The sequence below is a fragment of the Cajanus cajan genome, chromosome 7 (assembly GCF_000230855.2).
Source record: "Cajanus cajan strain Asha chromosome 7, NIPB_CcT2T_4, whole genome shotgun sequence".
NCBI classification, from domain to species: domain Eukaryota; kingdom Viridiplantae; phylum Streptophyta; class Magnoliopsida; order Fabales; family Fabaceae; genus Cajanus; species Cajanus cajan.
In genome coordinates, this window is record NC_138523.1 from 3,618,624 (window position 1) to 3,690,712 (window position 72,089).

The 72,089-nt window shown below is 35.7% G+C and overlaps 2 protein-coding genes and 1 long non-coding RNA gene across 6 annotated transcripts; all 3 read left to right on the forward strand.

Moving 5' to 3' along the window:
* Window positions 1-16,539: 16,539 nt before the first annotated feature.
* Window positions 16,540-16,974, forward strand: LOC109812366 (uncharacterized). The gene has a single exon (XM_020376315.1). It carries the CDS (start codon window positions 16,540-16,542, stop codon window positions 16,972-16,974), a length of 435 nt encoding a protein of 144 aa, XP_020231904.1.
* An 8,392-nt stretch (window positions 16,975-25,366) lies between these two features.
* On the forward strand, window positions 25,367-25,972 carry LOC109812365 (uncharacterized). The gene has a single exon (XM_020376314.1). The coding sequence runs from the start codon at window positions 25,367-25,369 to the stop codon at window positions 25,970-25,972; it is 606 nt and encodes a 201-aa protein (XP_020231903.1).
* A 12,980-nt stretch (window positions 25,973-38,952) lies between these two features.
* On the forward strand, window positions 38,953-44,372 carry LOC114916765 (uncharacterized). Of its 4 annotated transcripts, XR_014427987.1 has the most exons (4): window positions 38,953-39,518; window positions 41,334-41,421; window positions 42,055-42,125; window positions 43,918-44,372. It is a non-coding gene; the product is annotated as an uncharacterized LOC114916765 (long non-coding RNA). The 4 variants fall into 4 exon arrangements; XR_014427986.1 differs by lacking the exon at window positions 42,055-42,125 and having other exon boundaries at window positions 38,957-39,518; XR_014427988.1 differs by having other exon boundaries at window positions 38,958-41,421; window positions 41,967-42,125.
* Window positions 44,373-72,089: the final 27,717 nt, after the last annotated feature.

Consider the following 72,089-nt stretch of genomic DNA (forward strand, 5'->3'; position numbering starts at 1 on the left):
GCCTGGTATCTAAGCAAATCATAACAGATCTCAAAGGATCTCACCCCGGGCAAGATATATTATCTGATCTTATTATATCTCATCTCAGGCCCAGAGCCCAAAACAACCTTAATTCACACTAAGGTACGTGCATTATTAATATGAGACTCATACTCACACAAACCCTAACTTTAGCATCGGAGTCTCTTTTGCAGGTACCTTCCCCATCTTGGAGCACCAGCACATCACCAAAGGAGGCTCACCGATCTTACTGGACAGGTCATCGCCATAACCAAATTCCGGTAAGAACATTTGGCGCCCACCGTGGGGCCGATCGCGACAGCTCTCATCGGTCACCTGTATGGTTTCTACTAGGAGCCACATCAGACGAGCAACGGACGACGTAAGCCACTCAGTCACCATGGACAGCGATGCAACAACATTGAGAATGCTGATTGATCAGGTCGAACAGATGCGATAACAGCACGACGCCGACCTCCAGAACATGCGCACTCAGCATGCAAACGATCTCGCGGCTATGCAAGTAGCCAATGAAGCAGAACTCGCAGCCTTACGTGCTGAAAACGAGCATATCCGCTCTCAGCTCCCTTGACACCATTCCAACCAGCCTCCCCGCGAGAGCAGCACACGCGAGGAAGCGGCACATTCAGCCACCCAATCTCGGGCAACGACCAAGGCACCAACCTCGCGACCTGCTACGCACCGATCTCACGCACCGACGTATAAGTCAGGGCAGGACACCAGCAAGGCCGCCACCCATGCTTTCGAAGGCCAAGAGCCTTTCCGCTGTCACCCTTTCGTGGACGGCATCATGGAGACTCCGCTACCCCGCGGATGGAAACCCCTCCACCTCGACCGCTACGACGGCACAACTGACCCCAACGAACATATCGGTTCGTACACAACCCAGGTAAACCTCTACACTAACAGTGATGCTATACTGTGTAGGGTTTTTCCGATCTCACTTAAGGGAGCGGCACTTCATTGGTACACCCAACTACCTGCCGGGTCCATCGACAGCTTCAACACATTGGTAAGGCGATTCTTGGCACAGTACGCCACCTGCCGACCCCATCATACTACCTCGGCCGCTTTGGCCAACCTCCGACAGAATGACGACGAGCCCCTGCGAACCTTCATGGAACGCTTCTCCAACATCTCGGTTAGGATACGGAACTTGAATCCCGAGGTCGCCCTACACGCCATGCTCATGGCACTCAAACCCGGGCCATTCATTGATAGCCTATGCCGCGACGCCCCCCGCGACATGGATGAACTCTGCGCCCGCGCAGCTGGATACATCTAGATGGAGGAACATTCTGCATTCTGTGACCAGATTCGCAGAGAAATCCCAGCAAAGTCAGAGCAAGGGCATAAAGACAAGGTCAAGGTCAACAACGACAGCCAGTTCAAAAAATCGACTAGAGCAAGTAGAGGAGGGAGGTACGATTTCTACACCCCCCTAAACGCACCTAGGGTGCACATCCTAGAGGAAGCTAGCAACAACAACTTGCTCGCCCTCCCACCACCAGGCAATACCCCCAACAACGCCGACACGTCCAAGCACTACCGATACCATAGAAATCATGGTCACACCGCGGAGGAATGTCGCACGCTCCGAGACCGCATCGAGGAACTCATTCAAGCTGGTCACCTCGGCCAGTACGTACAGTGATAGCAGAGCGGTAGAAATGGCCATGGAGGCCGGGGACGCGGAAGGAGACGAGGCTCAGGAACCCGTACCGATGCACCCTCGGGTCCCCAACAAAACACTAGTGGCGCAGTGCAAGCCGAGATAAGCCAGGAGACGGAATCCACTCCGTTGCAGGGAGTAATCAACACAATAGCGGGCGGCTTCGCTAGAGGAGGTGCCAGCAGCTCGGCCCAAAAAAGACACTTGCGGAACGTCAACTGCGTTCACTCAACCACCTCAGCCCCGCATCAAAGGTCACCACCGATTTCTTTCTCCGACGAAGATTACGCCGGCCTCAGCCCTAACCAGGATGACCCCATGGTCATCGTCGTGGAAATAGCCAACTGGAAAGTGCAAAAAACACTCATTGATCAGGGAAGCTCGGCTGACGTCCTGTATTGGCCAACTTTCCTCAAACTAGACGTCCCCCACTCTCTCATTCAACCTCACACGGAGCCCCTAGTCGGCTTCGGAGGAGAGCGAGTCCACACTCGGGGGTACGTAGACTTGCTGATGACCTTCGGAACACCACCAGATACAAGACGGGTCATGGTTAGGTACCTCCTCGTGGAAGCCAACACTTCCTACAACATCATCATCGGGCGACCGACCCTGAACCAACTCGGAGCGGTCGTCTCAACTCCACACCTCACCATGAAGTTTCCAGGGAAGGACGGCAAAGTCATCTCAGTCAAGGCTAACCAAAAGACAGCTCGGCAATGCTACGCTGCAAGCCTGAGAATCTCCACTCCAAGCAAGCAAAACAAGGGGAACTCCCCTACTATAGACATTTAAATTTTAGCACTCCTTTTATTTCTAGTATGAATATACTGTGCGCTCTTTTCCCGCCTTGGTCCTCGACTAAGAGGGTTTTTAACGAGACACACAAAACCATCAATAAAATTATGTGTTTCGCACAAATTACCTTTTCCATCGCTCTTGCATAAATGAAATCACGCACTCTAAAGGCCCACATTTACAATGTAAGGTCGAATATGCACCTTACACGCCTTTCCGAGGTCAAGTATGAACCTCACAGAATTCATAAGGTCGAATACGAACCTTACACGCCTTTCCGAGGTCAAGTCTGAACCTCGCAGAATTCATAAGGTCGAATACGAATCTTACACGCCTTTCCGAGGTCAAGTCTGAACCTCGCAGAATTCGTAGGGTCGAATACGAACCTTACAAGCTTTTCCGAGGTCAAGTCTGAACCTCGCAGAATTCGTAGGGTCGAATACGAACCTTACAAGCTTTTCCGAGGTCAAGTCTGAACCTCGCAGAATTCGTAGGGTCGAATACGAACCTTACACGCTTTTCCGAGGTCAAGTCTGAACCTCGCAGAATTCATAAGGTCGAATACGAACCTTACATGCCTTTCCAAGGTCAAGTCTGAACCTCGCAGAATTCATAAGGTCGAATACGAACCTTACACGCTTTTCCGAGGTCAAGTCTGAACCTCGCAGAATTCATAAGGGCGAATACGAACCTTACACGTTTTTCCGAGGTCAAATCTGAACCTCGCCACTTTTGAAAGATCGAATACAAACCTTACAAACCTATCCGAGGTCAAGTCTGAACCCCGTAAAATTCATAAGGTCGAGTATGAACCTTACAAACTTTTTCGAAGCCAAGTCCGGACCTCGTTAGGTCCGCAAGGTCAAAAATAAACCATAACGCACTTACTCAGTCAGAATCGCGAGCAATCCTCACACGAGATCGTTTCACCCAAACCCAAGGACGAAATCGGGAAAACAGTGAGACCTAAAGCATGATCAAACCTGCATGCGAACTCCAGCGCATTTATTTAAAAAAAAGCAACACACAAGCTCCAAGGTCAAAAATGGACCTCAAAACCCATCCCCAAGGTCGAATGCAAACCATTCACTGGGGCCGGGACCCCACTCTCAATATCGGAGTCAAAACACCGACACGATCAACATCAAGTGAGATCCAACCAATGACCCCCATATGGGATTAACCGCGAACCTACATAGTGGCTACTTAATCAAAATCCGAGGCCAAACGCGAATCTCAGACATGGCCTTCCACGGTTGAGATCGATATCCGTCTAAGGTTAAGATCGAACTCCCGCGCGAAATTTGGAAAGCTCAAGTTCGATCCCGAACACCATCCTCGCCAACTCAAGATAGAAGCATAATCACATACAAAAATATACACACAGGCACCAAGCAGCGCGAACACCCCAAAATTAAGCGTAAAAGTGGACGAGATAGGGCAAAATATGTACATATATATATATGTAAAGTTCCAAAATTCATTACATAAGCCCAAAGGAAAAATTAAGTAAGTAATTACAAAGGCAACCTAAACTAAAGCACCCCCACTAGAACTGTCATCGGCGTCATCCTCCCGAATCAACCTCCCAAAGCGGACGGTTTTCTCCACGTGCATGGAAGAAAAATCGAATCCGGGAGCAAGAAGTCAGGCCTGGCGAGCAGCCTTTTGAAAGCCCCTCTTGTGCTCAACCACGACGGAGCGCTCAACCTCGGCAAGCCTCCTCTCCACGGCCGCTTTGCCCGCGGTCAGCTCGGTCAGCTCCGTCTTCAAGGCAGCAATCTCATCCTCGTAGCCACCCTGAATGACCTCGCTGCGGAGACGCTCCTCAGCCGCCGCTGCCAACTCCCCCTTGAGGGAAGTCACAGTATCCTCCAACGCCCGTACTTCGTCATGGAAAGACGTCACCTTGTCTTCCAAGGAACGAGCACGTTTTATGGAGAAGGCCGCAAGCTCCTGCAACTCCCCCACCTGAGCAACATAAGCCTCATTGGATCGCAGCGCAATCTCAAGAGACTTTTGGGCCCGCGCGAGATCACCTCGGGCAGATCGGAGCTCGGCCTCCTGCCGCCTCGCCTCGCCAACAACAGCACTAAGGGCTTTATTTTCCTCCCTCAAGATCTTGTTGGCCTCCTTCCAAGGTTGTAGTCGCCCCCTCAACTTGGCCAGTTCTTCTTGCTGCCCGGCCAAAACCTCCTGCTGCTGACTCCATTTGGGCTTCTAATGGCCCATTATTCCCATGACCCTCTGCAGCATAACTTGGGCATCATCAAAACTGTCCACGGGACCGACCTCGTCAATCAACCCCTGGTCCTTGGAACTCAGCGACCCTTGAGGGAAGAACCTCTCCGCGGTCACCCCCGCACTCCACAGAGAATTCAAGTTCGCGGAGGCACTCACATGGTCCAGCCGCACGGTGTCAAGACCTTTACCGAAGCGGTGGGCCAAATACTTAGTTCGAGGAGGACCCTGCGACGAACCCTCCGGGGGCACCGAAGCCGCAGCAAAAGCCGGCATCCCCTGCTCAACATCCTGAAAGTCCACCACGGGGACCTCCGACCTCGCCTACAAAAATCAGGCACACGTCAAAAATAAGCATAAGGACCAGGGAAGAGCCACCAAGAAAAATACGCAAACACTACTTACCTCGGCAGCAGGAATAACCTGCTCAGCGGCCTGGGTAGCCCGCCCAGCAGCATGTGTCGCCACCTCGGCAGCATTTCCTGCCTGCGAAAAAACCACCCCGACCTACAAAAGGAACTGACCAGCCTCAACAAATCTAGCCTAGTCAAAAAGAGACACTCGGAAAAGCGAGATCACTACCTCGGCAGCCTGTACGGCAGGCTCAGCAGTCCGCGCCACCTCTTCGGTAGCCACCTGGGACAGCAGACTCTCAATGAGACCCGCCGCGTTAACATCGGCAGTTCGGGAGGTCGCCTCGTCGGCGCCCGAAGGAACAGAAGGCCCAGAAACCCTTTCTCCTCCCTCTTCCTCTTCCGACTAGCCTTGGGAAGGGGAGCCTCCTCCTTTGGGAGATCGGGAACCTCGAGCTCAGCAACATTGTAACGATGCTTAAGCTCCTTCCACAACTTTCCCATATGACCTGCAAAACAAAAGAGGGAAACTTGAAGAAAAACGAAAAAACAAACAATCCAGCGACCGATCGAAGGCAAAATACTCACTCTCTAGGTCCCTCTCCCTGTGCGCTGACCTCTCGAGCGACAGGATGAACTTGCAATCCAGCGGCCGAGGAAGCGCCTCAAGGTCTTTGATGGCCACCAACTCCGCAGCCGTCAACTTCGATTGGTCCACCCCATGAAACCTAGACGGTTTAGGGCACCAATAAAATGGGAACTTCGGCAACCCACCAAAGTAGAATGCACCATCCTCCATCGGATTGACATCCACTAAGGCGACCCGAAAAAACTCCTGTTTGAAGTTTTTGTACGATTGAGAGTAGAGGGTGAACAAACCTCCACCCTTACCCCCATTCAGTGACAAAATGCCGTAAGGAGGGACACCCAGCTTCAGCTGGTAAAAATGAAGAAAGACGAGAAGAGACACTTCTATCCCTAAAACTGTACAAAGGACCTCGAAGGCCCGCAAAAAACCCCAACTATTGGGATGCAACTGATAGGGAGCCGCATTGACGTGATTCAAGAAATCACACTCAAACTGAGTAAAAGGGAGACGGATACCTAAGTCCCTGAAGAAACACCAAAACATATAGAAGTGGGGAGAGTCGATCGACTTCCCCATAAACACACCTTCCCCGGCCCGACAAGGGTCAAGCCGGAGCATTGAAGAAACGGAGGGGTCACAAACCCGTCCCATTTCCCAAACTGCGTCAACATCAGAACGCGAGCGGAACACACTCTCAACCCCAGCCACGTCGCGCCTAACCCAGTCATAGCTAGGAACCCCTGGCACCAGATCCTTGGGAGGATCAACCTTCGCGGCAGCGGCCTCTCTAGTGACCACCGCCTTACCCCGCGCCCTGCCTTTCCCCTTGACAGGCGCAGAAGAACCAGCACCACTCTCCCCAGCCATATAAGAGAAGAAGAGGCGAAACAGACCCCACGAAAGCCCGGAGAAGAAGACGAGAAAAAAATGAGAGGAGCAGGAAGTACCTGGTACTATTCCTCAAAAAAACTACCCTAGCAACAGTTGAGTCACCGGGAACGATGGTGGAAACCGGGAAAACGAAGACGGAAAGACAACGAAGGACAGAGAAGAAAGCGTGCACGAAAAGCCAGAAGAAACAAGAAATGAGAAAAATGAAGAGAGAAGAGGCGCGGAAATGGAAAAAGTTTCTACCCTAATTCAAACGGCCACGACACGTGTCAGCCAGGGGACATACTCGAACACGCAATAAACGAGACCCATTATGACAAAAAAGAGCCATCATTGCATAACCGTCACACCCATCAACGCGCAGCCCTCGGTTACTGAAACAAGAAACGACACGCAGCGCAATGAATAGACCAGTGTATCCAAAAAGTCACCTCCCCTGGTGAAGCTCGGACTCATCTACACCACCCGACCTATGAAATCTAGCTCGGAGCTCGGCACCATGACGCGAAGTGACCTCGGGCATGTAATATGTATTGTCAGCTCGGTATTCAAGACCAGGGACCCTCGCCCCAGACCAGACTTACTACATCTCCCAACCAAGGTCGAATTCGAACCTTGAGACTACATCTCCCAACCAAGGTCGAGTCCGAACCTTGAGATCATAACTACCCAGCAAGGTTAAGTCCGGACCTTCAAACAATAAATTTTCTCAAAAACCCATTTCTCTTTCGCATCGCTCGATGCTTAGAAGATTTAACAAGTCTCGATCTTAACTCCTCGACCCACGGTCTTCGGAGCTCGGGGGGCTAATGTACTATCCGATCTGTGAAACTGAGCTCGGAGCTCGGCACCGCGACACAGAATAATCTCGGATACGCATTACATGACGTCAGCCCGGTATCTAAGCAAATCATAACAGATCTCAAAGGATCTCACCCTGGGCAAGATATATTATCTGATCTTATTATATCTCATCTCAGGCCCAGAGCCCAAAACAACCCTAATTCACACTAAGGTACGTGCATTATTAATATGAGACTCATACTCACACAAACCCTAACTTTAGCATCGGAGTCTCTTTTGCAGGTACCTCCCCCATCTTGGAGCACCAGCACATCACCAAAGGAGGCTCACCGATCTTACTGGACAGGTCATCGCCATAACCAAATTCCGGTAAGAACATTTTTCATATCCCTTATGGGTGGTGTGACTTGCAGCATGCACTTGATGAAATCACCTATATGAGTGTCAAGTGAGGCTGCTTGCATGAGATCTTGGCAAGATCTCTAGAGCACTCATGAATACCAGGCACGCGCATGGCCTAGTAGCGCAAAACAGCGATAATGGCAATGAATTGTGGGGGTGTAATATGATTGATAAAATCACTAATATACATCATGTGCATTGGTTCATATAGCTTGCTACACCAATCTCACTGTATGTTAAGTATTATCAATCTAGGACTAGTTCATATAGCTTGCTACACCAGGTCCAATATATTACAACCAATATAAGAACTCAATTTCTTTTTCTATCTCTCCTTTTAATGTAATTAAATTTAAAGTATTTCCTTTTGAAATATGTGGGGGATTGTTGCACATATATGTGATATTTCAAAAGGAAATAGTCTCACATTGCTTGGTCCACCTATATGTAGAGCCTTTATATATTAAAGTGCTCCTTAAGCTTCCAAAGAGGCAAGTAATGTGTGATGGGCTCGTGCACGTAAGAATGGGCCTTGTGAGCCCATTGTAGTTCAAATCTGTCGATTTGACCCCCCTACGCGTGCGATAATCAAATCCGGAAATATTTGTATTTTTGATTACATTAAATTTTTCTTAAAATTAATTAAAGAAACCTTATCCGAATATGACCATTTTTCCATTTCAAAATTCAAATTTGATTCTGTTTTGATAAACCGATCAAATCTTATCACTAAAAATCGAATTAGTTTTCTTTAATTATACAGATTTATTCTCTTAATTAATTCAGGTTAATTTCCTTAATTGCCGGATCCTATTAGGGTTTCTGAGACTCTATACATACTGGCACGTCTTTTTTTATTATCACCCCGAATGCTTTTATCTCTCTCTGAGTTCTCATAATCTTGACCTATTCTGCTCCTCAGATCCTTGAGACAACCCTGTTGTATCCTGGGGGGCTTGCGCGTATCCCGCGAATAAATCCTTAAGATCAGTGCCATCACACGCCTTTGTTCAGTGTTTCAGGTTCCTTCAACTTGCGTCTGCCATTTAAAATACAACACTTTCTATTTCTGAGATGAAAGGATTGGTGTTTGTTCTTCTTATTATGTGTGGTGTTAATGTCGATAGCTTTCTGTTATGAACCATTGCATTGTGAAATCAAGATGCAGATTCATCCTTAACATAACCCTCTCCTAAATTAACACAAGTTTTTTAGAAAATAATATCTCATTGATAATATTTCAATTTGGTGTAACTTTTACAAGAAGGCTTACAAAAATATTCCTAATTAATAGGATAATCAGAATTAAAGATTATCCTAATTTATAAAATCAAAAACGAAGAGATTCCTAATTAATATGATTTAAACTAAAAATCATTCTAATGAAAAATAATAATACTATGGATCTGAACCTTTTCAAGATAATGAAATATAAAGAAACAAAATATATGAAAGAACTCAAGATTTATGGCAATCCTAATTAGTGGTCCACTTCAGTTGTCTTCAATTTATAGTCTGAAGGTTTGCACTGTTCTGTTTTTCTAGTGGCATGAAGACTTCTACATTAGAAGTGAAGGAAGTTAGATTCAGATTGAGAGGCTATGCTTTTTAACACTTGGTCTTAAAAAATAAATGTTTGGTATAATTAGGAGGTAAGTCCCACCGTGCTGGCTCATATTAGGGGTATAGTGATGATACCTTCTGTTACAATTTCATATCAAGGTGGGTATCAAACCCAAATCTTTGGTTAAGGAACACAAATATCAAACCATTTGTACTAGCAAATTCTGATGTTAGGTTGTACTCTAATGTACTAGTACTGGTTTTCTTGTGCCGTTAATGTTTAAACTGCATTACACTCTGCATTCCCTACAAACTGTTGCATCTTTTAAATGAAATTCAATGCAACTGTACTTATTAAGCCTATCATTTTGCTTCATTGGAAGCAAGTTTAGTAACTCTTTTTATCATTTAGGGAACCTAATTTCAAGAATTAGTCCTGGTTTAAACAAATGTTATGTTTCCCATTTGAATTGTTTAAGGGTAAATATTGATTCAATAATTAGAAATTAGTGTTTGCAAACTGTCGTAGTAATTAGTGTCTAGCTTTGAATTTTTTTCTCTTTCTGAGTTCAGGAAAGAGAGAATAGTTGACAGAGTTTGTTTCTTTTTAATTCGAAATTCTTACTTCTAAAATCTCATGGGTTTGCAACTCCTTGTTTTTATTGCAGATATCAGTAGACTTGCATATATGTTGCACTGTCTTTCTTGCTTTGCAGAGGCCAGGGGTCAATTTGTTCCACGGAGCTTGAACTGGTAGTATTATTACTTTTAGTAAGTAATCATAGAGATACAAGGCTCATATAGTAGTATTACTTTTTGTTAAAAAGTTATGTTAATTGTTGTCGTTTTGATCGCTTGTTCATGTCTTACTGATTGTAGTTTACATAATGCATAGTCTAGCAAAAGCAGTAATGAGCTTTTCTCTTGTTTCAGAAAACAAGGTGTGGAGCCAGTAATTTTACGTTTAATTTGGAAGCACAAGGAAATGTAAACAAAATGAATAGAGGGAAAATGATAAACCTTTCTTAAGAGGATAAAAGTGTTGATGCATCATGCATACAACTAGTGTAATGGGGATGATGTATTAGCGTCCAACCACCCAAGCCTTATTCCACTATGTGATGTCGGTTGTATGGATCACAACATTATTTTGGTCAGTTAAAAACCAATTATTTAGAGATACTATTTACCATGAGATTCTTAACAATTTCTTCTAATGTATTTCGTGGTCTCCTTTATTTCTTGGGACTAAAAATCTTGCGATCAACTTTCCTCGTGATCATATGCATATTTTATTGTATATGTATACCTTTTGACATTTTTTTTCATAATATACCGTACATATGGTTGAAAATGTTCTGCACATATGATTGGGTGAATGAAGTAATAGCTTATACATCCCTGTACGTGCACAATTGTAACTTGCCTGCAAGAATGTACTTAGCCATTAAATATATTGATTTCACCAAGATTTTACCTAACCTCAGACGGATCATATCCAACCCTTTCGAGATATTTTTTGCATAATCATAGTGCATCCAAGTTTGGTGAATTAGATCAAAAAAATGTTAAATAGTTAATGTACGGGTGGAGGCATTCGGCCACTGCATAGCCGAATAGAGTTAATCGCACCAATAAACTGATTAGGACGTATTACCTAATACGGTAATCATGTTGCAGGGCCCATGGAGATCAGGACCCATAAATATCAGTATAAATAACTCATGTCACAAGGTAATGTCACTGTTCATTAATTATTATCGATATTTTGTTTGTCTTGACTTGAGCGTCGGAGTGCCTTTTGCAGGTACCCTCCCTTTCACTAGGATATTCGTTTGGAGCTCTCGTTCAGCCTTCAGAGAAGAAAATTACAAGTGTGCCCTTCAGACAGATACAGTTAAAAATAGAATTCTATAGTTTATAGTAGTATTATTCGACTTGAATAGGATTATTTTTATGAATAATATTTCACTACTAGAATTTCTCTTATTACATGTGATTTTTCTTGCGAATTTTTATGAAAAATTCGCAGGAAACGTTGTTCCTATAAATTTTTCTGCAAAATTTTATTTGCAGGTAATACCTTCGTAGATAATATATTTTTGCAAATTTTAAAATTCGCAACAAATTTTCCTACAAAATTTCTTGCGAAAAAAATTCACAGGAAATTTTTGCAAAAAAAAATTCGCAGGAAAGTTTCATACGATTTTTTTCGCAAGAAATTATGCAGGACTATTTTTTACGAAAAAAAATAAATTACTATAAATTCTATCAATAATTCTTCAACTCTCAAATGCTCACGATGAATTCATCCGAAAGATTTGTTTCTATGCCTCCAATATGTGATACATAATCTTTTAAATTCTAAGATTGTAGATTATAAGCATAACATTCAACCATACAAATCAACTTGAAGGTAAGTATTGTCCCAACTTATATACTCTTTAATTATTTTATTTTCAATCGATGTGGGACTTGAAGTATTTTTAAAATATTAAACTTATAAATTTAAATATTTTTTGATTTTTCCTATGAATTAAAATTGACAGAAAAATCTGCAGGAAAAGTTGCTTGCAAAATTTTTCTACCATTTATTAAACATTACTTGTGAATTTATTTTTGAAAGAAAATATGCAAGAAATAAAATAAAATTCTTACAACATTTTCTGCAAATTTTTACCATGGAAAAATTTTTTTATGAACATTAAAATTAGCAAAATTTATAAAAAAAAATTTGTAAATTATTTTTCGTAAAAAAATTTGTAAAAAATATCAGTAAATTATTTTTCGCAAATAAATTCATAAAAAAATTTTGCAAAATTATTATTGAAAGAAAATTCTCAAAAAATTTCTGCGAATATTTTTTTGTAAGAAAATTCACAAGAAAATAACACTTTTCTAATAGTGTTTGTACTTTATCAAAAATAAAATTAAATATTAATAAATTATTTTTGCATGCTAATTAGTTGTTGTAATATTTTATTTTCGTACTCGTATAAGTCATTAGTAATCTCAAAAGTAAGATCTTTTATTTTCGTACTTGTATAAGTCGTTAGTTATCTCAAAAGTAAGATCTTTTAAGGCTTAATAATATATTATTATTATTATTATTATTATTATTATTATTATTATTATTATTATATAACGATTAATTTTATTAGTACGATTAATTTTAAATCTTGAATCGATTGAGATTTTCCTTATCAACTGAATTTTTAGTAATCCTAAAAGTAAGAGCCATCCAGACTTAATGAAAGTTGAATATCAATTAAAAAGTAAACAAATTTAGTTTCAATAGGTGAGACTATATCAATTACTCCATCACTTAATTATTATATGAAGTAAATAACTAATTTATCACAATTAAGAAAATATAATTTTTTATGATTCAAATTAGTAAATGTCATGAATTTTATTTTTTTTAAAATAACTTCTAAGATAAGAGATATTTAATATATGTTTCTAAAGTTTTTGTATTCCAAGAACAAAAATAGGAGGCTATTTGTATTTTAAGAGATGTACATTAAATAAATTTCACTTATTTACTGAACTCATAAATGCATTTGTTTTGGTATGGAAAATACATTAGAAAAGACCTAACCATTGTCCAAGTCTAAAACATTCAGAATGTGTAATCTATCTTTCTTTAAGACTAAAGGTCTCTATTTATATCAAAGTTAACATTTATGAGTTTCATAATTTTCTTAGTTTCCATCCTAAAATCTTGGAATGAATAGTGTTATGTTATGAAATTTAACCCATGCATTAATGATGTTGATCTTCGTATTAAATCTATCAACTCGATAAATATTCAACAATACCTAAATTCAGGTTGTTAACTTTGGCATTGTATAATGTGTAGATCTCTGATAAGTGTCTAATTAGTTTGATGAAATTTAAATTTGAGACACTTATCTAGCACATTTTTTGTATACATTGATATAATTTTGGCAAATACATTAAGAATCAAAGAGGGGCTCTTAATTTACATTATTACATGGAGTGATGAGTTTTTGATCAGATTTTCCTCTTATTTTGTAATTTTTGAAGTCTGGAGGCAAACGGCTCAGCCGTTTAAAATAACTGAGCGCTTTCAAGCTAGAGAGCTCAACAAATGCAGCAAAGGAGAGGCGATCAGCCACTCTAAGGTGCTGAGCGGTTTTGGCCCAAGAAGAATGAGTGCTCTCTGCCTCCTAGGCGCTCAGCGGATATGAAGCGCCCAGCCCCTTGTGCTTGCTTAACAGTGAAGAATCTTTCAGGCGCTCAACGGATTTGAACGGCTCAGTCCTTCAGATTACTTCATGGTGAAGAATTCTTCAAATCGCTCAACCGTTTCAAGGCGCTGAGCATATTCTTCTCTTTCTTGCCTACTCTGTTTTAATCCTAGCACTTATAAAAGGGTAGAGGAGAGAGAAAAAGGTGATGATCTAGCTGTACGAAGAGGAGAACAGAGAGAAGAGAGGAAACAGAGCATTTTGGAGCTCGTGGGGACGCGATTCTTCAGAAGATTTCTTTCCTCTACCTTTCATCTTGTTGTTTTGTGATTTCTTGTACCATGGAGAGCTAAGCTCTAGGGTTGGGATTGATGTAATCATCAAACTCCTTTGTATTCCTCTTTGATTCATATATATATCTCATCTATTACTCAGTGTTAGTGATTTGTTTCTGTTCTTAATGCTTTGATAAACTGATCATTTATCTTTGATCTAGGATTTAGAATTTGGTTAGAAAATGTTTTCTGAATCTAGACTTGAAACAAATCACCTATTAGTTTTGAGAGTCATGGATGGACTTGAAATTAATAGTTGCAACAAGTTCTGACTCTTAATGCGGGATATTTAACTGAATGAAGTTAGGAATCATTCATTGAGTTAAATATCTTAGAATTTCTTATGTCAAGAGATTGGGTTTGGAAAAAAAATAGAGAACTTAATGGCCATGAGTAATGGAATCATTTGGAAGAATCAATAGGAATGCATAGGAGGGAGATTGATGAAGTCTAATCCCAACTCTTTCTCATATCTGTTTTCCTTAAATTTAATCTAACTTTTGGTTACTTAAGTTGATCTATCATTCACATCAAATTTGAACATGTGTAATTACGTAATTTTTAAATTCACAAGTATCAATTAGTATAATAGAAATCATAGCTTACTTCACAAGTTCCTGAGGATCGATAACCTTTTAACTATATTACAGAGACTTGGGTGCGCTTGCTCAGAAAACCAACAAGTTTCTTGGCGCCGTTGCCGGGGACTTGTGTCAAGATAGTTTGTGATTTCTATTATTCTTGTTGTAGCTTGTTGTATATATTTTTTTGTTTCCCTTTTTGTTAAATATATTCTTTACCTGGTTGTTCTAACTTCCCTGTTTAAGTCAGTCTTTGTATGCGAGGTAAAATTCTTGCTGAGCATTTGCTATTTGATCCAGAGATTGAGAAAATAGCTAGGAAAAATAATAGCAAAAGAAGGCGACAAAGGAAGCTTGAACAGGAAAGACAGGAATAGCAGAGTACTTCCACCTTTGTTTCAGCTCAACATTCTACTCCTGAACCAATGGCTGAAGAAGGACCGGGTGGTGATAGACCACATTATCATCCTCCAAGGAGACTCCTAGAAGAATATAATCATTAGTTGGGTCCTAGGCATTTCTCCAGTATAGCCAGGCCAACCAAGGGAGTGGAAATGAAATCAGAACTATTATCTCTCATAACTGCCAATCAATTTGCAGGGATGGACCATGAAGATCCCTACGCACACCTATCTTCTTTCTATGAGCTCATTAGCACTATGGGCGTACCTGGAGAAGATGAAGAAGCGGTATATCTGCGATTATTTCCTTTCTCTTTGACAGGCAAGGCCAAGACATGGCTATAGGCCCACCCAAATCAGAGTTTGACCAGATGGGAGGATGTAGAGTGGAAGTTCTTGGGCTAGATTCTTTTCTCCTTCTAGATATATAAGTGCTAAATCAGCAATTGCAACATTCTCTCAAGGTGCTGATGAACCTTTATGTGAGGCTTGGGAGAGATATAAATTCTTACTGAGAAAATGCCCAAATCATGGGTTTGATGATGTTGCACAACTCAACATGTTTTGTAATGGGTTAAGGCCACAAACAAAGATGTTATTGGATGCTTCTACAGGTGGTTCTATGATGATGAAGGATTTTGAGGAAGCAATCACTATCATTGATGTTTTGGCAGCTAGTGATTACCAAGCTCACCATGATAGAAGCCAGCCCACAAAAAGGGAAATTTTGGAACTGGATACTCAAAATGAAATTCTAGCTCAGAATAAGTTCCTTTCTCAGTAGATGGAAGAGTTAAAGAAACAGATGTCCAAGTTTCAAGTGGGATCATCTTCACGTCCTCAACAAGTAATGAGATGTGATTTTTGTGTAGGTGATCATCCAAATGGACATTGCACCATCTCTAAACCATATCAGAAGGAGGAAGTGAATTACATGAATAATCCAAGAAGGCAAGGGAATTTCTCTGGCAATTATAATCAAAATCAAGGCTGGAGGAATAATCAAAATCAGTATTTTGGGTGGAAGCAAGAAGTAGGGCCATCACAAAGGCAACCTCCACAGAAACCATATCAAAATCAATCTTCTTATCAGCCAGACAGGTTATCAAAAATGAAGGAAGCTCTAACACAGTTTATGCAGGTTTCCACAACCAATCAAAAAAATACTGAAGCCTCTATCAGAAATCTGGAAGTACAAGTAGGGCAATTAGCTAAGGAATTGGCTGATCAGAAAAGCAACAATTTTTCTGCCAATACACATGCCAATCCTAAAGAGCACTGTCAGTCAATTACAACCAGGAGAGGCACTGTGATAGGAAAGGGGATTGATGATAATTTGAGAGAAAATAATGATGGAGTGGATGAAGATAAGAGTGAAGTTGAGTTGGAAAGTGAGAAAGAGGTGGAGTTGAATAAAGAGGTAGAAAAAATGAGAAAAATAAAAAAGAGAGTGAGAAAAACGAGAATAGAGATGGAGTTGTGAGGGAGGAGAGTAAGAAGAAGGGGAAAGAAGTTGTTAAGCCTCCTCTTGTGAAGAATTTACCTTACCCACATGCTCTATCAAAGAAAGACAAGGAACGACAGTTTGCAAGGTTCCTTGATATAATCAAAAGGCTACAGATCAACATGCCCTTTGTAGAGGCCCTAGAATAGGTGCCATCTTATGCAAGATTCATGAAGGAGCTTCTGACAAAGAAGAGAAAATTGAGTGAGGATGGAACAATGGAGTTAGAGGCAGGTTGCAATGCTATAATTCAGAAGTCACTTCCACAAAAATCTAGAGACCCAGGGAGTTTCACTTTGCCAGTCACCATTGGCAATCTCTCTGTGGGCAAGGCATTATTGGATTTAGGGGATAGCATCAATCTTATGCCCTTATATATGTTACAGAGGATAGGTGATGTGGAGGTGAAACCTACTAGGATGACTCTGCAGCTGACTGACAGATCTATTAAGTACCCTCATGGTATTGTTGAAGATCTCTTGGTTAAGGTTGATAAATTTTTCTTTCCAGTTGATTTTGTTGTCATGGACATGGAAGAGGATTTTGAGGTTCCTCTCATTCTGGGTCGGCCATTCATGAAGACAGCTAAGGTCATTATCGCCTAACAAGCAACTCGTCCTTACACGGGATGCTAGCAAACAAATAGATAGGCAGTAGACTAAGGAATGAAGGGAAGACCTCTCTTTGAATTCCTTTTCTGGTACATTCACCCTTACTTATGAGAGTATTGTTTATATGGAAACCATAGAACAGGGGTTTATTCCCTTGACTCGTATTGAAGATAATTTGACTCCACTAGAAATTGTAGATAAAGCTGCTGAATTATCTATATTTTTGGGTGATGGCAAACTCAAGGTCAGGGTGTATGGTGATGAGGTGAATTTTAATATTTTTGAAGCTATGAAACACCCAAATGAAAAGAAAGATTGTTTTAGAGTGGATGTGATGGATGAAGTGTGTTTGGAAGCTGAAAGAAAATTTTCATTAGCCACACCAGTAGAGAAGGCATTAAATTTTGATATGAAAGCTGCAGGTGAAAAGAGGAACTTCAATTACATGAACTTGAAAAAATGCGTTTGCAGGATTATGAATCCTGAAAAATTTACAAGAGCAAGGTGAAATCCTACCATGACAAGAAAACTATGCAGGGAAACTTCCAACCAGGCTAACAAGTATTATTGTTCAATTCCAGGCTGAGATTATTCCCTGGAAAGCTCAAGTCCAAATGGTCAGGTCCCTTTGTGATTAAATCATCTAAATCTTCTGGGACAGTGGAGTTGGAAGAACCAAATTCTAGAAGTTCTTGGATGATTAATGATCACAAAATTATGTCATATCTGGGTGGTGAGGTTGAGAAACTTACCACTGTCATTCATCTCAATGATCCATGACTGAGTGAAGTGTCAAGCTAATGACAATAAAGAAGCACTTACTGGGAGGCAACCCAACCATTTTGGTTTGAATTCTCATTTTCATTTTAGTTTAATCCTTTACATATGTAGTTATGCTTTTGAAGAGTTGAGTTTGTGATTTGATGTTTTGATGGTGCATTCTATCAAATGTTTTGTTCCTTCAACATTCTCCTCTCTTGTGTTTGTTTGCTAATCTGGAAATCTACATTGTTGCACAAGTGGTTGTACATTTTTGCCTTAAAGTGTGTGCTTCAAGCATGTTCAAGTGAAATTGAAATGAGTTTGAAGTTGTTGATGTTTAGGGCACCTAACCAAACCATGTGAGTGAGTGGGCCAAACAGTTAAAATTTAATTATTGAGAGTCACCACTGATTCATGCAGCCAGTTTTGTTTGAGTCTCCCATGAGTTACAGTTAAGCTATGCATGGGATTTACTAAGGCAATTTTTTTTTATTATACTTAGCCAGTAGCCAAAAAGCCAACCCATGAATTACATTGACCCTTGAGCAGACAAATCTGACCCTAAATAGAACCCTTAAGCTTATAAAGAAAAACCATGATTGTCCTTGAGCCTTGATAGTAAGAGACATTCTCATGAAACAAGTGGGTTTGAGCCAAGTTGGGGGTAAATGTATGTAGTCTTCATGTGGTTAGAGTTGTACAGGCAAAGTGTTTTTCTCTGTATATATTACTTAAAAAAAAAAGTTAAAATCAAGGTTCCTTGTTACCATTTCAGCAATTATGGTAATATCCTAAAAAGAGAAGGAACCAGTAAATACAATCAAAAGAAGGATGAGACATAAGAGTCAAGAGAATTCAAGCAAGTGCAAGAATTTGGTATTAACCCATATGAGTGAGAATGTCTCTTGTCAAACAGGCCTTTAAATTCCCAAAGAAAAACCAAATCTCTGATAGCCAGGCCACATTACAACCCTCTCAAGTCTTTAGTGATCCATGTTTAGTTTTAACAACAGACTTATGGGAGATAGGTAACAAAGTAGACTTAGCGTGTTTTGGTGCATGAAAAGAGAGAAACACTCACCCTTCACAACATATTAAAGAGAGATACACAATGGTGAGGAAATTTTAGTGCTCTTGATTGAAAGCAATGGAAGATGAGTGAATATTTCCTTTGAGTATGCTTGATGTTCATAATTTTTGTTATCATGTGGGCACCATTTGTAGTAACATGTAATCACTGGATTTTGCAAACAAGTCTTCATTGGACTCTTTGAAACCATGTAAGTGCATTAACATATTTTTTGGGTGACACTTGAAGTGATTCACTGGGTATATTAGTTAAGATATATTATTTCCTTAATCAAGACTTTTTGTTTGAGGACAAATAAATTTCCAAGTTGGGGGTAGCTTGATAAGTGTCTAATTAGTTTGGTGAAATTTAAATTTGAGACACTTATCTAGCACACTTTTTGTATACATTGATATAATTTTGGCAAATACATTAAGAATCAAAGAGGGGCTCTTAATTTACAATATTACATGGAGTGATGAGTTTTTGATCAGATTTTCCTCTTATTTTGTAGTTTTTGAAGTCTGGAGGCAAACGGCTCAGCCGTTTAAAACGATTGAGCGCTTTCAAGCCAGAGAGCTCAACAAATGCAGCAAAAGAGAGGCGCTCAGCCACTCTAAGGCACTGAGCAGTTTTGGCCCTGGAAGAAGGAGTGCTCTCTGCCTCCTAGGCGCTCAACGGATATGAAGCGCCCAGCCCCTTGTGCTTGCTTATTAGTGCAGAATCTCTCAGGCGCTCAGCGGATTTGAACGGCTCAGCCCTTCAGATTACTTCATGGTGAAGAACTCTTCAAACCGCTCAGTCATTTTAAGGCACTGAGCGGATTCTTCTTTTTCCTGCCTACTCTGTTTTAATCCTAGCACTTATAAAAGGGCAGAGGAGAGAGAAAAAGGTGATGATCTAGCTGTACGAAGAGGAGAATAGAGAGAAGAGAGGAAATAGAGCATTTTGGAGCTCGTGGGGACGCGATTCTTCAGAAGATTTCTTTCCTCTACCTTTCATCTTGTTGTTTTGTGATTTCTTGTACCATGGAGAGCTAAGCTCTAGGGTTGGGATTGATGTAATCATCAAACTCCTTTGTATTCCTCTTTGATTCATATATATATCTTATCTATTATTAAGTGTCAGTGATTTGTTTCTGTTCTTAATGCTTTGATAAACTGATCATTTATCTTTGATCTTGGATTTAGAATTTGGTTGGAAAACGTTTTCTGAATCTAGACTTGAAACAAATCACCTATTAGTTTTGAGAGCCATGGATGGTCTTGAAATTAATAGTTGCAACAAGTTCTGACTCTTAATGCGGGATATTTAACCGAATGAAGTGAGGAATCATTCATTGAGTTAAATATCTTAGAATTTCTTATGCCAAGGGATTAGGTTTGAAAAAAAAAATAGAGAACTCAATGGCCATGAGTAATGGAATCATTTGGAAGAATCAATAGGAATGCATAGGAGGGAGATTGATGAAGTCTAATCCCAACTGTTTCTCATATCTGTTTTCCTTAAATTTAATCTAACTTTTGGTTACTTAAGTTGATCTATCATTCACATCAAATTTGAACGTGTGTAATTACGTAAGTTTTAAATTCACAAGTATCAATTAGTATAATAGAAATCATAGCTTAATTCACAAGTCCCTGAGGATCGACAACCTTTTAACTATATTACAGAGACTTGGGTGCGTTTGCTCAAAAAACCAACAACCTCTCAAAATATTTTCGAGATGGTCACTTGCCCCTCAATCTTAAGCATGAGGTGCATAATGGTTGCAGGCAACCCTTCTTTTATATGCCAATTAGTCAAGGTCTCTTAGAATAAGCTTGAGACGGTTCACTTACCCTTAACCTTAATCCTCGATTTTTTGTGCGTGGTGGTTGGTTGCAAGTCGATCTTATTCATGTCTTTTAGATTGATATTTTATGCATGGTGGCAGGTTGTAAGTAGATTCTACTCAAGTATTTCTGAGTCATTTTTTTTGTGTGGTAATAGGTTGCAAATTGGTCCTACTCACGTCTTTCCAAACCAATTTTTTGTGCGTGGTGGTCGATTGCAAGGTGGTCCTGCTCACATCTTTCCAAGTCTATTGTTTTTATATGTGGTGGTTGGTTGCAAGCCATTCTTATTCATGTCTTTCCAAGTCAATTTTTTTGTATGTGGTGGCCAGTTGCGAGCTAGTTCTACTAACGTCTTTCTGAGTCAATTTTTTGTACGTGGTGATCGGTTGCAAGTCAGTCATGCACACGTCTTTCCAAGTTGATTGTTGATCGTGTCTAATCATGTTGGAGTTTCACATGTCTATTATTTTTCAATTTTCCTAATCTGATATCCGATTTAGGTCATACCACACTTGTTGGTGTACGACTGCTTCAAGTCATGTGTCTTCATTATCTTTGATTTATTGCTGAAAATCAAAGTTTAATAAATCTCTAAATATGTGAGCCTAACAAAATCAACAAAATTAACAATTTTGATAAAAAAAAAATGATGTCCAACAGATAATCAATAAATATTTTTTCTCATAATTTTTTTATCATATAAACATTATCTCTTTATAGTGAATTCTAGAAGTTTATCTAATGTGTTCCTATTTATTTATTGATATTCAAAATATGAATTCTAAATTATTATCATTTACATATTAACCACTTTAATTTTTCTACTAAAATGGTTTAACCTTGTAAGAATTTTAATAATATACATGAAAATATTCTCCACAAATAAGATTAATTAATATTGTATATAGAATTTTAAAAAATCTGAATTTCATATATGCAAACATAATTATTATTAAAATAGTAATCTCACTAGAATCATCAAACAAATACACAAAATACATGAGAAATAAAATAAATAAATGAAAAACATTTAAATAAAAAGACAATATCATAAAAATAAATGAGAAAATGAGTAAAGTATATACAAATTACCAGAAAGTTTTCCAAAAAGATAAATAAATTTAAATACATGCATGAGACATAAAGAGGTTGGAAAGATTTTGAGCACTAGAGAAACTTTTTTGTTGGAGACAATCCTTATAATTTTTAAATAGACAACAAATTTGTTGGAGGTTGAATAGGCAATCAAAATATAATTATACTCTTATTTTTAAATAAGAAAATATTATTTATGTGACAAGAATAATATTATTTTTTTTAATTTCAACTTTTTAAAAAGAACACCAAATTCTTTTAGATTAAATATTTTAAAATTTAGCTTATATGTCTAAATAATAATGAAATTAGAATACAATATTCAAATAAATAATAGTAGTATACATTACATGAATTAAATCTAATCCAAATATGTAGGATCTCATTGTGTAAATCATCAATTAACTAGGTTTAGCTTGATTTATAGATAAGCAAAATTATCAAAGTAATTCATATATTATATATACCGATGCAATTTATAAGTTTGAAATTATATATATGTTCCGGTAAAATAAAATCTGACATAAAAAAATGATAAATCTACTTAGTTGCTTTTTATTTTAAGTTTGTTGAGTGTTAATAATTGTCAAATATGCATTCATATTTTATTCAATTTAGGCAACTATTAATCTACATTATGCTTTTAAATATTGTTATTAACCACAAAATACTTGGTCAAAAAATAATTTTAATTTTAGTTTAATTGTTTGAATATTAGGTATTTTTTTTGTTTTTCTTGGTTGTGGTGGAACACAAGAGAAAATAATTTGGAAGCTACAATTTTAAAAGAGAAAGCATCACTTCAAGCTTATCGTGTTAAAAGAAAAAGAATTCAGAGTAATTACTAGACAATAAACAATATAAGATACAATATTATACTATGTTCAAATATCGTATAGGAAGAATTGAGTACCCGAAATCAGTGAGGGATCCATCCTATTGGTCTTGAACAACGTAAGAGAAGACTGTACTCTTCTTGGTAAGGTGAAAAGCAGAAGATAGAAAATATTTCTACGTATGAACTGACTAATGGTACGAGTTCTATATCCTTAACAATAGATAGGGACCTCTTAACAGGCTACTAAATAGTTTAATCCATCATGGTCGACCATTCATGTTATTAACATATAAATATAATTAATAATAATAATAATGTGCAATATAATTGATATTAACATATAAATATAATTTATTAATTAATGTTAATCCATATAATAATAATGATATATAATAATGAGAATGATAATAAAATAGAGAATAATTAAATATATATAACATTCTCCCAATTCGATAACATTAATCAATAAATCAAATATATCAATTACAACACAAGCACATATATCAATTAACAATATAAGAAATATAAACAAGAACCACAAAGATATTATCCGATAGGGATACATACCTTATGTTTATATTTCATAAATAATGGACAACGAAAAACATAATAAATATGTGATCCCAAAAAATGGTCCAAGCATTTTTATATGCTGAAAGAGATGTAATGAAAATGACGTCATTGATAAATTTACATCCCATGAAAACCATAATAATAAAAAATGTAAACTTCAGACTCCCACTAGCCCAATACATCAAAAAACTTAACCACACCCATATGAGTTACATGATCTTGAAAAACTCCAATAGTTAAGACTTTAGTCAATGGATTTGCTAACATATTTCTGTAGCAGTATGCTCAATTTGAGTCTGAAAATCCAAAAACTTTCTAACAAACATAAATTTTATATCAAAATGCTTTGAATGAGTAGAACTTCTATTGTTTTGAGAGAAATGCACAGCAACAATATTGTCACAATATATCATAAGTGGCCTAGAAATACTTTCAACAATATGAAAGCCAAAAATCAAATTTTTAAGCCACACAACTTGACAAGTAGCCTTATAACAAGTGACATATTCTACCTCCACGGTAGAAGTAGTTGTAAGAGTTTGTTTAACACTCTTCGAAGAAATAGCTTCTCCTGCCATCATGAAAACAAAGTCGGAAGTAGATTTTTCGGTCGTTAAGACAACTAGCGAAATCAAAATCAGACTAACCAATAACTTTAAGTTGATCAGACTTATTATATATAGGTCAACATATGGGACCTTTTCCATTTCAACTCTATCTTTATCATTTTGAGTTCATCAATCTTAAAGGGCTTATAGATAAAACTTATAAAATATAAGGGGCGGCACCATCTATATTAAAACTAATTATCATTTTATAAAATTTTAAAAAATTTAACATTATTAAAATTAGGAGAAAAATAGACATTTTGTGCCTCTCTAATTAAAAAGATAACTTGTGGTTAATCAAAGGATGAGAAATTTGAAAAATGAAAGTGGCATTGAAGTAGAAAAGAAGAGAGAGAATAAATCAAAAAGTAAATAAAAAATAATAAAGAGAAAGTAATTTAAAAATCCTTATAAAGATAAATTAGTCTAAAAATCATAATCAACAAAAAAGAATATCCCATTTATTAATAGTATAGATGTTACAAAATATTACTTTGATAAGATTTTTAAAATGCTGTAATTAATATATAAAAATGTTGCTAAATTTTTTTAGTAATATAAGTTTTATAAAATATTATAAAAATATATTAACAACATTTACTCATAATTTGAAAATATTTTTGTGTTGTCACTAAAAAGATCTTGTTGAAATGTACAGACAATAAGGGAAGACAATTGTTTCTTTTCCACATCTCATGGTGGTTCTCGGTTTTAGAAGCTCAAAATTTGAGTTCTAGCCTTTCTCGTGTTTGATGAGCTAACCTGCTCTGGATTCCGTAAACAAATCTCGTAGAACGGGTGCTCCATATTTCTCTGGCTATCTATTCATGAATGCTGTACGAGAGAAATAAGGTAATGATGCACCAAATATTTAGTTTCTCATTAACTTTCTATAATTATATTCCTAATAAAGTTCTACCTAATACGATTTAAAGGTTTCACGACATAACTTCCCTACTTTCCCAATATATAGCTTTTATTAACAAAAGTGACATACAATTTAAAGGTTTAACCTTCCAGTTTATTAATGCATGGAGACTTCAATTTTTTTATTAATTAACGGAGACTTCAATCTGTCACTGAGCATGCGACAAGTAAAGGGAATCCAAAAGAAATACCACTAACCAGCCTCCATCATGTCTTGGAAAATTTCCACAGAAATATGTAATAAATAAATAAAAGTAAGTCGTATTTCCACATGTACTATCCATAAATTAAAAAAAAAAAGAAGGCAAAGGCACTAATTACCCACATGCCAAAATTTGATTCTTATTAATTAGAAATAGGGATGAAAGTAGGATAAATTAGACTTTGAATATATAAAACGAGGTATTCTATATATAAGTCTAGTCTGAGCTATTATTTATTATCCCATTTGCAAACCCTCATTTTGGTGAAAAAGACATTCCTTTGAGACATTTTCCATGTTCACACGGTCAATCGGGTCCCACATGGAGGAAGATAGAGGCCATGGTATTTTCCTATATATTCATTCAGATTAAGAGCATGCATCATGATCAGTAACCAAAACCTCATCACTCACTTGTAACCTTGAGAGGTAAGTGAAGTATATCTGAATATATATTCTTAAGCCTCCACAAGAATGTTATTAAATGCAATATCAAAACTCTTGAGGCACCGTTGGACATGGAGAGTGACGGGGTTTGTGTCAAGCATTGTGGGGTTCTACTGCTACGCCCTGAGCCCCTCGTTACGATACTTGATGGGAGAATGGAGCCTGGTGAAGAAAGTGGTGTACAGCTTGGTAAGCGCACTTGTGTGTACCTCCACGCTTCTCGTTCACAGGGACAGCTGCGCGTGGGCACGTGGGAGGGGTCCGTTTTTCAAAACACTGGTAGGTTTTGCAGCCTTGGTGATTACCTCCGTCTTTTCCTTTTTGGAAGATCGCAGTGAAGAAGGGAAGAAGGAAAGTGGGTATGGCAAAACGATGAACGTGATTTCTGGTGCGGCATTTGCCTCCATGGCCATGAGCTTCTCCATGGAACTGGAACTTGGATTCGAAGTTGGCGTCTCTAATTTCATGATTGGGTGGTTCTTGGTGAGGGCCATGAAGGTGAGGTTAATGATAGCTATAGTTGCAACACTGTTCTGTTATATGCTTCTCAACCTCCGTTATATCCCTCGTATCCTGCGCCCAGGGCCTCGTTATGTACCTGGTTATGAAGCTTATTTCGAAGACTCGGCATGAATACAGATTCAGAAGCAAATCCCGAATCCCTGCTTCGTCGAAGGCATGCTCCAATTCGTTTTAGTACACATTGGCCATTTGGTTATCCAAAAATTAAGTATTAATAAATAATTTTTGCAAGTTAATTAGTTATTGTGATATTTTATTGTCATGATTGTAGGTCTTGAATTCCCCCATATTAATTGAGTTGCTAGTAACCCAAAAGTAAGATCTTTAAAACCTAATGATATATTATTATTATTATTTAATTAATTCGTATTTACACCGCAAGAAAAATACTAATTTCTAATAAAAACAAGTAAATTTTCAACGAATTTTGTTTTTATGGATTTAAATTCATTGAAAAAAGTGACGTAAAAAAAAATCTGTCGAAATATTCCGATGAAAATTATAATTTTTTTAAAAATTTTAATAAATTTATTAATGTAATAGTCTTCATATTTGACCTCTCAAGGTTCTATTTTACGACATTTTACTTTTTAGCATATCTTTACTTACGCAATTTCTTGGAAACTTCCTAGGAGGTCACCCATCCCTATACTACTTTAGGTCAAGCACGTTTAACTATGAAATTCTGATGAGTAAGCTACCGAAATGTATATGTATGTTGTGAGTATAACTTTTATAAATTAATTCATTTAAATCATCCTCAAATATACAATCTCATACTTGTACTATAATAATAATATATATTAATTTTATATTACAAATAATAATAATAATAATAATAACAATAATATATTTAATTATTCTTTATTTATATGTACTTGCTTTTATAATTAACATCTACTTATTTCTATTTAAAATTATAATTTAAATTATTTAATTTTAAAATTTATAATGACAATATAATTTATAAAATTATAAATATTTATTTTTTACATACTTATAAATTAAATTTTAATATTTTAAATAAATTGTTAATTAATTTAATATATTTATTTACCTTAAATCAAACATATAAAATTCAAAAAATGCATTTATCTTTGTTTTATTTTATAATCATCAACCATTAATAAAATACTAACTTAAAATCTTATCTAATTAGATCATAATATTCTCATATCAAATTTAAAACCAGATATTAGTTATACAAAAATATTAAGATCATATAGTAAATTATCAATAAGATTTTAGTTAAATAATTTAAATAATTAATGTTTCAATTATATTGTTAATTAGTAAATAATTTATTCCAAAGCTAATTAATTTTTTATATATTAATTATTAGTAAAATTTAATAAATTTTAATTTAACAATTAATTGGATCGATAAAATTCAACACACACCATGAGTTATTGAGCGGAATAACTTTACCAAGAGTTATTTTGTAAGTTATCTTAAATCAAACATATAAAATACAAAAAATGTATTTATCCTTGTTTTATTTTCTAATTATCAACCATTAATAAAATACTAACTTAAAATCTTATCTAATTATATCATAATATTTTCGTATCAAATTTAAAACCAGTTCTTACATTTTCGACAAATAAAAATTTGTCAAAAATATTCTATCAATAATATAGCGTTTCCTACATAAAAAAATTTCATCGAAAATATAGAATTTCCAATAGATTTAATTTTGTTTTATAAGAAATCATATTCGATTAATATAACATTTTGTGTGACACCCTCTACCCCAACATTAATACACAATAAATGTAAACAATTTTTTTTTTCTTTTTGAGTAAATAAAATCTTTTATAGTTGACAACCTCTTTCATGGATAAAATAATTGTCTCAAATATTATAAAGTAGAAGATTCACATTCGTAACTCATAAATCATGTAAGAATCAAAACTCAAGAAATCATATAAAGAAAAATATAGATTAATTCCAGCAAAAGTGGCAGTGCCTCCTAGTTAGGAATTAAATTATAACTTCTAAATCATGTAATAAAAATAATATGACAAAGATGCATATTTTTATCTTTCATCAAGGACGTTCAAAATTACAAAAGAAAGATTATAAACTTTATTTACGTTATTTCTTCGCTAGAAATTACAAAAGAAAAGAAACTAAAGTTATTAAAACAATAACATATTAGACTATGCTAGCTATGCCCCAATGTCACATCCTATCAGAGCACGCCCAACTGAAGCCTTAAGCCTCATCACCAATATCCTCATAATGATGATCGCCTGCAACATAATTTAAACACATACAAAAGCAACAAGGGAGTGAGAAACATCTCACTCAGTTTCAGGTGAAGAAATAAAGGTTAGATAGTACACACACAACAAATATAAGTCACATGTAAAAAATACACATACATAATCAATATCAAATATACACTCATTTATCATGCTATGATGTCATGAACTCAACTCATAAATGCATGCATGTGGCACCATACGGAAGTTTCACATAGCATCACTGGTGACCCTAAGGTACACCTTGTTAGCATGTTACGTCATGGGTGACCCTAAGGTACACCTTGTTAGTCGTGGGTGACCCAAAGGTACACCTTGTTAGCATAAGCACTCCTTTTAAACCCAATTTAGAAGCATCACAAAATACCTCAAAAGTCTTGCTAGGGTCAGGTAACACTAACACAGGACACTAGTTAATCTTCTCTTAAGCTCTTGAAAACTTTCCTCACACCCAGAATCCCACACAAAAGGTTGGTCCTTCTTCGTCAGCTTAGTCAAAGGAAGAGCTAGCCTAGAGAAATTCTCTATGAACCTTCTGTAATAACTGGCTAGTCCTAAGAAACTCCTAATCTCAAATACTGATTTAGGTGTACTCCACTCTAACACAGCTTCTATCTTAGCAGGATCTACAGCTATTCCACTCTTGGATATCACATGTCTTAAAAAGTTCACACTATCCAACCAAAATACACATTTTGACAATTTCGCATACAACTGCTTCTCCTTAAGGGTTTGAAGAACGATCCTAAGGTGTTCAACATGCTCCTCCCTAGTCCTGGAATACACTAGGGTATCATCTATGAAAACCACTACAAATCTATCCAAGTAAGGGTGAAAGATCCTATTCATGTAGTCCATAAAAACACCAGGTGCATTAGTCACACAAAAAGGCATAACTAAATACTCATAGTGCCCATAGCGGGTCCTAAAGGCAGTCTTAGGAACATCCTCAGCTTTCACTTTATCTGATGGTATCCTGACCCTATATCTATCTTACTGAACACACAAGCCCCAACTAGTTGATCCATAAGGTCATCAATCCTAGGCAACGGATACTTATTCTTAATGGTCACTTTATTCAGTTGCCTATAGTCTACGCACAACCTCATGCTCCCATCTTTCTTTTTAACCAATAAAACAGGCACTCCCCTAGGCAAAACAGTAGGCCTAATGAATTATTTCTCTTGCAGTTCCTCTATTTGTTTCTTAAGCTCAACTAACTCTTTAGGGGACATCCTATAAGGTGCTATAGATATAGGTGAGGTACTTGGTACTAAGCCTATGCTAAACTCAATCTCTCTCTCAGGTGGTAAACTAGACACATCCTTGGGGAATACTTCTGGAAATTCTCTCACTAAGGGAATCTCATCCAGCTTACTATCAGTCTCAAGTGTTAAGGAAGCGAAGATCATGTACACTCTTTCATTTTCTTTTAAACAAGTTTAATGTCGGCAACACTAAGAAATTCCGTACTCTTACATTCACCAAAGGAAATAGATTTATCAAAGCAGTTTAAAAGGACATGGTGAGAAGATAACCAATCCATACCAAGAATTACATCTAATTGACTAAGAGGTAAACAAATTAAGTCAACTAGAAACTTCTTATCAGAAACTGTCAAAGGACATTTCAAACACACTAGGGATGTAGTCACTAGACCATTAGTAGGGGTTTCAATAATTAAATCAAAATCTAACAAAGACACAGAAAAATTCAATTTTTGGAAACAAGAGACAGAAATAAAGGAATGAGTTGCACTAGAATCAAATAGTACAACAAAAGGCGTCTCAGCTACGAAACAAGTACCTTGTATCAAATTTTCTGACCGAGCAGCATCAGCACCACTAAGAGCAAATACTCTCCCTACAGTCTTTGGACGCTCAATCTGCGAACCCGATGCAATAACATGTGTTCTTCATGGTTCAGGACATTGGGTACTGATGTGACCCTTACCACTGCAATTGAAGCAGGTAATCTCCTTGTCACAACACTCAGACTGATTATGACCAACACGTCCACACTTCCCGCATCTTCCTGAAGGAGTGAACATAGACCCTTCAACACTTCCAGTAGCACTAATAGTGGATCCTCTAGTAAATGACTTGCTTTTATTAGCAGCAGCTTTACTCCCTTGAAATCTAGTAAGAGCGGAGTAAGGCTTACTCCTACTCGTAGTACTAGAACTCATAGCACGTATAGGACCTCCAACTCCTTTATAAAAAGCAGCACGAGCACGGTTGTCACAATCATAAATGCTGTACTTATTGACTAGAGTAGGAAATTGATATGTCTCTTGATAATTAATTGCAGTTTTCACTTCAGGACGCAGACCATTTACAAATTTTATACATTTAGCCCTTTCACCACCCTCACCATGGTAATGTGTACAATAACGAACCAAAGCATCAAATTTGGCAGCATACACTGCCACTGTGTCGTTCCCTTGATTCAGTTCAAGGAATTCCATTTCTTTCTAACTCTTCACATCATCTGGGAAATATTTCTCAAGAAAAACCTTCTTGAAGTTGCCCCAATTCAAGTGCACCCCTCCATCAATCATCCTTCGAAGAGCTCCTTCCCACCAAAAGTGAGCATCAGCAGTCAACATGAAGGTGGCCAACTTCACCTTCTGAGTGAGGGGACAATCCATAACGTTGAAGATTTTCTCAATCTCCGTTAACCAATTCATAGCAGCATCTAGGTCATTTCCTCCTTTAAATGTAGGTGGGTGATTTCGCTGAAATTGCTCCAACCAGTTAGGAGCGACTTCAGTCCTATTGTTATTATTCATAGCTTGTGCTAATGCTTGAAAAGCATCAGCAATCACACGATCATTTCTATCAGCCATAATCTAAGAAAATAATACAATTAATAATAAACATAATCAATCATCATACTAGCATACCAACAAGTTCCACAATCAATTCAGTCCATCATTCAACTACTAAATAAGCATAATAAACTCATAACTCATGGTCGATTGGATCAACCAAGCTCTGATACCACTAAATGTGACACCCTCTACCCCAACATTAATATACAATAAATGTAAATATTTTTTTTTTCTTTTTGAGTAAATAAAATCTTTCATAGTTGACAACCTCTTTCATAGATAAAATAATTATCTCAAATATTATAAGGTAGAAATTCACATTCGTAACTCATAAATCATGTAAGTATCAAAACTCAAGAAATCATATAAAGAAAAATATAGATTAATTCCAGCAAAGGTGGCAGTGCCTCCTAGTTAGGAATTAAATTATAACTTCTAAATCATGTAATAAAAATAATATGACAAAGATGCATATTTTTGTCTTTTATCAAGGATGTTCAAAATTACAAAAGAAAGATTATAAACTTTATTTACGTTATTTCTTCGCTGGAAATTACAAAAGAAAAAAAAAGTTATTAAAACAATAACATATTAGAATAAGCTAGCTATGCCCCGATGTCACATTCTATCAGAGCACGCCCAACTGAAACCTTAAGCCTCATCACCAATATCCTCATGATGATGATCGCCTACAACATAATTTAAACACATACAAAGTAACAAGGGACTGAGAAACATCTCACTCAGTTTCAGGTGAAGAAATAAAGGTTAGATAGCACACACATACAACAAATATAAGTCACATGTAAACAATACACATACATAATCAAATATCAAATATACACTCATTTATCATGCTATAATGTCATGGACTTAACTCATAAATGCATGACTGTGGCACCATACGGAAGTTTCACATATCATCACTGGTGACCCTAAGGTACACTTGGTTACATTACTGGTGACCCTAAGGTACACCTTGTTAGCTTGTTACGTCGTGGGTGACCCTAAGGTACACCTTGTTAGCCGTGGGTGACCTAAGGTACACCTTAATTGTTAGCATTACTGGTATGTGGCCTCAGTGGCACACCTGAAGTCATATATACATATGATGCATGTCACACATTCATAATTTCATTGACTAAACATTTAACTTATTACAGAATTTCATTTAGTACATCATGTCCATTTTTCATATTCTCACCATCATAAGTTGTCTCAATAGTTCATTCTTATGTCTCATGTCATTTGGACATATTTCACATAGTCATGTCATAAATACTCCTCATAAGGTCCGCACAAGAATTCACAGAGATCCACAGAGAGCATTCTTATTCATATTAAAACTTATTTATTTTTAACATTAATTACATAATCATTTATTACTTCTAACAAGGAATAAAGTAACAAGAAACAAAGTAGAGCAAACAGAAAATAAAATAGAACAACAGGCAAGGGATTGGGGGCCAATTCGACAATCAAACTATCCAACAATTATCCCCACACCCCCGAGCAAGGTTTCTCACTCCCCCCTTACCTGGATAAGCGGAGTTGAAACTAGAGCAGAACCTCCTCCTCTGAATTCCCTCTTCCTTTCTCTCTGTTTCTTTCTCTTTCTCTTTCTCTTTCTATCTCTCTCTCTCTCTCTCTTTCTTTCTCTCTCTAAGATTTTCACTTCTCACTCAGTTATAATTTTTCACCCCATGCCTCCTATTTATAGGCATCCTGGTGTACCCGGAACTATGTTCATCAGCAGAGTTTTCTTTAACTTCCCAAACTATGTTCTTGAAGCAAATTCTTTTTCTCTTTTTATTTTATATTTTTATTTTTGCTTCAATTTCCTTTTTTACGTGCCTCCTTTTCGAAATTTCAAATAATCTCCTATTTGAGTAAGGAATGACATCTTTCTAGATTAGAAGAAGTTTGAGAAGATGTAGACTTTTCCTTCGGTTGAAAGGATGACGAGAGTCCAAAGTCTAGTAGGCCTCCTTAGTATAAGGGCACTCGATTCTTGTATTTTAGAATGTTCTCCTTTCTCAAAATTTTTTGCATACTATGTGTCTTCCATTTTCTAATGAATGTATATGCTAAACTAAAAATGTATGATATTTGTTTTCTGCCTAAATTTTATCATTATTTTTTTACTAAGGTTATGATGCATGATTTTTGCTATATATTTATTTGTTTTTTTTTTTGTTTTTTTTTTAAATAAACTATCCTATATGATGCTTTGAGGTTTGGGTATATAGAAGGGAGTTAAATTTTTTTATCATATTTTTTTTATTAATATCTATTTTTTTGTAATTCTTATCCATTTGAAATAAATAAACACAAACAAATGCAACACACATATGCTCAAACAAATGTACACCCACAAATAGTCATGTTTAAATCCTTGGTCTGTGGTCCCTGCAAGAAAAGTGTATTGTATAGGACAGTTCTAATCTCACTGGTCTTAAGGCCCCCAAGGTGCCCCCATTATAGGGACCCAGTATCTCTATCGTCGTCACCTAGCAAACTTTAAGGTCTGTCGTAGTATTTCGGGCTAGAGTAACCGGTTATCACCTTGAGTGTGATTTTCGACAAGGCTCATAGGCTCCAAGGCCAAACTTGGGCTGGTCGTACGTCAACTACTCCCTATATTTAATACCCTCATGGCCCCGGGTGTAGGGGAACTGTTGTGTACAAAGATTTGTGTACAATTTTTATTTAAACAGATGTAGAATTACAATAGGCAAATAGATATTAAAGCCAAACAAATAAAGCAAACAAACTAAAGGGAAAAAATATTTAAATTATTATTTTTATTTTATTAACTTCATCAATTAAATGGGCCTAACCCTCTTTAAACTTTCCCAGTGGAGTTGCCATCTGTTGCAACCCGAAAATTTCCAATCTCGCGACCTATGGTTTAGACATCCTTTTGAAAATCTCATCAATTAAGAAATGTCCGAACACTAAGCTAATCCTTAATTAATGGTTTTGAAAAGTGAGTTCATGGAGTCGCCACCAATATTTTACTCAAAATATTGGAAAAAGAAAGGGTTTTTAAAAAATCTAATAATGACCTTAATAACCAGAATTGGGTTCAGGGTCGGTAACGTGTAAGGAAGGTATTAAGCACCCCTACAACGCCCTTAATCGGTACCCTATATATGACAAAGTTAACATTATAAACAATAATAATATAAATATTAAATCCCCTTTTATTGATGACTATTTACATGCTTGAAATTTAAATTAAACAATTGACTCTAAAATATCTACATGATTGTTTTTATTATAACAATACTTATCAAAAATAAGAAATAAAAGAGAGAGAAGAAGATTAATTGAAATACCTCGTAGCAAGCTTTGTTAAATCTTCCGATATGGAAATTCTAGGTGTTTTGTGGCAACCTTTCACACTACAAAAATGTCTCACAAATCTCAAGAAATACAATAGGAGGGATAGAGAGAGAGAGAGAAATTTCGAGCTCTAAGGAGTTCTGGATGAAATTTTGTGGCCCTGAGAACTGTGCCCGAGCTGTCTATTTATAGACATCAAAAGGGTGCCAGAACGGCCCGTTCCAAATCCGGAACGGCCCATTCTAGATCCAAACTTTATGTGTTAAATTCTTACCCTGGAACGGCCCGTTTTGGAGTTGAGGTTAACACAAAAATGCCTTGCTAGAACTGCCCGTTCCAAACTAAGTTTTTAGACTTTTTTAGCAGTTTGGAACAGCCATTCTAGTTTTGGAACGACCTGTTCTAGCCTAAGATTTTTAGGCCTTTTGCCTGGTTTGGAACGGCCCGTTCTGGTTTTGGAACGGCCCATTCCAGACTAGGTTTTTAGGCTTTTTTTATGGCTTGGAACGACCCATTCTAATTTTTGAACAGCCCGTTCTAGGCCACTAAAACCAATGTATTTGGGCTTTAAGCCTTCTAATATCCTGTCCTGTTGTTTGCATGCTTCAGGAACTCCTTCCCTTCATAACAGAGGTCCATTTCCTTGTTTGTATGCCCCCCAGACGAAATTGGGTGTCTACACTTACCAATAGAGACTAGGGACCTCTTAATAGGCTACTGAATAGTCCAATCCATCATAAATCATTCATCAGAAGTCCAATATACATTATCCATAAATTAATAATAATGATGTGCAATATAATTGATATTAACATATAAATATAATTTATTAATTAATGTTAATCCATAATAATAATAATAATAATAATAATAATAATAATAATAATAATAATAATAATAATAATAATGATGATGATGATGATGATGATGATGATGATGATGATGATGATGATAATGATAATAAAAAAGAGAATAATTATATAAATATAACATTCTCCCACTTGGATAACATTAATCAATAAATCACATATATTAATTAACAATATAAGAAATATAAACATGAGCCACAAAGATACTATCTAATAGGGATACATAGCTTATGTTTATATTTCATAAATAATGACAACGAAAAATAATAAATATGTGATCCCAAAAAATGGTCCAAGCATTTTTATATGCTAGAAGAGATGTAATAAAAATGACATCATTGATAAATTTATATCCCATGAAAATTATAATAATAAAAAATGTAAACTTCAGACTCCCACTAACCCAATAAATCAAAAAACTTAACCACACCCATATGAGTAACATGATTTTGAAAATTTTCAATAGCTAAACCTTTAGTCAATGGATATGCTCAATCCGAGTCTGAAAGTCCAAAACTTTCTCTCTAACAAACTGAAATTTATATCAAAATGCTTTGAGTGAGTAGAACTTATTTTGTTTTGAGAGAAATGCACAACAACAGTATTGTCACAATATATCATAAGTGGCCTATAAATACTTTCAAGAATATGAAAGCTAGAAATCAAATTTTTAAGCCACACAACTTGACAAGTAGTCTTATAACAAGCGAGATACTCTGCCTCTATGGTAGAAGTAGTTGTAAGAGTTTGTTTAACACTCTTCGAAGAAATAGCTCTTTTTGCCATCATAAAAATAAAGCCGAAAGTAGATTTTTCAATCGTCAAGACAACTAACAAAATCATAATCAAACTAACCAATGACCTTAATAGTTGATCAGACCACTAGTACAAAAAAGGTCTTTTACGTTAGGTATTTTTAGGCTTTTACGTTGGAAAAGGCTCCGACATTAATACGGGAAACGTAAATTTACGTCGCCTCTGAGAGATGACGTAAATTTACGTCGGATATGCCTATGCCCGACGTAAAAAAGGCCTGAGATTTTACGTCGGACCACACCATGTCCGACGTAAAATCTGGCATTTTTAAATTTTTTATTTTTATTTTTTATATACCCAATATAAAACCTGCATATATAAATCAGGCAGTCTAGAATACAAATTCAAATTATATTTCAAAATATTTCAAAATTGAATGACAAAAAGAAAATATTATATAAATCTTAAAAAACATAAATTATGACAATGTAAATCCTATTATCCTAAAAAAGTTATAAAAAATATGTTTGTCAATCCTATCAAACTGAAACATAATATCTAACTAACTAAACTTAAAAATCTAACTATTGTATACTTTGAAGAAAAAAAGTTGCCCATTGTTCTCTTATCTTGATGATCTCATCTTCGGGCAACGGAGATGGATCTTGAAAGACCTGAAACATTAATTTAAGTGTCATTAATATGCAATGTTAATTATCGTAAAGGTAAATTACTTAAATAAATTTGGATATGAATTACCTGCACCCAAGAATCAGTAATACCCGCAGAAACTATGACTCTCATCCAATACATGATGTAATAGCCACATTCAAACGAGTCTTGTTGCTTATTACACTAAAATGAGAAACAAATAACTATTATTTCCAAAGTCAATAAATTTAAATATTATTGAATGTATTAATTAATTTTCTAACCTTAGGGTATATGAAGTGCAAATACACAATTAACACAGATTTATGCATCTCTGGAACGGTCCATTCTAAAATCAGAATGACCCGTTCCAGATGCAATACTTCTATGTTAATTAATTGTTTATTTGGAACGGCCCGTAGAACAGCCCGTTCCAGATCAACAATTAACAAACAAAAAAATCAAGCAGAATGGCACGTTCTGGTTGGAGAACGGGCCGTTCCAGATGAACATTCAACTGAAAATGAAGAAAAAAAATTGCGTAGAGAATAACAGAAGAACTAACCTCAAATGTGCAATGTGAAGACTCCTAGAGACTTAAAAATGTGCAATGTGCAAACAAAGGCGTAGAGAATAAGAGAGAATAAGAGAGAATAAGAGAAGAACATTTTGAAAACAATGGCGCGCAGGGGAAGATACTGAATATAAGCACTAATTTACGTCGGATCCCCTACTGTTTGACGTAAATTAGTTAGCTTTTATTTACGACAGTGCCACCACGTATTTTTAACGTCGCGTTTTGGGTTTTCTGACGTAAATGAGGTGACATAAAATCCTATTTTTGTACTAGTGGACTTATTATAGGTCAATATATGATCCTTGGTTCCCTGCAAATATCTAAAGACCTTTTTAACAGCTTTCCATTGACCCATACCTGGGTCACTTAAGTATCTCCCTAAAGCATTAATAACAAAAGCAATATCAGAACGAATACAAACTTGAGCATACATCAAACTACCAACAACGGAAGCATGAGACCTTTTCCATTTTAACTCTATCTTTATCATTTTGGGTTCATCAATCTTAAAGGGCTGCATAGACAAAACTTATAAAATATAAGGGACGGAACCATCTATATTAAAATTAATTATCACTTTATAAAATTTTAAAATATTTAACATTATTAAAATTAAAAGAAAAATAGACATTTTGTGCCTCTCTAATTAAAAGGATAACTAGTGGTTAATCAAAGGATGAGAAGTTTGAAAAATGAAAGTGGCATTGAAGTAGAAAAGAAGAGAGAGAATAAATCAAAAGGTAAATAAAAAATAATAAAAGAGAAAGTAATTTAAAAATTCTTATAAAGATAAATTAGTTTAAAAATCATATATAACAAAAAAGAATATCCCATTTATTAATAGTATAAATGTTACAAAATATTACTTTGATAATATTTTTAAAATACTGTCATTAATATATAAAAATGTTGCTAAAAGTTTTAGTAATATAAATTTTATAAAATATCATAAAAATATATTAACAACTAAAAAAAATCTTGTTGAAATGTACAGACAATAAGGGAAGACAATTGTTTCTTTTCCACATCTCATGGTGGTTCTGGGCTTTAAAGAGGCTCAAAATTTGAGTTCTAGACTTTCTCGTGTTGGATGAGCTAACCTGCTCTGGATTCCACAAACAAATCTCATGGAACCGGTGCTCCATTTCTCTGGCTATCTATTCATGATTGCTGTAAGAGAAAAATAAGGTAATGGTGCAGCATATATTTAGTTTATAATTAACTTTTCATAGTTATATATATTCCTAAAGTTCTGCCTAATACGATGTTACAGATATACTCGTACAATCACGATATAAATTTCCTACTTTCCCAATAGCTTTTATTAACAAAAGTGACATACAATTTAAAGGTTTCAACCTTCCAGTTTATTAATGCACGGGGATTTCAATTTGGCGGTGGGCATTCGACAAGTAAAGGCAATCGCAATAATGACCCACAATTTGATTCTCATTAGTCAAAAATCATCTTAGTTCCAAAATAAATGCCACTAACCAGCCTCCATCGTGTCTTTGAAAATTTGCACAGAAACATGTAATAAATAAATAAAACAAAGTGGCATTTACACTAGTAGTATCCATAAATTAAACAAAAAAGAAAAAAAAGAATGACAAGTTTCCGGTAACTACGGTAAAGCTTAACAAGACCTGTAGTTGGGATAGTCATTCGCAGCATACCGACATTTTGGTCAAAAAGACATTCCTTTGAGCCATTTTCCATGTTCACACCGTTAATCCGGTCCCACATGGTGGAAGATAGAGGCCATGGTATTTTCTTATATATTAAAATTAAGAGCATGCATCATGATCAGTAACCAAAACCTCATTTCTCACTTGTAACCTTAAGAGGTAAGTGAAGTATATCTGAATATATATTCTTAAGCCTCCACAAGAATGTTAAATGCAATATCAGAACTCTTGAGGCACCGTTGGACATGGAGAGTGACGGGGTGTGTCGAGCATTGTGGGGTTCTACTGCTACGCCCTGAGTCCTTCGGCCCAATACTTGATGGGAGCATGGAGCCTGGTGAAGAAAGTGGTGTACAGCTTGGTAAGCGCACTTGTGTGTACCTCCACGCTTCTCGTTCACAGGGACAGCTGCGCGTGGGCACGTGGGAGGGGTCCGTTTTTCAAAACACTGGTAGGTTTTGCAGCCTTGGTGATTACCTCAGTCTTTTCCTTTTTGGAAGATCGCAGAAGAAGGGAAGAAGGAAAGTGGGTATGGCAAAACGATGAACGTGATTTCTGGTGCGGCATTTGCCTCCATGGCCATGAGCTTCTCCATGGAACTGGAACTTGGATTCGAAGTTGGCGTCTCTAATTTCATGATTGGGTGGTTCTTGGTGAGGGCCATGAAGGTGAGGTTAATGATAGCTATAGTTGCAACACTGTTCTGTTATATGCTTCTCAACCTCCGTTATATCCCTCATATCCTGCGCCCAAGGGGTGCTTATGAAGATCGATGTGGCACTAGGATTTTTTTTAATATATCCCATAACGTTCAACACTATTGAGCTTGGTACGTAAAAAAATATAAATCTCCCGTCTATTTTTAAGAATCTAAGATTTTAATCTTAGTTGTTATCTGGGTAAATCTAAAGTAGTGGTTGATGCTTTGAGAAGGAAACATCTATATTCATCTTTCTTTATGGTTAAAGAGATGTACCTTTTGGCTCAAATTAGGAATTTAAGTTTGACTTGTAAAATTACTCCTAATAGTAGGAAACTAGGTATGACTCGAGTAACGAGTAGATTGTTGAAGGGTGTTGGATAAGCATAATTAGTCGATTCATTTTGGTGGCAAGGTATGAGTCTATAGGACAAGATAGTAAATAAGAATTTGCCTGGGGTATAAATGAAGTGGTAAGACTTGAAGATCGAGTATGAGTACATAGTGAACTTACACTTAGGCGTCTAATCCTTGGAGAGGGTTATAAAAGTAAAATTAATATAGTGACAAATGTCCTGAGTAGGATGAGCATTTATCTATCATTTTGATGATGTAAGGGTTGAATTTGATTGAGGATATTAGAAACTTAAGCGTGATGTGTGAGCTCATCCTTAGGAGCATTGAATTGAGTATGTTGAAATGGACTAATAGATTAATAGATGTGATTAGAGGACCCAGGAGTTAAATCCTTTCTTAGTGAGCCAAGTGGAAAAGATTGGTAGGGATATAAATGGCCCTTTTACGAGTGGAAGTTATGGTGTTTTGGGGTTCATGGATAGAATCTATGTGCCTAGTAAACCCAAATTAAGGAAGATGATATTAGAGAAAGAATATAAGAATACTCTTAGCATTCATTTAGGAGTTACTAAAATGTATCAGAGTAGCGCAGCGGAAGCGTGATGGTTTAAGATGAAAAGAGAAGTAGAGGAGATGGTTAGAGTTCTTTAAGAATTATGAATTTTAATTGAATTATCACCCTTGTAAGGCGTATGTTGTAGCTGACACTTTAAGTAGAAAATCTTTGAGAGTGCTTTCTTTGATGATTAGGGAATTGCATATGATTGAGGAGTTTAAGGATATGAGTTTAGGGTGTAAGTTGACCTCTAAGAGTATTAAGTTAGGAGTTTTGAGAGTGATTAATAGCTTGATAGATGAGATTAAAGAAGGTTAGAAGGTAGATCCTTTCTTATTAAGTCAAGTAGAGAAGTTGAATCAAGGTGTAGAGAGTGAGTTTAGATTTGAAATGGATAGAGTGATGAGATTTAAGGATAGGTTGTGCATTCCTAGTGTGTCAGAGCTTAAAGGAGCAATCCTAGAAGAAGGTCATAGGAGTAGCCTTAGCATCCATCCAGGAGCCATTAAGATATACCAAGGCCTTAAAAAGGTGTTTTGGTGGTCAAAGACGAAAAAGGAAGTGTAGAAATTTGTGTATGCTTGCTTAGTGTACTATCCGTACTTCGCAATCGGGCTCCGAGCTCGGGTTATCAACGCGGGGCGACCCCGGACAACTAGTTGTCTGGTGTCAGCCCGGTATTTGAGCAAATCACAACTGAAACCCGGGATCCCGCCCCAGACGGGCTCCCTCATCTAATTACATCGCAACATATCCTATCTCAGGCCCAAGGTCCAAGACAAACCTAAATCACTTCAAGGTACGTGCATTATATATACGAGACTATTATTCATACAAACACTAACTTTGGCATCGGAGTCTCTTTTGCAGGTACCTCCCCCATCTTGGAGCACCAATACATCAGGCAAAGAAGGCTCACCGATCTTACTGGACGAGTCACCTCTACGACCAAATTCCGGTAAGAACATTTAGCGCCTACTGTGGGGCCAATCTGGAACGGGCCGTTCCGAAATTAGAACGGGTCGTTCCAGATAAACAATTAATACAAAATTATTAAAACTGGAACGGGCAATTCTGAAATCATAATTAATATCATTAAAAATAACGCAATTAAAATTATTTGACATAATCCCCTCCTAAAACGCAAGTTTTTTTAAAAATAATATCTCGTTGATGATATTCTAATTTTTGTACCTTTTACAAGAAGGCTTACAAAGATATTCCTAATTAATAGGATCATAATTAATGATTATCCTAATTCATAAAATAAAAATGAAGAGATTCCTAATTAATATCATTAAAAATAACAATTATTCTAATGAAAAATAATAATACTAAGGATCTGAACCTTTTCAAGATAATGACATATAAAGAAACAGAATATATGAAATAACTCAAGATTTATGGCAATCCTAATTAGTGGTCCACTTCAGTTTTCTTCAATTTGTTAATATTACTATATAAGTGCATAGTCTGGAGGTTTTCACTGTTCTTTTTTTCTAGTGGTATGAAGTGAAGGAAGCTAGATTCAAATTGAGAGGCTATGGTTTTTAACACTTGGTCTTAAAGAATAAATTTTTGGTATAATTAGGAGGTACATCCCACCATGCTGGCTCATATTAGGGGTATAGTGGTACCTCTAGTTACAACTCCATATCGAAGGTGGGGATTGAATTCCAACTTTTGGTTAAGGAACACAAATGTCAAATCATTTATACTAGCAACTTTTGATGTTAGGTTGTACTCTAATGTACTGCTCCTGGTTTTATTTTGCTGCTAATGTTTAAATTGCATTACACTCTGCATTCACTACAAACTGTTGCATCATTTAAATGAAATTCAATGCAACTGTACATGTAAAGCTGATCATTTTGCTTCATTGGAAACAAGTTCAGTAACTCTTTTTATCATTTAGGGAACCTAATTTTAAGAATTACCGCTGGTTAAACAAATGTTATGTTTTCCGTTTGAATTGTTTAAGGCTGATTCAATAGTTGAATTGTGTGGCTGTTTTGCAAACTATTGTAGTAATTAGTATCTGGCTTTGAATTTTCTTCTCTTTGTAAGTTCAGGAAAGAGAGAATAGCTGACAGAGTTTGTTTCTCTTTAATTAGACATTCTTACTTCTAAAGTCTCATGGTTTTGCTACTCCTTATTTTTATTGCATATCAGTAGACTTGCATATGTGTTGCCCTGTCTTTCTTGCTTTGTATAGGTCAATTTGTTCCACTGTGCTTATATTGGTAGTATTACTGATCTGGTAGTATTACTATTTTGTTAAAGATTTCTGTTAATTGCTGCCCTTTTGATTGCTTGTTCATGTCTTACTAATGATGACTGATGAGTGACATGTGAACAGCAGTGACAACTTTTGTTGTTTGTTCCTTGAACCTTTCATTGCTTATGATTGTATATGTCTTCCTGTACTCTCTAATGCAATGCATTGCACAATTCACACTTTTTAAATTCCTCCACATTTTAAGCTAAAATAATCTGTTGGGATATTGAGGTTAGCTTTCAGAAGTCGTGTACTGCATTGAATGGCGATTTTGGTGAGCAAGTTATAGAAAAACAGTTTTCAAAAAGATTCAACTTTACATATGACCTTATATCACTGTCACACTCAACCTTTCAGACAGAAGGTCCTAGAAGGGTTATGGTAAAAATAAAATCATTTACCTTTTAGAAGTTGGAAACAAACACAAATAAAAAAGCAAAGGGAAAATCCTGATTGTAGTTTACATAATGCCTAGTCTAGCAAAAGCAAGCTTTTCTCTTGTTTCAGAAAACAAGGTGTGGAGCCATTTGTTTAATTTGGAAGCACAAGGAAATGTAAACAAAATGAATAGAGGGAAAATGATAAACCTTTCTTAAGAGGACAAAAGTGTTGATGCATCATGCATACAACTAGTGTTATGGGGATGATGTATTAGCTTACAACCACCCAAGCCTTATTCAACTATGTGATGTCGGTTGCATGGATCACAACATTATTTGGCTCAGTTAAAAAACAATTATTTAGAGATACTATTTACCATGGGACTGATTCTTAACAATTTCTTCTAATGTATTTCGTGGTCTCCTTTATTTCTCGGGACTAAAAATCATGCAATAAACTTTCCTCGTGATCATATGCATATTTTATTGTATATGTATACCTTTTGACATTTTTTTTTTCATAATATACCGTACATATGGTTGAAAATGTTATGTACATATGATTGGGTGAATGAAGTCATAGCTTATACATCCCTGTACGTGCACAATTGTAACTTGCCTGCAATAATGTACTTAGCCATTAAAATTTTCATATTTTTTCTGTTTCCTGTTGCATTGTTTCAACAGGAGAAAATGAAAGCAATTTATGTCTTTATGTTTTGAGATATAACTAGCTTTCAAGAAGGAACTTTGCCATTAAAATATTATCTTATTTTTCCTGTTTTGTTTCTCTTAGATTCAAGAGAACATGAAAGCAATCGATGTCATTCCATTACTGACTCCTGTTGTGATGGAGAAGATTGAAGCTGTTGTTCAAAGCAAGCCAAAGCGCCCAGATTCCTACCGATAAATTGAAGTATTTCCAAGGGATACACATCTTATATATGAATTGGATCGGATGGGAGGCTCCAACATACTCCCACTGCTTTGGAGTGGAGATTCATGTTGAAATTAATTTGTGTGATTGTTGATGTGATTCCTTCAAGACTTTTCTCCCTTTTTTTTTCATCTGGTTCTGAATATGCCTTGTCTTTTATGGGTTCAAACTTTCCAAATTGATTTTAGAACCAAAGGATTAAGATCTATGAGTTTTTGTTTACATTGGCCATCGAGATTAATTTATACCAAGATTGGATAGTATTGATATATTTTTTTAAATGTCAGACTAATATTTGGATTTTGAGAGGCCAATTGTGATTCTTGATGCATGTTGTTAGCTTTATCAAGTGAATAGAATGGTTATTTTGGTCGAATGAATGGGGCGTAAATTCATTGCACTGGTGGCATATTGAAGGAAGCACATTTTTGAAGGCGTGCGAAGCTAAACAACTAACGCTTGTCGTTATAAAATATTTTCAAAATACAAAGGTGCAGAAATGATTGGTATTGCATTAGCGACATAAAACCAGTAATTTTAAAATGTTTCTTATAAATATATTGATTTCACCTAACCTCAGACGGATCATATCCAACCCTTTCGAGATATTTTTTTTGCATAATCATAGTGCATCCAAGTTTGGTGAATTAGATCAAAAAGTGTTAAATAGTTAAAAATAGAATTCTATAGTTTATAGTAGAGTATTATTCGACTTGAATAGGATTATTTTTATGAATAATATTTGTACTTTATCAAAAATAAAATTAAATATTGATAAATTATTTTTGCATGCTAATTAGTTGTTGTGATATTTTATTGTCGTGCTCGTAGGTCTTGAGTCTCTTAAATTTTTCCTATTAGCTGAGTCGTTAGTAATCCTAAAAGTAAGATTTTTTAAGGCCTAATAATATATTATTATTATTATTATTATTATTATTATTATTATTATTATTATTATTATTATTATTATTATTGTTATTACAATATAACGATTGTAATATTTTAATATATCATTGGTTGGATTTATCTTGATACTATTTTATTGGTACGATTTATTTTAAATCTTGAACCTCTTGAGATTTTCCTCATCAATTGGATTTTAGTACTCTTAAAAGTAAGAGCCATGAAAGTTGAATATCAATTACAAAGTAAAAAAATTTGGTTTCAATAGGTGAGACTATATCAATTACTCCATCACTTAATTATTATTATATGAAGTAAATAACTAATTTATTACAATTAAGAAAATATAGTTTTTATGATTAAAATTAATAAATATGTCTTGAATTTTATTTTTTTAAAATTACATAAAATAATGAGATATTTAATATATGTTTCTAAGGTTTTTGTATTCCAAGATAAAAAAATAGGAGGTTATTTGTATTTTAAGAGATGTACATTAAATAAATTTCACTTATTTGCTAAAATCATAAATGCATTTGTTTTGATATGGAAAACGCATTAGAAAAGACCTAACTTAGGTTCAAGTCCAAAACATTCAGAATGTATAATCTATCTTTCTTTAGGACTAAAGGTCTCTATTTATATCAGAGTTATCATTTATGAGTTTCATAATTTCTTAGTTTCCATCCTAAAATCTCGGAATGAATAGTGTTATGTTATAAAATTTAATCCATGCATTAATGATGTTGATCTTCGTATTAAATCTCTCAACTCGATAAATATTCAACAATCCCTAAATTTAGGTTACTAACTTTGGCATTGTATAATGTGTAGACCTCTCGAAATATTACTTACCCCTCAATCTAAAGCATGAGGTGCATAATGGTTGCAGGTAACCCTTCTTTTATATGCCAATTAGTCAAGGTCTCTTAGAATAATCTTGAGACAGTTTAGTTACCCTTAACCGTAATCCTCGATTTTTTGTGCATGGTGGTTGGTTGCAAGCAAGTCCTACTGACTTATTTTTTAGTTGATATTTGGTGCGTGGTGTTTCATTGCAACTCGATCTTATTCATGTCTTTTCGATTGATATTTTATGCGTGGTGGTAGGTTGTAAGTAGATTCTACCCAAGTCTTTCTGAGTCAGTTTTTTGTGTGGTAATCGGTTGCAAGTCGATCCTACTCACGTCTTTCCAAACCAATTTTTTGTGCGTGATGGTCAGTTGCAAATTGGTCCGACTCACATCTTTCCAAGTCTATTTTTTTGTATGTGGTGGTTGATTGCAAGCTATTCCTCTTCACGTCTTTCCAAGTCAATTTTTTGTGTGTACTGGCCAGTTGCAAGCTAGTTTTACTAACGTCTTTCTAAGTCAATTTTTTGTGCGTGGTGATTGGTTGAAAGTCAGTCATACACATGTCTTCCCAAGTTGATTGTTGATCGTGTCTAACCATGTTGGAGTTTCATGTGTTTATTATTTTGCAATTTTCCTAATCTGATATCTTATTTAGGTCATGCCACACTTATCAATGTACGACTGCTTAAAGTCACGTGTCTTAATTATCTTTGATTAATTGCTGAAAATCAAATTTAATAAATCTCTAAATATGTGAGCCTAACAAAATCAAAAAAAAATTAATAATTTTGATAAAAAATGATGTCCAACAGATAATCAATAAATATTTTTTCTCATAATTTTTTATCATATAAACATTATCTCTTTATAGTGAATTCTAGAAGTTCATCTAATGTATTTTTATTTATTTCTTATCATTTACATATCAACCACTTTAATTTTTCTACTAAAATGGTTTAACCTTGTAAGAATTTTAATAATATACATGAAAATATTCTTCACAAATAACATTAATTAATATTGTATATGCAATTTTAAAAAATCTGAATTTCATATATGCAAACATAATTATTATTAAAATAGTAATCTCACGAGAATCATCACACAGGTACACAAAAATACATGAGAAATAAAATAAATAAATGAAAAAATTTAAATAAAAATACAATATTATACAAATAAATGAAAAAAAAATGAGTAAAGTATACACAAATTACCAGAAAATTTTCCAAAAGATAAATAAATTTAAATACATGTAAGAGACATAAAGAGGTTGAAAAGATTTTGAGCAGTAGAGAAATTTTTTATTGGAGACAATCCTTATGATTTTTCAATAGACAATAAATTTGTTGGAGCTTGAATAGGCAATCAAAAGTATAATTATACTCTTATTTTCAAATAATAAAATATTATTTATGTGACAAGAATAATATTATTTTTTTAATTTCAATTTTTTTAAAAGAACCACTACTTGAAAAATATCATTTTTCTACGAATTTTCCTGCAAAAAAATATTTGCAGAAATTTTTTACAAATTTTTTACAAATTTTTTTGAAAAAAAATATTCGCAGAAATTTTTGTGAAATTTCCTAAAAAAAATGTTCGCAGAAATTTTTTGCGAATTTATTTCTGAAAAATAATTTACAGATATTTTTTACAAATTTTGCTACAATTTTAATAATCATAGAAATTTTTTTCATGGTAAAAATTTGCAGAAAATATTGTAAGAGTTTTATTTTGTTTCTTGCAAATTTTCTTGCAAAAATAAATTCGCAAGTAATGTTTACAAAATGTTTGAAAAATTTTGCAGGTAACTTTTCCTGCAAATTTTAATCCGCAGGAAAAATTAAAAAATATTTAAATTTATAAGTTTAATATTTTAAAAAAATCAAGTCCCATATCGATTGAAAATAAAATATTTAAAGAGTATATAAGTTGAGGCAACACTTACGTTACAAGTTGATTTGTTTGGTTGAGTGTTAGACTTATAATCGACAATCTTAGAATTTAAAAGATTAAGTATCACATGTTGGAGGCATGGAAACAAATGCTTCGGATGAATTCATTGTTAGTATTTAAAAGTTGAAGAATTATTGATAGAATTTATAGTACTTTCTTTAATTTTTTTCGTAAAAAATATTTTGGCAGAATTTCTTGCGAAAAAATTCGTAGAAAACTTTTTTGCAAATTTTCCTGCGAATTTTTTTCGCAAGAAATTTTGCAGGAAATTTTTTTTTTGTAGGAAAATTTCTTGCGAATTTTAAAATTCGCAAAAATATATTATCCATGAAACTATTACCTGCATATAAAATTTCACAGAAAAATTTGTAGGAACAACTTTTCCTGCGAATTTTTATGAAAAATTCGCAGAAAAAATCACATGTAATAAGAGAAATTCTAGTAGTGAACACCAAATTCTTTAGATTAAATATTTTAAAATTTAGCTTATATGTCTAATCTAATCCAAATAAATAATAGTAGTATACATTACATAAATTAAATCTAATCCAAATATGTAAGATCTCATTGTATAAATCATCAATTGACTAGGTTTAGCTTGATTTATAGTTAAGAAAAATTATCAAAGTAATTCATATATTATATATAGCGATGCAATTTATAAGTTTGGAATTATATATATGTTCCGGTAAAATAAAATCTGACATAAAAAAATGATAAATTTACTTAGTTGCTTTTTATTTCATGTTTGTTGACTACTGATAATTGTCAAATACACATTTATATTTTATTCAATTTAGGCAACTATTAATCTACATTATGCTTTTAAATATTATTTTTTTACCACAAAATACTTGGTCAAAAAATAATTTTAATTTTAGTTCAATTGTTTGAATATTAGGTATTTTTTTAATATTTTTCTTGGTTGTGGTGGAACACAAGAGAAAATAATTTGGAAGCCACATTTTTAAAAGGGAAAGCATCACTTCAAGCTTATCGTGTTAAAAAACAAAAGAATTCAAAGTAATTACTAGACAATGAACAATATAAGATACAATATTATATTATGTTCAAATATGGTATAAGAAGAATTGTGTATCGGAAATCAGTGAGGGATCTATCCTATCGGTCTTGAACAACGTGAGAGAAGACTGCACTCTTCTTGATAGTAGGTGAAAAGGAGGAAGATAAAAAAAATTTCTATGTATGAGATGACTAATAGTACTAGTTGTATATCCTTACCAATAGAGAATAGGGACCTCTTAATAGGCTACTAAATAGTCCAACACATCATAAACCATTCATCAGAAGTCCAATATACATTATCCATAAATTAATAATAATTAATAATGTGCAATCTGATTGATATTAACATATAAATATAATTTATTAATTAATATTAATTTATAATAATAATAATAATAATAACAATAATAATGATGATGATGATGATAATAATGATAATACAATAGAGAATAATTATATAAATATAACACTCTCCCACTTGGATAACATTGATCAATAAATCACATATATCAATTAACAATATAAGAAATATAAACATGAGTCACAAAGATACTATCTAATATGGATACATACCTTATATTTATATTTCATAAATAATGACAACGAAAAAATAATAAATATGTGATCCCAAAAAATGATCCAAGCATTTTTATATGCTAAAAGAGATGTAATAAAAATGACGTCATTGATAAATTTATATCTCATGAAAATCATAATAATAAAAAATTTAAACTTCAAACTCCCACTAACCCAATAAATCAAAAAACTTAACCACACCCATATGAGTTACATCATTTTGAAAATTTCCAATAGCTAAACTTTTAGTTAGTGGATATGCTCAATTCGAGTCTGAAAATCCAAAACTCTCTCTAACAAACTGAAATTTATATCAAAATGCATTGAGTGAGTAGAACTTCTGTTGTTTTGAGAGAAATGCATAACAACAGTATTGTCACAATATATCATAAGTGGCCTATAAATACTTTTAAGAATATGAAAGCCAAAAATCAAATTTTTAAGCCACACAACTTGACAAGTAGTCTTATAACAAGCGAGATACTTTGCCTCTATGGTAGAAGTAGTTGTAAGAGTTTGTTTAACACTCTTCGAAGAAATAACTCCTTTTGCCATCATAAAAACAAAGCCGGAAGTAGATTTTTCAATCGCCAAGACAACTAACAAAATCATAATCAAACTAACCAATGACCTTAATAGGTCAATATATGATCCTTGGTTTCCTGCAAATTTCTAAAGACCTTTTTAACAGCTTTCCATTGACCTATACTTGGGTCACTTAAGTATCTCCATAAAGCATTAACAGCAAAAGCAATATCAGAACGAATACAAACTTGAACATACATCAAATTACCAACAACGGAAACATATGAGACCTTTTCCATTTTAACTCTATCTTTATCATTTTGAGTTCATCAATTTTAAAGGACTCATAGACAAAACTTATAAAATATAAGGGACGACACCATTTATATTAAAATTAATTATCATTTTATAAAGTTTTGAAATATTTAACATTATTAAAATTAAGAGAAAAATAGATATTTTGTGCCTCTCTAATTAAAAAGATAATTAGTGGTTAATCAAAGGATGAGAAATTTGAAAAATGAAAGAGGCATTGAAGTAGAAAAGAAGAGAGAGAATAAATCAAAAAGTAAATAAAAAATAATAAAAGAGAAAGTAATTTAAAAATCCTTATAAAGATAAATTAGTTTAAAAATTATATATAACAAAAAAAGAATATTCCATTTATTAATTGTATAAATGTTACCAAATATTACTTTGATAAAATTTTTAAAATGTTGTCATTAATATATAAAAATGTTGCTAAAAGCTTTTAATAATATAAGTTTTATAAAATATCATAAAAATATATTAACAACTAAAAAAAATCTTGTTGAAATGTACAGACAATAAGGGAAGACAATTGTTTCTTTTCCACATCTCATGGTGGTTCTGGGCTTTAAAGAGGCTCAAAATTTGAGTTCTAGACTTTCTCGTGTTGGATGAGCTAACCTGCTCTGGATTCCACAAACAAATCTCATGGAACCGGTGCTCCATTTCTCTGGCTATCTATTCATGATTGCTGTAAGAGAAAAATAAGGTAATGGTGCAGCAAATATTTAGTTTATAATTAACTTTCCATAATTATATATTCCTAAAGTTCTGCCTAATACGATGTTACAGATATACTCGTACAATCACGATATAACTACCCTACTTTCCCAATAGCTTTTATTAACAAAAGTGACATACAATTTAAAGGTTTCAACCTTCCAGTTTATTAATGCACGGGGATTTCAATTTGTACATAAGCATCCACCGCACTTTTAGTGATATTTAATATGATTTTTAGTAATAATAAAAATTGTTATAAAATTTTTTACTGATATTTTTACATTAGTCATTGTATGCAGCGTCGTTAAAATATTTAGCGACAATTATTCTAAATGCTGGTAAAAACCCTTATAATAGTAAAAAAAAAAGTATATAACTTTTGTGACATTTTTTATTTTCTAGTCGATGTGGGACTTATAAGATGAGTACAAATATTCTTTAATTACTTTATCTCTAGTCAATGTGAGACTTGTAAGATGAAGATTATCTTCTACTTATATCTTTTTTTTAATTTTCTTATTTACCTTAATTCAAGGACTATTGAATTTGATAACGGTGAGTAATCTCATACTAATTTAGAATAGTAAGTTATACGTCTAATTCAACCCTACAAAACAACTTGTAAAGTGATAGTTATCAATCATTTATATATTCTTTAATTATCTTATTTCTAGTTGATGTGGGACTAATATTTTTCTTAATAAATAATTGTCGCTAATAATAAATTTTAGCGTGATATAAATATATTTTTAGTGACAATTATATATTAGTTATTAATATTTTTATTAAATAATTAAATAAAAATAATTAATTTATTACTGTTAAATAATTATCGATAATAATATTTTTTTATATAAAATTCACTTGTATTCTCACTATTCCGCTCTTCACTTAGTCCTTCATCTCTTAGAAAGGATATGCAAATTTTATATATATATATATATATATATATAAAAGGATCCTCCGCATTAAAATTAAAATTTCATAAAACAAGACAAATTAAAACCATCATTGTCAAACTAATAAAAACATATTATGCATTCTATTTTAAATGTTGATTTTTATTATATTTTATTAGTTGCGATTTTTAATAGTTATGTGAAAATATGTGAGGTGTTAATTAAGTTTGTTTCCACTCGAGAGTTCCCGTTTCTCAATCAACCGACACCTAATACTACCAATAAATACTAATTAATAATCACCTTTTTATACTCTGTTCGTTTTTTTTATAGTCGTTTTGTGAGAGTTTATTATTTTTTTCATTGTCATATTACTAAAATTAATGAGTTATTAATTTTTTTCTTCCATTTTTACCCTTGATAATTAATACATGTTTCCTGAAGAATGTGTGTATTTATTTTTAATGTCTACCTACTTTTTCTCCAACTATCCATATAAAGTTAATGTGCATTAATGAAGTAGTTCAACAGTCTAAAAAATGCAAAAAAAAAAATTAAAAGGTAAAATAAAAAAATAAGTAATAAATATTTTTGAAAACTAAAATATCAATGATTTCCTTAAGTCTCGTGCAAAACCTTAAACGACTATAGAAAAAAAAACGGAAGGAATATATAATTAAGTTGCAACGACTTCTTTTTATTAGGTTTGGATTAGTACGAGGACTACCTTATCACGAACCAGTGATACAGTGTTAGTATCACATGAGCAAAATTTGACTTTCGCAAAATATAAATTAAAAATTAACGAATTTTAAAATGTAAAATGTTTCCCGAACACATGGATTATCTCTTGTTTGCAGAGGACAATGTGAACCAATCGAGATCGAGATTGATGCGAACCAGGCTGTAGTAATTGGTGAATGGATAAATTATGCTAGTTTTTAATTAATGCATGGAATCTAAGCGCTGTATCAATCTTTACCATTTGTAGTTTAATATATGTAACTAGATCGAAAATACGTTATGCACCGAGTGTGAAGAACTTTTTAAAAATAAATTTAAATGAAAATTAATATTAATGATAATTTAAAAAAATTGGCACTATAAATAAAATTTTACTGATTAATTTTTATTAATCACTAAAAACTTTAGTTAATAATAATATGCAGGTAATTATTTATTGTCACTAAATAATAATCGTTAATAATTTTTTTTTTTTTAGTGATCTGACAAGTAAAGGCAATCGCAATAATGACCCACAATTTGATTCTCATTAGTCAAAAATCATCTTAGTTCCAAAATAAACGCCACTAACCAGCCTCCATCGTGTCTTTGAAAATTTGCACAGAAACATGTGATAAATAAATAAAATAAAGTCGTGTTTACACTAGCAGTATCCATAAATTAAACAAAAAGAAATTAAAGAAATTAATTGACAAAATTAATTGATGCCAATTCAATCAGTTGACAACGAATTGGCATCATGAATTGATGCCAAATCTCACCCAGAAAATAATAACAATGATGCTAATTCAATTTTTTTTTTCCTTTTTATGGATGTGAAAAGATGCCACGTTTAAAATGGCATTGGATTGTCATAATTATGGTAATGTTAATATTCATACATGTCAATAAATGAGTATACGGGAAAAGAAAATCTTGTGTACGATCTCAAATATTGATGTGTGAGACCTAATTGCGAATGGAATTCATGTAAGTACACAGAAATTCAAGAGCATCATTAAGTAAATGTTGAGTCCAGATAACAATGATGCAAAATGAAAAGAAAAGTAACCTCATTTTCTTGCAAAATATTATCTCCCTTTAGCTTGCACTTCGCACTAGCTAGATATACTAATACCATGCCGTTAAGTTTTCCCTTTCACTCACTATGCCATTCCATTTTCTAAGCACTTTCTTGTGTTTCTATTTGTTCTCCTCCTCCATTCTTTCTAACTAATTATGTGTGTAAAACTTGTACCTTTTTCTCTTACCGCACGACTTGTTTTCTGCTTCTCTTTGTTATTACTTTCTTATCTCATAAATTGATGGCGTTTTCACATCACCAAGACTTTGTGTTTGGTAGCATAATTGATGATAAAACCTGAATATAGGTGTTTACGGTGAAACTCGTTTACGGATTCTTTTTATTCGAACTAGCACAACAAGTGTTTTAATTTAGGTATATATTGCTTTAAATTTTACAGAAATGGAAAAGAAGGAGCAGAAAGACTAATGGTTACTTGTTTCCAAGAATTCTTCAATGATTAACAAGTAACAATTTCCACGCACATAAATACTCAGATGAACAGAGTGAACAATATATACATATGCAATACAGATCATGGTTCACTTGTATAGAATTACATAATTGAAATACTGAAACATAGTTACGCAACTAATCTACGTGATTAACAACAAGAAACTACACTAATCCTAAAATGAGAAAAGAAATGTGGCCGAGAAGTGATCATACCCGAAGATAATTCCTTGTACGAAAGCCATATGCGCAGGCAATGAGTGCTTGAGAGTTTAGTTCAAGTATGAGTTTTCCGACCTCATAAAAGACTGAAATCGGTCTATTTATAGAACTTTTCGAGAATGGTTTTCTTTTACGTGCCTGCGTCGTGGATGGGTAACCGTTCCCCATATCAGATTCGTGCTTATAACTTCCAATAACTGCTTACCACACGTGTATTTATCCTTTTGATTTATCTTTTAGTAACCGCTCCCAGCATAACTACCTAATTGTTTTGGGATAGCCTCAGGCAGCTTTCACCTATTTTCGAGTAATCCTTGTATTTGTTCGACCTTACCTCGAGCATAGATAAATAGAACTCATCATACGTCCTTAGCATATGTTGAGTTATTGTTTAGGTTCTTCTCGAGTAGCACTCTCAATCCATCTTTCTGACTCTGATAAATTCGATCAGCCCTAACAAGTGCCCCCCTAGGAATTCAATCTTGATGTGTACACTGGCCAGAAAGATTCGAATTCCTATCGAGACTTACTCTGATTACTTGTGCCAATCGGAGTACTTATCTTTCGACGAAACCCTATTCTGACATGTACTTTAACTTGCATTTAATGCACATGACCGTTGAAGCGACATTGATGGCAAATACGACGTGTGTTTCCGTTTCTTTACTGTTATCAAAATGTTTTGGCGGCCGTTTTGATAATTTCTGATTTTGAATTTTAACTTGATTTGCAAGCCCATTTTACCTCAAGCCCATCAACTGCTTTTTACCCTAAAGTAAAATTCATTTTCACCACTTTTCTCTTTGGCGCCCAAGTTTTCTTCTGCTCCTCCGTTTCCTAATTTCTTTCTTTTCCGGCAAACCTTGCGTACTTTCGTTCCTTCTCTTTTCCAAATTCCTTGCCAATGGCTTCTTCTGCTGCCTCCAGTTCTGCTGCTGTAGTTTCTACTACTTCTCCTATTACCGCCTCTGCATCAACTCCTGTCCTGACTACGACAACATCTCCCGTCTTGACCACTACCGCTGCGACCACCATGACTTCCACTCAAGCGGCCCCCTTGTTGTTGACTAATGCTCAAGTCTGCACTATTCCTGAAAGCAATGACCCTTTTGTTCCTATCCCTGGTATGGAAGAGGCAAGCTTGAAGATTTTTCAATCTCAGGTACTTCTTCCTTTCTCTCTTGAGAACGGTAGTGTTTGTGCTTTTTTAAGACCTTTTGCTAGTCAGAACAAGAAAAAATTTGGTAACACTTTACTCCCTGAAGACTCTTCTACCCAACCTTTTATCTACTCTTTTGAGATTGATTTATCACTGTTTGGGGATACCACCAAGATTTTTAGGGCCTTCCCCCCGTTAAGGAGAGATATTTGGCTTGGTTAACTCGTGTAGAACATTCGATGCACTCTTAGTGGGTAACGACTGGTATTTCTAAACTTATTCAGCTAGCTAAGTTTGATTTACACCTTTTCGATCCTCAGATGCTTTTATCTGCTATTTTCTTCTGGAACAGGGAAACTCGAGCATTCGAATTTCCTTGTGGTTTTGTGTGCCCTACCTTACTTGATGTTGCTGCTATTATTGGGTTAGCACCTACTAGGGATAGGTTGCATCCTGATCTTTTCGAGGAAGAAATTTTGATTAAGGAGACTTCGATATCTTGGGAGAAGAAGACCTACCTGGCCTTTATCAATGCACACATGGGACAAGGCAATACTCCCGTCTCCACTTTGGAACATATTGCTTTCCTAATGTATTGGCTTTCTGCTTGTGTATTTTGTACTCCTTCTTTACAGGTTCCCAAGTATTATTATATCTTGGCACAAGCTTTACACTTAGGAAAGAAAATTTTTCTAAGAAAACTTTTACTGGCTTCTCTCTACACCTGCCTCGACGAAGCATCGGAAAGTCTTTCTCGCGATTCAGGTCCCCGCAACCTCTCTGGACCACTCTGGTTGGTTCAATTATGGCTTAATGCCATTTTCGAGAAAAAAACTTTCTTTAATCTCCACTTTCACCCCGAATTGTAACCTCGAAGGAGCCCGTCTTACTACTCTAACCCCTCGCAAACGTTCCGTTGACAACTTCTCGAGATATGTTGACATTATTCTCAGCTTTTTGGAGTTTAGTGAAGACTTGGCTCCATTCATACGTACTACCTTATCAGGCCCCTCATGGCTTCGAGATCATAACCAAGTCGGCAATATAACCCTAGATTCGATTGATATGTGGAGTGGGTTTCTTTCTTGGGACGTCATATTTTCGGGGATGAGACAAAAAGATGTCAGAATTTATCCTTATCAACCACAGCTCTTTTCTCGACAATTTGGCTTGTGTCAAATGAAGCCGCTTCCCCTCCAAAGGAGAGAGGGTATCGATTCTGACATCTGTGCGGAAACTGAGAATTATAAAGAAGTTTTGGACCTTATTCTACGTCCCGAGAAAAAACTTATACTTACCCCTTACCATTTCTCTCCTTCCTTTTTAGTCTCGAAGTGCTACCTTCGATGGTGGTGCAACTATTCTGTAGATAAACTTGTGAGTTTTGACGGTTTTTTGAAGAAACTAATCAACTCTCCTCTCTCTTGTTCACAGGGGCCTAAGCAATCAGTTACTTTCAAGAATCGAATTCTCATTTATCAGTTTGAACAGTTTTTTAAAGTCTGTTATCGACCTGAAAATATTTTTTGAACTATCTTCGATGCCTCTGTTTCTTTATCGAAAATGGTACAAAGGAACATTCGCTCGAAAAAACTAATTAACCCTCAAGGAAAAACGAACTTTGAAAAATTTTGTCCCAAAAAGATACCTTCTCTTCCAAATGCACTTTTTGGTTTAGCTAAATATTTGTCCTACCCTCCTTGGGTAAAAACGCTCGACCCATTTTATGATGAACATAAAGCAACCCCTGTAAAGGATCGAGTTACTTACGCGAGATGTTCCTTGTACAATTTTCCTCGAGGAAAATAGTGTCCTCTATGTTGGGTTGATAACACTAACCTTCCCCCTGGTAAATAACTATAACTAAAAATTTCTTGAATTCTTACTTATACCTTACTTTCTTTTCTTGCTTTCATGTTTTACAGCTGCTGTTCCTCAACGTGTTCCACAACACGCTGACGCCGCTGCGACTCCCGATTGGGAGAGTGATGACAAGGATGTCCAAGGGACTTCCTTGAAAGGTCGAAAATGGAAGACCGTGACTGACAAGGTCTCAATACGTTCTCAGGTATAATTCGTTTCGAGTCTCACTTTCATTTAAAATCTTTGTTAGAATCTGTGGACTCCCTTACTTTTGCATTTTCATGATTTTAGAGTATTGAGACCTCGAAGAAACAAAAATTGGGTTCAAGCAGTGCCCAGACAGTGAGAGTTCATTACGTTCACTTTTCTTCCCTTTCTGAGTTCCTCCTACTTTGAATTTTCCTCATTTATTTGCTTTTACTCGTAGGTTTCGACTACCAAAAAGCAAGATAAAGGAAAGGCAAAGTTAACAATACCCCTTTCCAAGAAACCACAAAAACCTTCTAGTGAGAAACTGCTCAAGAATGCTATGAAGTCCGTTCCAAAGATATTTCGACTTTTACTTTCATCTATATTTCGCTTGTGCCTTTGACTTTTCTAACACTAACTTATAATAGAATGTTGAGGTTATCCAAATAGATTACTCTCGAGAGATGTCTCGAGAGGTGCAAAAAGACGTACCTCCTGCTACTGAGGCAACCCAACAGGTCCATCTTGTCGTATCTTTCGATTCCTCTTTATTTAAATTTTCTCTTGATACTTAGCCTAACTTTTCATTCCTTCAGCTATCTACTCCTCAAGTGGATGCCACGGTACTTGCCTCAGTTGTGGATTCAATAGAGATTCCTCCCCAGGTCGAAGGGGGTAAGGTTCTTCAATCAGAACCTTTGGTCAATGTGGAGACGTAGCAAGATTCTACTCAAGGTGAACCCTCTTTTGAGCTACAACCTCCCTTAAGTCCGAACAAGGGTATATTTCTTTTGAATTTACCCTTTGTGTGATAACTTCTTAATGAAAACTTCTTATGTATTTTCTTTTATGCAGGTTCAACTGAGTCTCCAAGGCCTTTCACCACTTCCCCTTCAACTCAAGGTGGTGCTACTTCTTCGATCCAAGGCCTTTCGTCCATTCCTTCTCCAGACCTATATTTGATGAGCTTCTTCAATGATGGAGATGAAGATATCTCCAGCATTTTCGAGGTCTTGAATAATTGGACAAGTGGTCCTTCTGAATCGGAGAAGGTGAAAAGCAAGACTGCTGAGCAAGTTTCTGAGACTCAATCCTATCAACCTTTGCTTGATTCTTTTCGATCAAAGGCATATGTTGAAGACCTTGATCAAGCTTTCCTTGTTCCTGGGTTCAAGGCAGAGGTTCAACAAATGATAGACGATATCTTGTGTTACTCGAACCTTCCTCCTGAGGTCCATTCTGAGCTACAAGAGTTTGTCAAGCCCTTTAGCCTCGCATGGGACCTTCGAACTCAATGGTCTACTACATTTCAAGAAGTGGCTCAAGTCGAATTTGAAAACAAGGAAGATCGGGCTAAACTTGAGAAACTCCGTGATGACTTGATCTCCATCAAGGATTCAACGGCAGAGGTGATTTCTTCTTTGCAACAATTGCAAAAAGAAGAGGCGGCTATCGAGACTACTATTCAAGCTCTGCAGCATGAATTAGAGAAGGTTCGCTCTAAGAAAGATGCTCAAACAGCGTCAAACGGGCCTTAAGGAGGAAGGCAAAATGATTTCCTCTAAACTTGCCAAGGCCTTGGAGCAGAAGAAACACCAAGCCCAGTGCGCCTCTCGAAGAAAAAGTTTGGACGAGGCCTACAAGGCTTTCAAAGATTTTAAGTCCAAATTTTGTAATAACTAGCTTTTCTTTTCTTTTTTTCGACTCCTTTTAATTTATGTTTGGCTTGTATTGAACAATTATTACTCTATCCTCTTATGAAAATGCTTCATGTATTTCCCATTCATTATTTTGCTCGCATTCGAATTTATCTCTCTAATAACATATGCGTTCTTCGAATATGTCTGTTCGATTATAAAGGGTCCCTCCCAATTATAAGACCATTTACCTAGGTATCGAGACTTTTGATCCATGGGAAGAATAACCTTTAACACTAAGTCCCCAACTCGAAATCGTTGTGTCTTAACCTTCTTGTTGTACGATCTTTCAACTCTTTCTTTTTGTCGAACAATATTTTGCAACGCAATCAACCTTTCTTCCTCTAAAGAAATCAACTCATCATACATTAAATTCCAATAATCATTAACAGGTAATTCATTTTGTTTTTGTATATGAATTGATTGTAAGTTAATATCAATAGGAAGAATAGCCTCATGCCCATACACCAATTTATATGGAGTAGTTTTCGTGGCCTCCCTAGGCGAATTCCTATAAGCCCATAATATTTGAACAAGAGTTTCATCCCAACTTCGAGGCCTACTTGATACATGTTTTTGGATTAACCCAATCACCACTTTGTTGGCAGCCTCGACTTGACCATTTGCTTGTGCGTAATATGGTGTTGAAGTTATCAACTTAATCCCTCTCGATTTCGCATATCGAGCAACTTTTCGACCCGTGAAGACTGTACCTTGATCAGTAGTGATTGTTTGAGGAATCCCAAACCTTGTAATAATGTGATCTTCAACGAAATCAATTATGTCTCTTTGCTCGACTTCTTTTAAAGCAATAGCTTCAACCCATTTTGTAAAATAATCTATGGCGACCAATATATATTTATAATTTTTCGAGGAAGGTGGATGTATTTGTCCAATTAAATCCATTGCCCAACCTCGAAATGGCCAAGGTTTGATGATCGAATGTAACTCACTTGCGGGTACCTTTTGTATTGGTCCATGTTTTTGACACTCTTCACAAATTTTTGCGAACTCAATACAATCCTTAATCATAGTTGGCCAATACAAACCTTTTCTCGACAAAACCCATTTCATCTTCTTTCCAGCCTGATGTGCTCCACAAATGCCTTCATGTATCTCTGCCATAGCTATATAACTTTCTTGACTTCCAAGGCACCTGAATAGGACTCCATCGAAACCTCTTTTATATAATTCATTATCTAACAATACATAACTGAGGGCTTGGAGCTTAATCTTTCTTTCAACCTTTATGTTAGAATTTTGCAAGTATTCGATCAATTCGCTTCTCCAATCTCGTTGACTCGAGGAACCAACACTCAAAATTTCTCGATGATCTATCAATTCACTTTCTATATGTAATAAACGCTCCAAACACTTCTTACTTACTTTATATCCTGAGGCCATTTGAGCTAACTTGTTTGCAATGGCATTTGAGCCTCGAGGAATATGTTATAATTCAACCTCATCAAAAGTGTTAAGCAATTGCGCAACTCGAGTTTTAAACTCAATTAACTTCTCTTTTAAACACTTATATTCTTGTGTTAATTGTTTGATGACTAATTGTGAATCACCTCGAATCAATACATTTTGAGCACCTAACTCTTCGAGAATTTCGAGTCCCGTTATTAATGCTTGGTACTCAGTCTCGTTGTTAGAGTACCTTTTGTTTGTTTCAAATGATAATTTAGTCGGGAACCCTTCGGGGGATATAATTAGGAGACCTATTCCAGCGCCTGACTCGTGTTTAGATCCATCAAAATATAATTGCCAAGGTTGTGTGGTTAAGTAAACAACTTTTATTTCTCTCGAGTGATCAGCGAGAAAGTCCACAAGTATTTAACCTTTAGTTGCTTTTAACGGCTCGAAAGTTAGCGAATATTCAGTTAATGCAAGTGCCCATTTACCAATTCAAGAATGTAAAACAGGTTTACACAACATATACTTAATCACATTATTTCGACAAAATATTACAACATCATGGGTCTTAATATAGTACTTCAACTTTGTACAAGCAACATATAAACTTAAACATAATTTCTCTAAAGGAGAATATCTAATTTCTACTCCTCCTAACATTCGACTTAAATAATATATGACTTTTTTGACGCCATTATCATCATCTTGCACCAGCATGCCCGCAATAGTCGAATCGCTAGCGGAGATATACAACTTGAGTTGCTTCCCTTTAGAGAGTGGTGCAAGCACTGGGGGATGAGCCAAGTAGTCTTTAATTTCCTCGAACGCTTTCTGGTGCTCTTCATTCCATCAAAATTCCTGCTCCTTTTTTAAACGTAATAGAGGAGAGAAAACTTTAGTTTTACCAGACAAATTCAAGATAAATCTTCTCAAGAAATTCACTTTACCTAAGAGAGATTGAAGTTCTTTCTTGTTCGATGGAGGCTTGGTCTCCATGATGGCTCTAGTTTTGTTCTTGTCCACTTCGATCCCTTTCTGGTGTATAATAAATCCTAGAAATTCTCCTACTATAACACCAAAAGCACATTTTAGTGGATTCATTTTCAAACCATGTTTTCTCATTCTCTCGAAAGATAACTTCAAGTGATATAAATGATCCTTCTTTTGTTTCGATCCAACAATTATATCATCAATATAAACTTGTACGAACTTACCAATTAAATCGTGGAAGATTAGGTTCATTGCCCTTTGATAAGTAGCACCAACATTTTTTAGTCCAAATGGCATCATCACCCACTCATATACACCCAATGCACCTGGACATCGAAAAGCAATTTTCGACACATCATTAGCTGTAACATAAATCTGGTTATATCCAGAATAACCATCAAGTAAACTCATAATTTCATTACCTGCAGCTGCATCTATCATGGTTTCAGCAATGGGCATAGGATATTCATCCTTGGGTGTTGCTGTATTGAGATCTCGAAAATCGATGCATACCTTGAATTTTCCATTCTTTTATATCACAGGCACTACATTCGAGACCCACTCAGGATATCTTGAAGTCCTGATGAACTTCGCTTTAAGTAATCTTTTGATTTCTCCCTTGATTTTCTCAATCACCTTAGGAGCGAATATTTGAGGATTTTTCTTAACGGGCTTCTTCCCGGGAATCGTGGGTAAACGATGCTCCACTAATTCTCGATCTAATCCTGGCATTTCATCATAGTCCCAGGCAAAGCAATCTTTATACTCACGTAACACTCGCATTAATTCCTCCTTGAAATCTCCTTGCAAGAGCTTGCTAACATACGTTATTCTTCTCTTCTCGACCGTTCGCAAGTTGATTTTTTCGAGAGGATCTTGGGATTCCAATTTATACTCCTCATTGATTGATCTTTCAAACCCCAACGGTGAGTCATCGAAGATACAGTCCAACTTGAATTCAAGCTCTTACTTTTGTTGTTTCGATCTTTTGGTCTTTTTCTATTTTTTGATTTTCTTTTTTGCTCGAGACTCGTTGGTCTCTTTGATTTTCTAATTTTTGTTTTTCTTTTTCCTTCGAGACTCCTTGGTCTCCTTGGTTTTCTGTTTTTTGTTTTTCTTCGGCCAAAATGGCCGTACCTTTTCTATCTATTTTTCCCGAACGTCCTTCTTCACCTTTAACTTCTTCAGCCATATTGGCCGTTCTTTCGGCCACGTAGGCCGATATTCGAGCTAAAAAGCTAGAATAAGGATCCTCATCCTTCATTCCTCCAATGGAACCGAATCCTTTTCGGCTCGAATCACAAATCCTCTCCTAACATCCTAGCAAAAGGTTTTCTTCACTCTTTCTTCTTCGTCCATCACCCCAGAATTATAGGCGTCGAACGGTTTGGTCTTAGCAAATGCTGTCAATTGTTGATCAGCAAAATACATGCATACTTCGTATGTCTTCTGGTCAGCTTCGAGAACCTCTAACCCTTCATCATCATTCCAAAAGAAAATCTTCTGGTGCATTGTGGAAGGAACAACACCTACCCCATGAATCCACTCTCGACCTAGCAGAACATTGAAGTTCGCCTTGGACGGCGTGACTATAAACATAGTGGTTCTCTTCACACTTCCAATCTGCACGTCCAGCAAAATCATGCCTTTGGGGTGTGAAGACTTTCCTGCATAGTCAGAGATCATTATGTTATGAGGCTTCAAATCAGCCAAGGATTTCCCAAACCTCTTCAGCATTGTTTTGGGCAGAATATTCACAGCTACGCCACCGTCGACCAAAACCTTATTCACCTCTTGCCCCTCTATCATCAACGTCAATAATAGGGGCTTAAGGTGTCCTTTCATTTCCTCCGTGGGAGAGTCGAACACAGTAGAGTTAAACTTGGGGATCACCCTCGAGATTTGATTGATCCATATGATTTTGGATTCATAATTAGGATCCTCGAAAAAGTCCTCTCGATGAATGTCCTCTTGTTCGTTCACGACCTCCATGGCCCCAGCGTACTCAGACGGTAAAATTGAGACTATCCCACAAATGTTTTCTAGGGAGTCCTCGAACCCACTCTTGAAACAGTCTGTAATCATATCCTCATCGTCCTCGAGGAACTTTTAAGATGATTTCCCGGGAATCGAGAAGCGGTTTCCCCCAACACCTTCAAAAGTAGCTTTTTGCATCCTTTGCTGTCTCCTCCATTGGGTCTTAGTTAAATTATTGAACGGTTGTCAAAAGCCCCGTCCATATCCCGCAGTCAAAAATTTACCAGAACCTGAAGCCATATTCGAGAATTTACCAAGATTTCCTTGTACTGGGTTCCTGCTATAAGTCATTACCTGCTTCCCTCGACCTATTCCACCAACCATGGGATTTGGAGGTGCATTCCATTTTCCGATTGGGACATTCGCATTTGGCACAAAAGTATTGCCGAATCTCGAGGAGTTATACATCTCCATCTTCCCTACTGGAGCATTATATTGAGGCATATGAACCTGCCTCATTGTTAACCCAACATTTGATCCAGTATTAGTCTTGGCTTTTTGTCGAAGACTTTCAGCTTTGTAGTTCCTCATCATATCTGATTCTTCAAAGGCTTTAGCAGCAGCCCTATCGAAGACAGGACTACACCGAGGACACAGCATAACCTCTTTATCAGCTTCTTTCTTTCTCGAGAAGAACTCAACCAAACTATCCTCTTCTTTCGGGTATACAGGCTCCTGTTCCTTAGCAAAATCCTCCATTAATTCCTCGAGCTTCTCATCAGAAATGGGTTCGATGTTCTCATCATCCTCGACAGCAACATCCACCATGTTGATTCCCATCAAAACTGGTTCAAAGTATCCAGTATGAGCAGCGAATGGGTCTATATCAACCTTCATGTCTTTCTCTTCGAAAGCGAGGCGACCATCAGTAATAGCCTTTTCGATCAAATCCCTGAAACGCACACAATTGTTAGTCCAATGACCATACATATTATGATATTTGCAAAATTTCTCTCCTTTTCTTTGCTTGAATGGTGGGATCTTATGATTTTCTGGAAGTACGATTTGTTTATCTTTTAGTAAGATATCAAATATTTTTTCTGCTTTAGTTACGTCAAAATTATATTTCTTAGTCGAATTTCCTTCTACACTACCTCTTGGTTTTAACATTTGACACTGATACGTGGGACCAGGACGTAGTTCTGCTAGGTTGATCTTGAAATCTTCACTCGAAGCCTCACAATTAGAATCTTCACTAACTTCGGAATTTTCTAAGTAGGCCACCTTCTCTTTTCGAACAAACTTATCAAATTTTCTTAATCTTTCTTTCTCAAGCTTAATCTGTTTGATCCTCCTTACCTTTTCGGCTAATTGGGCCATATCCCTCAACTGTTCATTTACTAATTTCTTGCGTATCGAGAAATCTAACCCTGTCGCTGCAATCCTAACTAATTCATGTTCAGGTATATTAGTATAACATCGAGATTTTAATTGCCTGAATCTATTCAAATAGTCATCTAAAGTTTCATGGCTTTGTCTTTTAATGTTCATTAGATCAACTATACTCACTTTCGTTTCCTCTCTGAAGAAATGTTCGTGGAAACTACCTTCTAACTGTACCCAAGTATGTATCGAATTAGGGGGCAAGGTTGTGAACCAAGTAAACGCATGTTTAGTCAATGAACTTGGAAAATATTTCATTTTCAAATACTCATTATTTGCTAAATCCCCACATTCGACCCCATACCTAGCTATGTGCTCGACTGTTGACTCTGTCAATTCTCTCGCAAATTTCAAAAACTTTGGTACCTTTATTCCTCGGGGTAGTTCTACCTGAGTTATATAATCTGGGAAAGCCGACACAAAATAAGGACGTTCGTTTTGACCCACATCGAACCCGTGTCTATTAAGTATTCTTTCTACCATTTGATCTAAATTATCATTGGGATTCCTATCAGGTCGAACTACATTCTGATGAAAGTTTCCATGCCCCACGGGATTTTCCATCTCATTCAGGTTCGCACTCATGGCTCTCGAAGGTGGTCCATCACCTAATTTATCTCCTATTTTGTTTATCAATTCGTACAGAGGAGTCATAATATTATGCATTTGAGTTGACAACAAATTAACCATGTCATGATTACTATGGTCCATTTGTTGTCGAAGAGCCATCATGGCTTGATTACTAATACCTGTAGGTACATAACTACCTTGTCGAATCAGAGAACCCTCTTGACTTGTCCCTATATGTTGATATGGGTCTTGCATAACAAAACCCAAGCCATTTGGTCCCGGATTGTACCCCTGTGGGGTTACATGCACTTGTGGGTTTGGTCCTAAGAAAGGTACTGGCATGTCTACATGCATTGGCTGGGTATTTCGCCAGTTTTGTGGCATACCCCAGGGATATTCCCTAGTGACATTTACTAGTTCTTGCGTTACGCTATTTTGCCTAGCTACATTTTCTAGCAACACAAGGGAAGAAGTCGTTGCCCCCCTAGTCATATTGTTAGTCCCATTATCGGGATTAGAATTGTCTTGCTCTACATCTACGTGATTATTATTGTTTGTGCCCGTCTCTCTATGATTATTAGATGCAGACATTGTTCTTCCGCTCCTAAGTCTCATACAACATATATATAAACCTAAAACTAGTCCAATTATGTTCGTGCCTTTAAACGTGTCCCACCGGGCGTGCCAATTTGTTTACGGTGAAACTCGTTTACGAATTCTTTTTATTCGAACTAGCACAACAAGTGTTTCAATTTAGGTATATATTGCTTTAAATTTTACGGAAATGGAAAAGAAGGAGCAAAAAGACTAATGGTTACTTGTTTCCAAGAATTCTTCAATGATTAACAAGTAACAATTTCCACGCACATAAATACTCAGATGAACAGAGTGAACAATATATACGCATGCAATACAGATCATGGTTCACTTGTATAGAATTACACAATTGAAATACTGAAACATAGTTACGCAACTAATCTACGTGATTAACAACAAGAAACTACACTAATCCTAAAAAGAGAAAAAAAATGTGGCCGAGAAGTGATCATACCCGAAGATAATTCCTTGCACGAAAGCCATATGTGCAGGCAATGAGTGCTTGAGAGTTCAGTTCAAGTATGAGTTTTCCGACCTCGTAAAAGACTGAAATCGGTTTATTTATAGAACTTTTCGAGAACGGTTTTCTTTTACGTGCCTGCGTCATGGATGGGTAACCGTTCCCATATCAGATTCGTGCTTATAACTTCCAATAACTGCTTACCACACGTGTATTTATCCTTTTGATTTATCTTTTAGTAACCGCTCCCTGCATAACTACCTAATTGTTTTGGGATAGCCTCAAGCAACTTTCACCTATTTTCGAGTAATCCTTGTATTTGTTCGACCTTACCTCGAGCATAGATAAATAGAACTCATCATACGTCCTTAGCATATGTTGAGATATCATTTAGGTTCTTCTCGAGTAGCGCTCTCAATCCATCTTTCTGACTCCGATAAATTCGATCAGCCCTAACAATAGGTAAAAAAGTTGAATATCTGTCTTAATGTCTGTGGTCACAAACCACATAAAGTTTTTAACTTTGTGCACTAATTAATCAATTCCAATATTAAATGTGGTTTCAAGGTTACCCTAAGTAAGTCGGCATGTTTATCAAGAAAAATTTTAAAAGTTGCTAAGATTATCATGATTACCATATACAATCTTTTGTGGCATCTTCCAATTCTATGATTTACTAATAGATTCTCCGTCTACTCTTCTGAATTCGAGTTTTTCCACTTGTGGAATTAACCTTTCACGGTTTAATTTGTTTATAGTGACGTCTTACTTTTAATTACTTTCATATATCCTCGATGTAAATATAATTTATTATCCATTTGCAAACCCACATTTTGGTGAAAAAGACATTCCTTTGAGACATTTTCCATGTTCACACGGTTAATCGGGTCCCACATGGAGGAAGATAGAGGCCATGGTATTTTCCTATATATTCATTCAGATTAAGAGCATGCATCATGATCAGTAACCAAAACCTCATGACTCACTTGTAACCTTGAGAGGTAAGTGAAGTATATCTGAATATATATTCTTAAGCCTCCAGAAGAATGTTAAATGCAATATCAGAACTCTTGAGCCACCGTTGGACATGGAGAGTGACGGGGTTTGTGTCAAGCATTGTGGGGTTCTACTGCTACGCCCTGAGTCCTTCGGCCCAATACTGGATCGGAGCATGGAGCCTGGTGAAGATGTTGGCGTACAGCTTGGTAAGCTCACTTGTGTGTACATGCACGCTCCTCGTTCACAGGGACAGCTGCGCGTGGGCACGTGGGAGGGGTCCGTTTTTCAAAACACAGCTAGGTTTTGTGGCCTTGGTGATTACCTCCGTGTTTTCCTTTTTGGAAGATCGCAGCGAAGAAGGGAAGAAGGAAAGTGGGTATGGCAAAACGATGAACGTGATTTCTGGTGCGGCATTTGCCTCCATGGCCATGAGCTTCTCCATGGAACTGGAACTTGGATTCGAAGTTGGCGTGTCTAATTTCATGATTGGGTGGTTCTTGGTGAGGGCCATGAAGGTGAGGTTAATGATAGCTATTGTTGCAACATTGTTCTGCTATATGCTAGTCAACCTCCGTCATATCCTAAATATTTCGCGGCCAAGGCGTGGTGCCACACCAGATAATGAATCTTCCCACCGAGATATTCCTTTGGAAACAATTTCTCATCCCCTGATGATGAAGCCAAGGCGTGGCGCCATACCAGATATCGAATCTTTCTACCGAGATATTCCTTTGGAAACAATTTTTGATCTCCTGCTGTCTCAAGGAAGGCCTACACATGGTGAAGATGCAGATGGCATGAATACTGAATCTCAATCTACCCACCAAGATACAGATTTAGTACCAAATTCTTTGGAATCATTTTTTGATCACCTGCTGCCTCAAGGAAGGCCTACACATGGTGAAGATGCAGATGGCATGAATACTGAATCTCAATCTACCCACCAAGATACAGATTTAGTACCAAATTCCGATTCCCAGCTTCGTCGAAGGCCTGTTGCAGTTGTTGCACAACAAGATGCAAGGCGTGGAGCCACACCAGATAATGAATCTTCCCACCCAGATATTTCTTTGGAAACAATTTCTCATCCCCTGATGATGAAGTATATCACAAGGAATTCCCGATGACTGTCAGGGTACCGTTTACAGATTCAGTACGAAATTCCGATTCCATGCTTCGTCGAAGGCCTGTTGCAGTTGGTGCAAAACAAAATGAAGATGGAACGATTGCCCAATTCCTCCACCAACGTTCAGATTCATACCACGCCACATTTGCGGACCTTTTAAGGGACGAGAGGCAGCCGCTCCTCCAATCATTGACGAGAATGCTTCGATCAGTTTATATTGATCTGCACCGATGCATGTTTATTTTGAGTAGAGAAAATAAATTTTTTTGTTATTTTTAATTAATAAAAAATTTAATTTATATATAAAAAAATTAATTTAACATCCCTAAATTTTTTTATTGATGTTTCGCCACTGAATTGCGACGATGAAAATGCTTATCAATACCCACGTAAAAATATCATAAAAAAAAAATACCCACCTAGAAATTATTGGTACATAGATCAGATGGATACTAAGTATTATCGAGACCATGATAAGAAGATGTCACATTAAAATCATGTCAACTGTTGTAAGTGAATACTCACTTATCTCTTTTCAAATTTTCAAAGTTATTCTTCTAAAAAAATATTTCATCTGTTGTGATGGAGAAGATTGAAGCTGTTGTTCAAAGCAAGCCAAAGCGCACCCTGATTCCTAAGCTCTTAAGGTACTGTCAAGCTGTTGATCTTTTTTACGAGTGTTTCGACCTCTTGATCCCTCCAACAAGTGATGGATAAAACACACACAAAGAATGCAAGAATGCAAAAGAAAATACAAAGCAGGAATGGATTGAATTTTTTTAAATTTTTTTTTACATGAACTTATACCCTTCTGTGCACGCTTGTGCCATATGCATGTTATGCAATGATGCTTCTATGCTAATGCTTAAAATGCAAATTTATTTTTACTTTCAAGAAATTAATCTATGCGCATTGATCAATGACATGGACTGTTAGCCTTTAGTCCTGTCGAATTCAGTGTTGCATCTTGAACCTGAGATTTGTGTAGTTCAGCCCTCTCGCTTGTACCAGATGAGATATGTTAGCCCTTAGATCAGGTGTACCTAGACTCTATTCTAGGACACCTCCAAATTTTTCCTGTGAGTGTTCACTGTGCATATTCCATGTACTCTCAATTTTATCTTAATGCCATATACGTCAAGAGGAAAGAGAAAAAGGGGATATATACATCTATTTTTGTAAAAGTTTTGTTAGAAAGGATTTTTTTTTCAAAAATGATTTATAGAAGAATGGCTGGCTGAGGTAGGCTAGTGATTTAGGCTAATGAACAAGTACATTCAAAGTGAGGAAATCATTTTCCGCATTAGCTTATTATTCCCTTCAAAGTTAAGCGATGACTTAGGATTGCATATTGATTAAATATCTTCTTGAGCCGCCTTTTGGTTTTCAGCTCGGGATGCTGCTTTGTCCTAACTTTTTCCTAGGTTACTTGAGATGTGTTCCCTAGCGGACATTTTCTTTTTTATCCTCACTTTTGCCTAGCTACCCTTTTTGTTTGTGGGTCTCCTAGCGGACCTTGCCCTAATTTTTGTGCTGCCCTCTCAGTGGATTTCTTGCCGGGCTTTTGTTTTTGCAGCATTTGTGATCATCTTTCATTCCTTCATGAAAGGGGGTTGCCCCTGCACTGATTTCATTTGGACTTTTATCCACAAGTCATGCCAAATTTGATTGATCTTTATGTGTTTTTTATTGTGTATTAAGTCATTGTTTCTAATGACGTCCTTATTTCAAATGTACTTGTTCATTAAGGTTTGTTGACAAGGCTTAGAGTTGATAAAAGGGAGAAGAGAAATGAAAGAATGTTATGACATTTAAAATAGTACTTCCAATTTACACGTGCCCCTTTAGCAAAGCTCGGAGGCCCGGGCATGCCCCGAGTTCGTGATTCGTACATAGAGAGATTAACTGAGGTTGCCCCCTAGAGAGTCATGGATGATTTGATAATTTCAAAAAAAACCGTTCCACTTGCTTGAACGTCGATGTTTTGAATTTGGAGTGAAACCTTTATGAATTCTTGCTTTCGAAGGGAATACTCGAGCCACCTTTCGATTCCAACTCAGATAGACATTTCTTATTTTTATATGTCCCTAACTTTTGCATAGGACGTATCTTATCGGGATTTTGATTATTTTTTCTTCACCTTAATTTTTGCCTAGGACGCCCTTTACGGGTTTTCATCCTAGTGGGTTTTTGTCATGCAATGCCTTATTCTTCAATTGGGTTTTGTCTTGTAATTTCCTAGAAGCAAGAATTCATCCATTCTTGATCATTCCTCTTATCCCAACAGTTGTCATTTCCGCATGGGGAACTCTCGATGTTTGAATCATCAATTTGGGAGTGTTATGCCCTTAGTCTTCTTGCGTAATTAGTGCTTCCAATTTGATGTATCGAGTTTACACTTGATTACCAGTAATCTCATTATTCAATTAACATGCACAGGTTAGGTTTCCCCTTTTGTTCTTATTTATTATTTACCAGGAAGACATGTTATCTATATGAAGTGCAAAATAGGATGCAAAGATGATTGAGAAATTTAACAAATATCATTCTCATTGATTTGTTTGTTTAGAGAAACATTCTTTGTATAAGATCTTTTGGTGCACTTTGATGATGTTGTTGCAGGCTACAAAAGCTCATGCTTGAATGATGTCCCTATAGATAGAGCCGTCAAAGAAAGTGGGCCGGGACCCATGGGCCAACCCGGCCCACCTTGAAAATGGGCCAGGCCTAGCCCAAAAAAATTAAAGTTTTATAGTAGGCGGGTATATCTCAACCCGGCCCACTTTGACCTGGCCCACCCGGGCTAAATATTTAGTGACTGATTTAGAGACAGTTAGTGCGACGAGTGCTGTAAGGGTCGCAATTCCAATTTTGCTATGGTTTGTGCAACGGTTCTAGTAACCATCGCAAAATTCACTCGTGACAGACATTTCTGCAACGGTTGGTGAACCATCGCAATGGTGTCTTTGCGGCAATTCTAACCGTCGCAATGTAAGTCATATAACTGTCGCAAAATCGTCATTTTCTTGTAGTGGTAGAAGTAGTTGTAAGAGTTTGTTTAACACTCTTCGAAGAAATAGCTTCTCTTGCTATCATAAAAACAAAGCCGGAAGTAGATTTTTCGGTTATCAAGATAACCAACAAAATCAAAATCAGACTAACCAATAACCTTAAGTTGATCAGACTTATTATAGGTCAACATATATGATCCTTTTTTCCCTGTAGATATCTAAAGACCTTTTTAATAGCTTTCCAATAACTCAAACCCGGGTCACTTAAGTATCTCCCT

Excerpts from the sequence above, each read along its gene's own strand:
- LOC109812366 (XM_020376315.1), top strand. The coding sequence starts at position 16,540 with ATGAAGGAGCTTCTGACAAAGAAGAGAAAATTGAGTGAGGATGGAACA.
- LOC109812365 (XM_020376314.1), top strand. The coding sequence starts at position 25,367 with ATGTTATTAAATGCAATATCAAAACTCTTGAGGCACCGTTGGACATGG.